The sequence below is a fragment of the Phodopus roborovskii genome, unplaced genomic scaffold (genome assembly GCF_943737965.1).
Source record: "Phodopus roborovskii unplaced genomic scaffold, PHOROB, whole genome shotgun sequence".
NCBI lineage: Eukaryota > Metazoa > Chordata > Mammalia > Rodentia > Cricetidae > Phodopus > Phodopus roborovskii.
The window spans coordinates 6,466,260-6,538,109 of NW_026126525.1; the positions used below are offsets into that span (position 1 = coordinate 6,466,260).

General features: G+C 44.3%; 2 protein-coding genes across 5 annotated transcripts; one reads left to right on the forward strand and one right to left on the reverse strand.

Moving 5' to 3' along the window:
- Window positions 1–6,497: 6,497 nt before the first annotated feature.
- Window positions 6,498–34,512, reverse strand: Enoph1 (enolase-phosphatase 1). Its single transcript, XM_051198563.1, has 6 exons — window positions 34,344–34,512; window positions 17,799–17,900; window positions 16,468–16,670; window positions 14,396–14,528; window positions 10,369–10,492; window positions 6,498–7,487 (listed from the first exon to the last, which is right to left on the reverse strand). The coding sequence occupies exons 1-6, from the start codon at window positions 34,425–34,427 to the stop codon at window positions 7,351–7,353; spliced, it is 783 nt and encodes a 260-aa protein (XP_051054520.1). The 5' UTR covers window positions 34,428–34,512; the 3' UTR covers window positions 6,498–7,350.
- A 1,022-nt stretch (window positions 34,513–35,534) lies between these two features.
- Hnrnpdl (heterogeneous nuclear ribonucleoprotein D like) lies at window positions 35,535–40,037 on the forward strand. Of its 4 annotated transcripts, none has more exons than XM_051198555.1 (8): window positions 35,535–35,995; window positions 36,750–36,918; window positions 37,006–37,167; window positions 37,488–37,619; window positions 37,728–37,842; window positions 38,076–38,246; window positions 38,554–38,645; window positions 39,775–40,037. In XM_051198555.1, the coding sequence occupies exons 1-7, from the start codon at window positions 35,550–35,552 to the stop codon at window positions 38,622–38,624; spliced, it is 1,266 nt and encodes a 421-aa protein (XP_051054512.1). In that variant the 5' UTR covers window positions 35,535–35,549; the 3' UTR covers window positions 38,625–38,645; window positions 39,775–40,037. The 4 variants fall into 4 exon arrangements, with proteins under 4 accessions (XP_051054512.1, XP_051054511.1, XP_051054514.1 ...); XM_051198554.1 differs by lacking the exon at window positions 39,775–40,037 and adding an exon at window positions 38,995–39,154; XM_051198557.1 differs by lacking the exon at window positions 38,076–38,246.
- Window positions 40,038–71,850: the final 31,813 nt, after the last annotated feature.

Consider the following 71,850-nt stretch of genomic DNA (forward strand, 5'->3'; position numbering starts at 1 on the left):
TCCAAGCAGGTATCAATTACAAATAACGTCATGTCCATCTTCCCTTCTCGGTGCCGGGACTTTGCCTGGCTTAAACCCACGTGGGCCTTGTGTGCTCTCACCATCTCTTTGAGTTCAGGTCTGCATCGCCCTATTGTGCCTAGAAAATGGCTCTCACAATCTTTCTGCCTCCCCTTCTCATAGATCTCTGAGCCGAGGGGAGTGTGTTGGATAAAGACATCCTATTTAGTATAAGCACTCTAAATTCTCCGCACGTGGTCCAGTTGTGGGTCTCTGTTAATTACCATCTACTGCCTCTTGAAGGAGAAAAGGCCAGTAGCGTGTCATGGGACACACCTGTAATCCCAGCACCAAGGAGGCAGAGGCAGGAGGGCTGAGTTCCATTCTGGACTGAGCAGCATCGTAAGACCCTTATCTCAAACAAGGAGAAGAGAGGATCTAAGTGCTGGTATATCTTGACCCTTCCAAGTTGGCCAGCCCAGATCTCCATCTGACTGGCTGACTACTAGCTACTGGCTCCGGCACTGTGAAGCATCTCAATTTTAATCCCTCATCGTAGGTCATTAAGCCTGCCCTTCCCTCAACTGTCCCATGTAAGGTAAAGATGCCTGTTTACAGGGATCTCTCTTCTCTCCTGTATCTGTTCTCTCCACATATCTGTGGTGAAATCCTTTAAGTGTTACCTTCACAGTTGACTACTAGCCGAGTTAGGTGTGGTGCTGCATGCCTTATATCTCAACACTCAGGAGGCAAAAGATCTCTGTGAATTCAAGGTCAGTCTGGTTTAGTGAGTTCCAGGATGACCAGGCTATATAGTGAGATCATGTCAAAAAACAAAACCCCGAAAGAAAAGAAACTCAAGGCCAGCCTGGGCTCCATCTATCTCTATTATCACCACCTGGCCCAAGCTGTTAACTATCCCTCTTGAAGTTTCAAAACAACAAAATCCCTGGTCTTTTTGCCTCCATTAAGTGTTCCCTCCATCCTGCTCCTAATACAACAAAGTAATCTTTCTAAGAAGCAGAAGTTGATCATTTCAACCCTCTGCTGGAAGCACCACACTGCCTTCCTATGTACTCAGACTAAATCTCAAATCACTACAGTGTCCCCGACCCCAGACCTACTTCTAAATCTTTATTTCAGAGCCTCAAGAAGCCTCCTTATTTTTCTCCAAAAATAAGGCAGACCCTGGCCACAAGGCCTTGGCCAATCTTCCTCCAGATATGTAAATCTCATCATCTTCACAGAGGTGGGTGCAATCTCTCAGCCCTCAGAATCAACCTCCCTAAATCTACCTCAACACTATTTCCTCCATGTTTATTTTTTTAATGACTTATTTAAATTTATTTTATGTGCATTGGTGTGAAGATGTCAGGTTCCCTGGAATTGGAGTTACAATTGTGAGCTGCCACGTGGGTGCTGGGAGTTGAACTCAGAGCCTCTGGCAGAGCAACCAGTGCTCTTAACCACTGAACCATCTCTCCAGCCCCTCCTGCAGGTTTATTATGAATTAAGTAAAACATGCTTTTGGGCCTCTTGGAGAGCTAGCTCAGAGGGTAAAAGTACTTGCCGATAAACCTGGCAACCTGAGTTTGATTCCCCGAGCCCCATGTGGTAAGAGAACCAACCCACGGTGTTGCTTTCTGACCTCCACATGTATGCATGACACATGCTTGGCATTCTTCCATGGCTTGATCGAAAATGTTCAAACTTCAGGGCTCTCTGACTCTTCTCTGTCGATAAGTCTTTCCAAAACCAAAGCTACATGGCTTACCAGCACCTCCCATCCAGACAGCCTAGGCTGACTGCAGTCAGGTGGGGCTTCAGGCTCTGCTGTCTGCTACCCCTGTCTGCATCAGCTTCCCACTTTACACACCCAGTAGCTGTTTGCAGCATCTATCCAGTTACTCAAGCTAAATTGCCCTTTCAAGTCCTGCCAATCACTTGTAGTTATTGACTCTTCTAAAACATCCTAATATGTCCACATCTATTTCAGCGTTAGCACCCAATGCCAGCCACTGCTAGCCCTTCATCACAACAGTCTCTGATATTGAATCCAGATAGAGGCGCTGGAAAATTAAAAACATTCCCCGGACATACCTGCATGTGTTTCTGGAGTGGAATTACTACTCAATGAAATATGGCAGTGTAATCTTACAAAGAGAGGCAATCTTTGTATTGCTCTTAATAGGGCAAGCAAGGTCACGTCACTACAAGTGTTGCCTGGCCGGCTTCATGACTGAGCAAGCTGTGACAACCATGGCAAGCTTCCAGAACTCATCCCAGTGGGGCTTCCTGAGGCAGTTCCCCTACTCCCCCCTCCTCTAAGCTGCCCATTGGTTTGTGTAAAACCCTTACTCCTTGTTTCAAATCCCTTTGTGATCACAGTATCTCAGCAGGGGCTGGAGAGATGGAGCAGTAGCAAAGACCACTTGCTGCTCTTGGAGAGTACCTGAGTGTAGCTCCCAGCAGCCACATCAGAGGGTTCCCAACTTCAGTTTCAGGGGCTCTGATGCTCTCTTCCGGCCCCTACCCACAAACACATGGTGGTGAGCATGAGCTGCAGGGGTTTCTGTTTTGTTTTGAGACAGGGCCCATGTAGCCTGTGCTACTAGCCTGGAACTCCCTGTACAAACCAGGCTGGCCTCCACCGTCAGGGACTACAGATGTAAACGATCAGAGCGGGCTCTGCAAATGACTGTTGAATGCTACTTAAGATAGTATAGCTTAAGATAACTTAAGATAGACATCAAGGCCCAAGTGGTAATATAGCAAATGTTATGGGACATATTTAATATTTTTTCCTCTGATAAGAGTGAAAAATATATGAAAGCAAGAATTGTGCCTACTCAAAAATCGAGTTGTGTTAGAAACAAGAGGGAGAAGAGAAATTACTGGGTGGGCTGCAGTTGGCATCATTGCCATTAGTCTGCCCAACTACTCTGCCCTTGCAAACCATGCTACTGGCTTTTGAAGAGAAATAAACTGTTCATTCATCTTCCCTCTGCCCCTGCCTGCTCCATGTGATGGAAGCCATTCATTTGACAAGGTCTGTGGGGAAACAGTGCCACCTGCTGGGGAAAGTCTGCTCTGCACCCAAGTTAGCATTAAGACCCTGGCTCTCATGCAACTTTATAATATAAACTTCAGGTTTAGCAACCAAGGCAGACATAAATAGCAAACCTCTCTAGAAGTACTCTAGAATTACTGGTTAGAGAATCGGCTTTTGAGATTTCTCCCCCTAAAACACAGAACTACCAAAGTCTATCTGGCTCGAGATGGGAATAAAAACTGACCTGCTGTTTCCAAAGTTGCTTGTCCCAGGGAAAATATAATTATTCTGCCTGCATGTATGTCTGTGGATCACATGCATGTACAGGGAGAGAGATCAGACCCCCTGAAAGTAGAGTTAGATGGTTGTGAGTCTGGGAATAAACACTTTGCTGGAACAGCCACTGCTCTTAACCATTGAGCCATCTCTGGCAACTTAAAGATGTATGTCGGCTTGTTTCATTATTTGTTTTGAGACTATCAGGTCTTGAGTGTCCTGGAACCCCTTGATATGCAGACTAGACTGGCCTGGAACCCAAAGACCCTCCTACCTCTGCTAGGATTAAAGGTTCTCTTCAAGTGCTGGGAATTATGGGATTACAGGGAAGCATCACCACACCAGGCCCTTTCTCAATTCCTTACTTTGCTAATTACTGTTTGGAGTGGGGTGGTTTGAAAGAAAATGGCCCCTAACAGGAGTGGCATATTAGGAGGTGTGGCCTTATTGGAGAGGGTGTGACCTTGTTGGAGGAAGTGCGTCACTAAGGAGCCGGGCATTGATATCTCATATGCTCAAGCCATGCCCAGTAAGACAGATCACTTCCTGTTGCCGGTGAGTCAAGATGTAGAACTCTGGGCTCCTTCTCCAGCACCATGTCTGCCTGTGTGCCACCATGTCCAACACTATGATGACAATGGACTAAACCTCTGACACTGTAAGCCACCCAATTAAATGTTTCGCTTTATAAGAGTTGCTGTGGTCACGGTGACTCTTCACAGCAATAGAACACTAAGACAGAAGTGGTACCAGGGACTGGGGTGTTGCTGTGATAGGCCTATGTTTTTGTTGGAGGGAGTATGGGCCTTGGGACTGTGGATTAGAACACTTTTAAGCGCTGCTTAATGGGCCACACTAACAGAAGCATGGGAGACAGTGGTGCTGAGTGTGGTTTGAACCGTGAGGGGCAGGCTCAAGAGGTTTCAGAGACGAGTATTAGTATGTGGCCTATAGGTCATTCTTGTGATATTTTGGTGAAGTGGGTGCCTTTTGCCCTTGTCTGGGGCTAAAGTGAAGAGTTTTGGATTAATTCTATTGGCAGAAGAAATCTAAAAACAGCCCAGTATAGACTCTGTGGTTATTAGTGGTGACTCTAATGAAGATTTATAATGAGAAGGAGCAAGCTGAGCAAGGAAAGATACAAAATGTACGAATGTGAGAAGGAGCACCAGGAAGGGGAATGCAGGGAAGCCCTGTGTTCAAGGAGACAACAGGGATGGAAATGGAATGAAGGCAGTGGCAACCTCAGGAAAGCTTCCAACTGGGGAAAAGTAATTAAAGAAAAGCTTAGAGCTGGACATGGTGGCACACGCCTTCAATCCCAGTGGATCTGAGTTTGAGGCCAGCCTGGTCTACAGAGCAAGTTCCAGAACAGCCAAGCTTAAGACAGTGAAGGAAACAACTAAAAACAGAAAGCTAGTGGAGATGTAACTGAATGCGTGGGCCATGTTCCAGGCCCAGAAGCAGCAGAACTTGGCAGCTTTGGCCACATAAGATGGTTCTGGTTTTAGAGTTAAGGATCGAAGAAGGTGTTATGGAACCTTCCTCTGCAACTAAGGAAAGCTGCTGAGGCCAGGCATGTGTCATGGGTTGTCCTTGCATGGAGGCCTAGAGAGGACATTGTGTGAAGCTGTGAAGGTGAAGCCTGGATTGCCTTGGAGAACCCAAGATGCTGGAGATGCCAGAGTCATGGGTTACCTGCAGAGGAGAGCTGCTAACAGGGAGAAAACCAGCCCAAGACAAAGAAGTGTGTTGTCGTCAACAACGCTGAGAGGCACTGGAGATCTGAAGAGAGTTCCACACCAGACATGGAGATGCAGTTTGCAGTTTGCCCAGCTGGTTTTCCGTCTTGCTTTGGTGCAGTATTTCCTCACTACACTCCCTTCCTTCCCTGCACTGTGGAACAGTAATGTATAACTTGTGCCATTATATGTTGGAAGATTATGATCTGCTTTTGGATTTTGATTTTATACGGGATTGCAGTTAAGAGATTGCATGAATCTCAGAAGAGACTTCAAACTTTAGACTTTTAAACAAGCTTGAGTCCGTTATAGATTATGGGAACATTTGAAGTTGGACTGAATGCATTTTAGCTTATGATATGGCTTCGAGCCTTTGGGGGCCAGGGAGTGGACTGTGGTGATTTGAAAGAAAATGGCCCCAAAGGAAATGGCACTATTAGGAGCTGTGGCCTTGTTTGAGGAAGTGTGTTGCTGTGAAGGGGGGCTTTGAGTCTCACATATGCTCAAGCCATGCCCAGTGAGGTAGTCTATTTCCCATTACCTGCACAAGAGGAAGATTTCTCAGCTACCTCTCTAGCACCATGCCTACCTACATGATGCCATATGCCACCATGGACTGAATCTCTGAACTGTAAGTTCCCCCAATCAAATATTATAACAGTTGCCGTGGTCAAGGTGTCTCTTCACAGTAAGCCATCTGCCCATGAACTTGTCTACACGTATATAATTAATCATCATTTATAAATTATTCCCATGTCTATTAATTTGATTGTATTTTCTAGTATGACATAAAATCTGAATCAACATTTTTTTTTCTGTCCCCTTCCCCCCTCTTACTTAAGACCTTTCCCTTTATTCAATGTATCTCCAAAATTATTCTTCCAGGATTTTCTTGATTAATTAGAAAAAATAATTGTTTCCTTCAAACATTTTCTCATATAGCCTTAAAAAAAAAAATGATAGTCCCGGGTGATGGCACAGGACTTTAATCCCAGCATTATTTGGGGAGCAGAGGCAGTAGGGAAAGGCTCCTGCCACCAAGACTCATGACCTAAATTCAATACACATGCTTTCAGATGGCAGAAGGAAAAAACCAACTATCACACTGTCCTGCCTCACACGCGCGCGCAAACACACACACTCACACTCATATTCACACCATACACAAAACTAAAATGTGGAGAAAAAAACCATGGCTACCAAAGTTCCAAGAAACTTCACTCATGCGTGAATGCTACTGTCAGAATTAAATAGTAACAACAATTGAATACAAGTTGAAGCTAGGTAACGATTTTCATTTATAGTCTGTTAAAAGAGACTGCATATCATACTCAGGGCAAAAACTAAAGAAAATCCCATTGTTCAGTGACTCCGGGGTTACTTCCCCTTTTGCTTTGGGCAGCACGAGGTACAATCCGCAATCTATATGAAACTAAAAGGGGAAAATGCCTTTATTAATTAATTACACGAGACTGACATAAACTGTCAGAATGGCACCGGAATAAACAGTACTGTTACAAAATTTACATCTTCACATCCACTTTAGAGGAAACATTACACATTAGAGCTCTTTGTGGTGTTACACTGGTTTCAATAAAGCATTTTTAAAAAATAGTCATTAACATATATTCTCAAGCTACTATGTAAGACACAGAAGGCAACTATAAAACAGTGCTAACACTGACCGGTTAGTGGAGCCACCGCCACCTTAGCTGGTCCACGGACACTGCTGGGGGGGGGGGGGGGCGTGTGCTGCCTTGCGCCCCAATACCCGACTGATCAAAGCCAGTTTCTCTGAACAGGAACCGGTGCCTGACTCCTGTTCACAAAGAAGTGAGGCTGAGCGCAGCAGTGTGATGCGAGCTCACAAGGAGGCAGGGTTGGTGGGTTCCTCTTCCAGATGCCTCTGAAGTACTGCCAGTTTTAAAATAACAAGGTCTCTGGGTGATAATGTCTCAAAGCTAGCTTTCCATTTCAGTAAACAATTTGATAAACATCGTACATTTGATTTGCATTTTTGCAGTTTCTTCTATCACATATACTCTGGCCTCATTGAGACTTAAAAAGAGTTATGTTCTACATACAAAGCCTCTTTACATGAACTTGATTCTCACGGAACTGACAACTTTGCTCACATATGTGCCCATAGAAATTAATCTGAGCACACATACATGTATTTACACTTGCATATGTCTGTGTGTACATATAAGTAAGTAACTTTTACAATTAGAATAAAGCTAGACATGACGGGGAGCAGTTTCGTCTTCCTCAGAACCTGCTCTATGTTGATGGCAGGTTCAGCTCGTGGAAGGATGTGATGAGGTTGTAGTATGTTTTCTCATCGTCTGTCAATCCCGCATTGCCAGGTCTCACCACCACAGCGACATGCACATCTGCTTCCTCGGCAGCACTGGCCTCTGTGGAAATCAAAGTGTGGGTGAGGCCAAAACCAAAGCCTGAGATGGAGAACAAAGGTGTCCTATGATCTAATCTGGCCAAAGTACATGCTCCCACCTCAGGTTCCAACATGTCATGCCCCCTGCCTAGATGCCACACCTTTTTTGCCTGAAAAATTCTTACTCTTCAAAATTCCACTCAAAACATGACACCATCCAGAAGCACCATCCCTGTATTACAGCAGCCCGTGTGCGCCTTACACCCTATAGTTGGCTGTCAACAGCAATGTGCTTTATTACTGTTTATCCCTCCTTAGACTATGGGTACCTTATGATCAGTGACTGGGATGTGTTAGGGAGCAAAGAGTAAAAACAAGACCTGTCATATTACCTTAGGTAAGCTGGGTATTACGGGGACACCTCTAATATACTTTGGCTCACATTCATCTCTCCACTTTATTTTTATTTGAGAAACAAATGCTATCATCTTTAAAAGCATCTGCTATGTGCTAGGAGCCAGACTTGGCCAAGAGATATGTGAACAAATAGGGCTCCTGCCTTTATATAATTCCCATTCTCATCTTTCCCAACAACTCAAGGTAACTTAACCATTATCCCCATCCCAGTCTAAAGATATAGAAACAGAGCTAAGCAAGGAGTAGGCCTGAAACTTTCAGCTGTCAGCCTGACTCAATGCCCAATACTCTAAAAGTGGTTCTCACCTGTCATCACAACCTCTTTGATGAACCTCTACCTCCAAAAATAGCTACAATATGATTCATCACAATAGCAAAATTGCAGTTATGAAATAGCAATAAAATAATTTTGTGGTTGGGGTGGCAGCCACCACAGCATGAGGAACTGTATCAAGGAGTCACAGCATTCGAAGGTTGAGAACCACTGCTCTGAAACAGAGGCCACTTAAAAGCTGTATTGGCACACATTATTTGCTTACTGCTTGTGACTGCTTTTGCACTACAAGAAGACTAAATAGCTGTGACAGAGACTCTATGGGCTGAAAATTATGGATTTACTATCTGGTGCCAAGTGTTGATCCAGGCGCCAAATACTCCAAATGTACTCTGCAGACACTGCATGATACAATTCCAAGAAATCTTTGTTTTCCTCTTTCATACTTTAGCATCGTTTGGAACATCACCTTAGTTTTCTGCCCTACCTTGTATATGAAGAGATGGATACATCGTACAAAAACCAACCCACAGGACCAGGGATTACAGAAGAGTAAAGCAAGAACCTCCATCCCAGCTACAGTTCATCCAAGTGCCAGCCCTCCTGTCTAATGAGATGGGAGCCCGGGGGAGTGGTTTTATTAGAGACATAGATGAGGCCAATCTAGGATGGTATTCCTAGTCTTTAGCATTGGCACTACAGCCAGGTGTAACACACACCTTTAATCCCAGCATTTGGAAGGCAAAGGCAGGTGGATCTGAGTTTGAGGCCAGCCTGCTCTAAATAGTCAATGCCAGGATGGCCAGGGCTACATAGAGAAATCCTGTCTCAAAACAAAAACAAACAAAAACATCTGGGAATATATACTCTGGTTTCTTCAGATATATATATAAAAAGATATATATATATCTTTTTACTCAAGTTAGAAATTAATTTCTAGAACTTCAACCCTAGGAAATGGCTTAAATCAAACAAAGATTTGACTGCAAGGCAATTTTTTAAAAAGAGCCTAAAGACAAAAATATAAAGAAAGCCTAAGTAGTCTTAGAGGAGGTGTGGGCCAGTGGTACAGCCCAGCTAGTAAGAGCACTTGCTACCAAACCTGTTGATATGAGCTCAACTACCCAAATCTACATGGGAGGGAAAAACTGACACCATTCACCACCAGCCACACACACTGCCTTCTAACCTCAGTGTGTGCCTGGCACATGTCCCCACTCGCATGTAATAAATGTACAAATGAACAAGAGTTAGACTACTGTATGTGCACACATATGTGTGGATGCATGTGCCTGTGCATGCATACCCACGGAGACCTTTCCTTCTTATTAATATATATTAATCACACACGGTAGCAGGTACCCCTGTGACATGCACATACTCATTTTCATCTTATTACCCATTATCCTCTCTTGTCCCCCATCCCCTTCCTCTTCCCAGCTAGCCACTTTTCTGTTGTCATGTCTTTTTTTGGGGGGGAGACAGGGGTCTTCTATTCTTTTATATGTATATGTGTGTTTGTGTGCACATGCCTGTGCAGAGGGGATATGGGGTGTGTGTGTGTGTGTGTGTGTGTGTGTATGTGTGTGTGTGTGTTACATGCCTTACTGTCTTGAAACAGTCTCACTGAACTAGAACTCATTTGGGTTAGGATGACAAGCTCCCATAAGACACCTCTCTTCACTAAGGCTGATTTCAGGTATACGTGGCCATACTTGATTATATAGGTCCTGCGGATCTGAACTCAGGTTCTGCTGATTGTACAGCAAGCGCTCTTACCCACTGAGGCAGCCCTGAACCCTTCCATGGCATTCCCTTGGAAGGATGGCACAGACATCAATTGTGTCAGGTTAAGATACTACATAGAAGAGCATTGCTCTAGTGGGATTCTGAGCTGTCCCCCACAGCTCAGGCACTTCATCACTTGAACTCCATCAGGTGTTGCTAAAGTTAGGGAGGTTGCAGAACCTTCTGGAAACAGGGCCTATCTGGAAGGTGTAGGCCAGGAAAGGGTACAATCCAGGCCTACTTTGGTCTCCTGAGCTTCCTGATCTGTGACTGTGGGAGAGGTGACACAGTGACCATGATGGCTGCAGCCTCTGAACTATGAGCAAAACCAAACCTCTGCTCCCGTCACGTCACGCTGCTTCCCATGGGTGCCATGTCACAAGGACAACAAAACATGAAACAAAGAAGCCAACCAGTTACTTACCTAAAGTAACATCTGTGAGAAACAAGATATTGCTGGTTAAGCACCCAATGCTATCTGCAATCTTCCGGTAACTCTCGCTCTCCACTTTGTGTCCAATCTTGGTGTCAAAGTGGCCATCAATAAGCTGAGCAAGGGAATAGGAAGGACTATTCAGTACAATATGCGTGCGACATACCACGCCCGTTCACTGCAGCCCTTCCTCTGAAGTGCAGGCCAGTCACAGGGACTCCATTCCATAATGTTTGCTGAAAACGTAGCTAATGGAGTACTTTATGGAAGCTACCAAGAAGGCCAAAGACTTTATGATAATAAATACTTGGAAGAGATCTACTAGTTCAACCTACGTCTCATTTGGTTGTCATTAGCATTGTTTTATGCCCCTAATCACTTCTAATATGCATGTCTTACACACTGTTTGCATTCAAACTACTTCTGGGTTTTGTTCCAGATGAAAAAGAAGATTCTGTCTGGGCTATAGTGGCACAGGCCTTGTATCCCAGCACGTAGGAAGGGGAGGCAGGCTCTGTGAGTCCAAGGCCAGCCTGGTCTACAGAGCAAGTTCCAAGACAGTCAGGGCAGTTACTAAGAGAAATCCCGTCTCAAAAACAAACAACAACAACAAAATGGTTGCGAACATTATCCTTTTGGTCCTGGAATGAAAAGGTATCTAGCTGAATGTGTCAATACATGTGTGTCATCACAGCATTTCCAGGCAAGCAGGAGGTTCACCACCAAGGTCAGCCAGATTCACACAGCACAATTCAGACCAGTCAGGGATACACACCCAGACCCAGCCTCAAAAAACAAAGCGTGAAAAGGTATCTCTAAGCAGAAACTTTATTGATAGGATATTACTCTAACAAGATCAACTGGAGCCAAGGCTGGCCTTGAACCTGAAATCCTGGCCCTTGTGCCTCCAGCTCCCAAGTGCCAGGATTACAAGTAGGCACAACGACACCCAGTTTCATTTCTAATTAACACTTCCTTGAACACTACCCTTGAGGTCTTGGACATTAACTGGAATCAAATGCTGGCTAATTTAACCACTAGTAATTAAAGTAAGTTCATATTAAATAGACTCAGCTTTGACTGTCTGGATGCCTTTTGGCAACTAAAAACAAAGACCAAAGACAATATTAAGGTTTGCGGTTTGGGACTTGTGAAGCCAGGTCTCTCTTGTAGTTTCTGCTAACTATGCGGTCCAGGCTAGCTTGTAGGTAGCCCCGTCTCCACCTCCTTTCCCACTGTAAAAGGGCTGGTATGACAAAAGCTGCTGCCAGGTCTGGCTTTTTTGTAATGGGTTCCAGGAACTGAACTCAGGTCACCAGGCTTGCCTCGCAAGCACCTCTCTCTACCTGCTGAGCTGCGTCACAGGCCCCAGGGTCGGTTAGTTTGTTTTTTAACTATTAAAAAGGTTGAGATGGATTTTGCATACTACCTTTCTCTATTTGCCTCAATGGTAGCTGGAAAATGACTTTTACTACTGAAACAGGTAGGTAAATATCATACCGCACACATGTCGACCTTACTACCTATCTCACTGGACAGAAAGCTTGTCTGTGTTGAGAAAATAGCCATCATTGATCTCATTACTGGTTTGGTATCTGCTATAAAAGACAAAAAGAATTAGAATATGGCACTATCCAAAACCAAAATATGCTCTGCACGTCCAATATGGGCCCAAAAAACACTACTTTTATAGATGGGGGTCTAGCTAAGCACTTTCCTAGAATTTCATGAAGGCCTGGGTTCCAACCCCAGCAATTGCTCTCCAGAAAGTTAAGTCAGTTGGCCGAACTAATTCTGTTTAGTCAGCCCTTCTGGTGGGGAGAGGAGTTTCTTCTGAGTTGCTGATGATCTTAGTTTGGGTTTCTATTGCTGTGATGAGACACCATGACCATGGCAACTCTTACAAAAGAAAACAGTCCACTGAGGTGGGCAGCTTACAGTTTCAGTCCATTATCATCATGATGGCATGCAGGCAGATGTGGTGCTGGAGAAGGACCTGCTACACGTTGATATGCAGACAACAAGAAGTAGACCCTGACACTAGGAGGCAGTTTGAGCATATATGAAACTTCAAAGCCCACCTCCACAGTGACACACCTCCTCCAACAAGACCACAACTACTCCAACAAGGCCACACCTCCAAAGAGGGCCACTCCCTTTTGGGGCAATTTTCCTTCAAACCACTACACTGACTTTTTTGTATTAGGGAAATAGCACATTTACTTTCTAGTGTGTGGGGCAGTGTACATGTAATATTTGTATCTTTTTATACATAGAGTAAATATTTATAGTATCTGGCTTTAGTACTAGCCTCACCAAAAATTACTTAGGGTGGATATTTCAATGTACTCTTGACTTCCACTGATAACTTAAACTTCCTGCTCTTCATTTTTTGATGTGTGAGATAGTATTTCACTATATAGTCCTTGTGTGCCTCAAACTCACTGTATAGCCAGGCTAGACTTGAAAGGGGGACACTATTACCTTAACCTCTGGGTACTGGAAATATAGGTGTGTTTCACGACACATGGCTTGAAATCTAGGTTTTCTAAGTTTGTGTGTGCAGGTGTGTGTGAGGTGACAGCTAGAGCGCTCCTCCTCCATCACTCTCTACTTATTTTTTTTTTAATATTACTAATTACCTAGTTTGCTGTGCTTGTGCATATGCATGCTACAGAGGACAGAAGCTGTTTTTCTTTTCCCATGTGGGTACCAGGGTTCAAATTCTGCTCAGTAAGCTTGGAGGTGAGTGCCTCTCCTCCTGAGTGCCCCTTCTCATGGGCCCAACTTGCCAACCCTTCCTTTATTTTTTGATACTAGAGCTCACCAATTTGACCAGCAAGCCCAAATGACCCTCCTGTTTTTGTACCCCCAGTGCTGAAATGAGAAGCATGTGCCGTGAAGCCTGGCTTCTCCATGGGTGCTGGGACTCAAAACCAGGTCCTCAGGCTTGTAGGGCAAACACTTTACCAACTCTAGGTCTCAGCCCCAGAATCTACTTTTTAAACAAATTTCTGGTGATCCTTATAGACAAGAAAAACTTGAGACTTCCAATTCAAAAGCTGGTATAACACAAGATGTCCCACCTGCTGGAAGCCAGGCAGAGCCAGGTTCTCTGAGAGGCCCTGATCAAAGAACAAAAGGAACCCAGTTCTATCTCTGACCAGGGGAAGACTTGACAAAGTCCAATCTGAGGCTCAGAAGAAGGCCTCGAAGGAGTTATGGTTTCTGTTCCTGGGCACTTGGCTGTCCCCTGGAGACTGGAGTTATCAGTCCCAAGGCCACTGTGCTCTGTCCCTGGCACATCTCCCCTTGTGAAATGGCCTTGATTAACTTGCCTCTGACTTTGTTCCACTGTCCCCTTGCAAGCTGTATGTAAGATGCAGTTCCTTGTGTGAGCTGTTAGCTTGTGCAGGACACTTCCTGACCCTGGCTTCTCCATCTTCTCATCCCCTGGTCATCTTTCTCTCTCAGGAACCTATCACTGAAGAATGACATGCTGGCCCAGGACATCAACGCCTCTATACAAGCTACCCTCAGTTTTTCCTCATCTTTTTACAATAGTAGGTACAACTGTCTAGCTGCCAATTTAGCTTATTTAGATGGGTTCCACTATTCAACATCTCATGCTTTAGTAGCATCAAAACAAAGTAATCCAAATGTGCTGGTTAGTTTCTGTCAACTTGACACAAACTGTAGTTATCTTTGAAGAAAACAACCTCAATTAAGGTACTGTCTCCATCAGACTAGCCTCTGGGCATATCTGTGGGACACTTTCTTAATGTGGGTGGTGCCACGCTTAGGCAGGTGGCCCTCGGATGCATGAAAAAGCCAGCTGAGCTAGCCAATAAAGGAATCCCTTTGTGGTCTCTGCATCACTGCCTGCCTCTAGCTTCCAGCTTGAGCTCTGGCCCTAACTTCCCAAAATGACTTCATGTGGGAGTATAAGCCAAATAAATCCCCCCCAGGTTACTTTTGGTCTTGGTATTTACTACAGCCATAGCACCACATAGCCTACCTCAAGAATATCTCCTTCTGTGGAGTGCCCAAAGAGCAGTTTCTGAGCCTCTACGCTCCCTGAAGAGTAGATGTACACCTTCATTCCAGCCTCTCTCCACCTTCTGACTGCTGGAACCACGTCCTCGAAGAACCTGGAGGGAAACCCAGCAGTTACAATGCAGAAACACAGCATGAAGCCAGATGAAAATCAGACAGTACATATTTATAGTAACTGAGAAGCAACTCCATGAGACAGGAAATTCCTGTGGTTCTGATAACAGGTCACTGAAGTTCCTGGATCACAGATCAGAACCAACAAGTTTGGTAGCTGACTTTAATAAAAAAGCATGAGGAGATAAAATGAGAAAGTAACTAACGGGTAGAGAGACAGCTCAGAGTGAAGAGCACTGGCTGCTCTTGCAAAGGACTCTGGTTCCGTTCCCAGGACCCACATGGAAGTTCACAACTGCCTGAAACTCCAGTCCTAGGGAATCCAATGCTCTCCCTTGAGCTCCATAGGCATGAGGCATGTATGAGGTGTACTTGCATACATGCAGACAAAAAACTTACACAAATAAAACAAATCTGAGAAAGTGACTATTTTAATTCTCAAGGAGCTAAAATAAACATAATATAAGCAATGTTGTATTATCATTTAATTGATGCAATTTATAAGAAAAAACTAATTTACCTTCAATGTGCTTTGAGAAACCAAGAAAATGCTTTCTTCCCATTTTTAAAAGATTTATTTTAGTATGTTTCTTGCATATATGTAAGAGTGCTTCTTACATATATGCAGGAATATTTCCTTGTATCAGACACAAACATCTCATCTAACAAAACACAAGAAATACAAAAGGCACACAGGCAGCTGAAAATGGCCTTGAACCTGAGGACTAACATAAGACGATTGACTAAAATCTTTTAAAAACTAAAAAGAACCTCTAAGGTCAATTGGGTGTGGAAGCCCACATCTATAAATCCCAGCACTAAGAAGGCTGGTGCAGGCAAATCCCAGGCTTGGCAAATCCCAGCTTGAAGCCATGCTGGGATACACTGCAAGCCCAGGCCAGCTAGGATATACACATGATGAGACCCCATCTTTAATCGTTTACACATGTGTGTGTATGCATGTGTCTGTTCCTGCATGTGCAGACACATACCTGCACATGCAAGCACATGCCATGGCACAGGTACCAAGGTCAGAGGTCAACCTGCAGAAGTTGTTTATCTCCTTCCACAATGTGGATCCTAGGGATTGAATTCAGGTTGTCAGCCTTGGCAGCACTCACCCCTGCTCACTAAGCCTTCTCACAGGCCCAAACCGGATGCTTTGTTTTTCAATCTTAGTAATACAATACTCAGCAGGAGATCTGGCAGAAATCCTGTGACTAAGACTCCAAGATTACCAAGGCGTACTACTCTGATTTTATGTGTCTGAGTGTTTTGCATGCATAGTGCATGTATGTACCTGGTACCCGTGGAAGTCAGAAGTGGACACTGGGTCCCCCGGACTGACAACTGCTGGGCTCTTATCAGCAAGCTCAACAGCTGAGAGAAGCAGACCCAGAGTGCTGTCACTGTGCGAGTGTCCCTGGTGTGCCAACAGGTTAAATATGACCTAGCTCACAGAAGGCTCAGGAAGTCTAGCCCCAAGTGCTGGTATCACAGACCCTGCCACTGCCACACCAGGCTGAAGCTGCCATGCTCTAGGGAGCAGTTTTAAGACAGAACTGAAAGTCTTTTACCCACCCATAAAGCCCCAGATAAGCTGGAAAAAAAAGAAAACAACACATTTGCTACAATAAAAGCATACCAATTTTATCTCTCTCTCTCTCTTTTTTTTTTTTTTTTTTTTTTTTTGGAGATAGGGTCTCTCAATGTAACCTTGGTTTGCCTAGAACTCAAGAGATTTGCCTGCTTCTGCCTCCTAAGTGATAGGACTAAAGGTGTGTACTATCTTGGCTAGCAACTTTATTTTCACTACAAGCTAAAGTATCTACTTTTACTTTTATCTATTTACTGCAGGACTGGTGAGGGTGTGTGTGTGGATGTCGGGCCTGTGAAATGTTTTATTGTTACAGCACGTACTCTGCCTTCACAAGGCCAGCTGTGAAAGCCGCCTTCCACATGTGGCCCTGCAGCTGTTTGAGCGCTGTGGTCTTCCGGTCATGAGACATCTGCCAGTACACATTATCCACCACGGCCTGGATCATCTGCTGCAGGTCATCCTCGTTATTTCCAGATGCCACAGGGATTGGAACAGCCCCGTCCAGGTGTGCATCTTCTTCAGCCTTTAAGTCAAAAACAAATCAAGTTTATTCATTTAAAGAAATATACACATGTGCTTGCACACACACATACAGCCCATGCATGCATGTATTTTAAAAAGATACAGCAAAACCAGGCAAATCAGTTTTCTCCAATTATCAATTATCCTGAGAACTACTAAAAATTATTCTTAAAGGAATGATCTGGCAAAAAGGGATCACCAGGCAAAAGCATTTGCCACTAAGCCTGGTGGCCTGGGTTCTATCTTGGGGACCCACATGACAAAAGGAGAGAAATGACTCAAGTTATGATATGACCTCTACAAGAGCACCATAGCATGTGTGCGCACGCACAAGCGCATGCACACACACACGCACATGCACACATATATACATAATTAAAACAAATTCAAACACAAGGACTTTGTAACAATGCAATGCATTAAAGAATATAAAATATGTATGTATGGAGCCTCCTTTTTTGAGACAATAAAGATTAGGAGGAGTATTATAACCACAAGCTATCCAGGAGACTCAGCAAATCCAAATACTGCATGATTCACTGTTATTTCTAATCTTAACTTCTCACCATAAATAAAAGACATGTGGACAGTGTAGGACATCTGCTGGTAAGGGTTGCATAAGATAAAGCTCTATGCCACTGAAGTCGGCACACCATGCAGAAGAAGAAAGTTCACAGACTGGCTAGACAGCAATCTGTGGACTGACCCAACAGTAAACTGGTTGAGAAGTCTGGTAGGGTGGCAAGAAGCAAGGACCTGTGAGCACAGTATCGGGAGCAGTTTCATGCCATGAGGTAGGCCAGTAAGAAATGACAAGTCGCTGTCACTGTGTGACATATATGAAATGTGATGACACTGCACAAGACCTTTTGTATTCCACCAGAAAAGGCTAATTTTACAAATGCACTAGGCTTTCAGGCTATTTAAATGGTCCCAGGGAGAAGTGATTCTGCAGACAATGAATTGCTATGACTTGCTTGTTTTATTACAGGCTGTGGATCACTAGGCAGCCGGCAGGTCACTGCAGCTTCTAGCTCAGGGTCCAGGGCACTGATTTCCAGTGCACTCACAGCATGTTCCAGGCATCCTCCCCTCTGAGACTGTGCGAATGAAGGAGGGAACTGCTGACCTGTTTCCTCAGCAGGCTGACATCCTGCTGACACTCGTCATCATCCCAGTGCGTCTGCAGGTAATCCTTAACATTCTCCCTGATGTATGGGAACAAAGTATCCTGGGGGGGGAGGGGGGAAGAGTGGAGACAAGAAGAGAAAAAGAATGTTATTTTTAAAATGGCGCCACATGATCTGTGTTTTATAATCTCACCTGAACTAAAATTCAACAATGGAAGTCTCCGTGGAAATTGCTGCTGTGGGTCTCCCAATGGGACAGGAAAGACTAAAAAACAGGTCCTGGTTGTATTTGTAAGCTTTATTGGGATTCAGCCACAATCATTTACTTACAGTCTCTGGCTATTTGGGGGCCACAATGGCCAAGCTGAGACTATTTAGCCCATAAAGCCTAAACAAGCTCCCCAGCCATTTATACAAGTCTGCTAACTCTCAGACTACATTGTTAGACCATAGTCTTTTCGTTTGCTTACTTTGCTTTCGTTTCATTTTATTATTTATTTTTATTTCATGTGTATGGGTGACTTTTGTATGTATGCCCACAGAAGATGTCAGATCCTCTGGAACTGGAGTCAGATGTTATGAGCCACCATGTGGATCCTGGGAACTAAACGTAGGTCCTTAGCAAGAGCAGCAAATGCTCTTAAACACTAACCCTCTCTATCCTGTGGCCAGACTCTTGAGGCATGGATTGACGATGCCTTACTCAAAGTACACCTTGGTATATAACTGGTATATGCATGACAGTGGTGGCCACATGACAATGTAGAAAGGAAATAAGTGGCTTTCTTGGTGCAGACTCCTACAGAGCACTCTATAGCATGTACACAGCTAGGCATGATGTCTCACACCTGTGTAAGCAAGCACTTGGGAGACTGAGACAGGACGTATGCCAGTCTGGGCTACAATGTGAGATCCTCAAAGAGAGACAGTGAGAAAGAAGACAACATTATATGCAACACCCAAATAAATGGTTTATTTTTTAAAGTACTGTTTGGTGCCCAGGACTGAACCCAGGGTCCTGTGCCTGCTAAGCAGGAGCTCTACTGACACACTAAACTCGTCTCTTCTCTAGTTAACATGGCTACATATACATACATCTTTTCAATTCTATTACAGCACATCTAAGAGCTTCTTTTAAACATCTACTGTTCTTAAGGTTTGGTAACTGGTGCATGGGGGTTGGGGGAGTGGAGAAGTGGGTTATAGGAAGGCGCAGCCACTACTGCCAGTGGGCTCAAGGAGCTGCAGTCCAAAAACACGATTTCCTGCAGTGCAGAGGGGGAGCAAGCAAAGAGCAGTGGGTGCCCTGCAGGCTCAGGGGAAGAGCAGCCTCAGACTTAGGTTTGTACACTGCAAAGGTCTTACGTTATAAGTGAAATTCTATGAGTTAAATTCAAGAAGCCTGGTTAAATCTATTTATTCAGAAACCTTGAGATGTGGCTCACTATTCGGCCTAGACTGGCCTCACATTTGCAATCCTTATGCCTCAGCCTCTCGCATCATAGGTATGTGCCACCACACCTGGCTAAAAGGTGCTTTAATAAATTCTACAAAAATAAATACATGGGGTTCGGTGGGTGGTTGTTTTGTTTTGCTATTTAAGTTTGCTAGGGAGTCCAGGCTAGGCTAGAACTCCCGTCCTCCTGCCTTGGCCTGATGAGTGTCAGTACTATGGCATAAGCTACCACACCCGGCTCACATTTTGTCCTAACAAAGAAACTGAAGAAAAGCTTGGGGAAAATGGCAACAGAACCAGTCAGAGGTTCTAAAACTATTAACTCACAACCCTGGAGTGTTCTGGGACCTTCTAGGGAACCTGAAAAATCAAAGTATTTTCACAGAACACTAAGATGTTGATGTTGTCGATGATGATAAGGACACCTTTCTAGGTAAGTTAGCAGAGTGGCAAGTTTAGCAATGGTTGTCAGTTACCTTCAAATAGCTATCAGTAGTTGCTGATAAATCTCAAGATCCCTTTTTTGAGGGGTTTTCCACAGGCCATGGATGTACCACAAAGACCAAATACAGGCATAAGAGCCCAGACATCAGGCTGCTCTTGAAGAAAGAAGACCAGGCTGCATTCCCAGCTCTCATACAGTGGGTCACAACTACCTCTAACTCCAATTCCAGGGAATGCACTGCCCTCTCTGGGGCATTGCACGCATTCAGGTAAGACACCCATACACAGGGAAGAAATAAAAATTAAAGATTCCAGATATCTTCAATAACAGACAGTCAAGGGATATACAAAGATGCATTCCTTTTATTAGCCGTAAATGTCACATCCAAATCAACCCCACCCTCCCCAAGACACAGGGAATGTCTCCTGGAAGGGGGGCAGAAAGAATGTAACAGCCAGAGGAGGGGGGTACTCTGCACATGATGCAGCTATTATCTGTACAAAGATCAAGCCAGCCAAAACTCCAGCATGGATGGGGGAAGGGGACGTCAGATTCCATACCTAACAAAGGACCTATTGGCTGCTGGCTGCGTGGGGGGGGGGGAATAGGACAGGGGGGTCATTTTCCCTTGGGGATACTGGAACAGGTTGCCACTGTTCCAATTTCTGTTGCTGTGATAAAAAACACTCTGGCCAAGACCAACTTAAGAAAGGAAGGATTTCTTTGGTTTATTTCCATGTCACGGTCCACTGTGCTGGCTAGTTTTATGTCAACTTGACACAAGCTACAGTCATCAGAGGAGGCAATTGAGGCAACTGAGGAAATGCCTCCATAAGGTTCAGCTGCAGGCAAGCCTGTAGGGCATTTTCTTATTCAGTGATCAATGGGGGAGGGCCCAGGCCATTGTGGGTGGGGCCATCCCTGGGCTGGTAATCCTGTGTTCTATAAGAAAGCAGGTTGAGCAAGTCAGTAAGCAGCACCCTCCATGGCCTCTACATCAGCTCCTACCTCCAAGTCCCTGCCCTACCTGAGTTCCTATCCTGACTTCCTTTTGAAGCTAAATAAACCTTTTTGTGGGTGCCCATAAAGATGGCTACACTCCATCTTGGCACAAGGACCAAGGACAGAGAGTTCAAAGCTGTCAGCAAGTCATAAGACTTAAAGGTCAAAAGTGTGGCTACAGAAGGATGTTTTAGCTGTCTTAGTATAATAACAACACACCTGAATCTGAGGTGTGGCTACTCCTGACCTCAAGGCGAGGGAACAAGAAGTTGGAGCTAAGGTGTGGTTACTTAGAATAAATGAGGAAGAAAAGTCTGTTTGTTCTATATACATGATACTGTGTCCCCCTTTTTGATTAAGGTATATAAGAGTGGTGAAAAATAAACTCATGGCATTTCAGTATTGACTGATCTGCCCTCCTGACCTTTATTCTGTCTGTCTTTCTTTGTTGTCTATAGCTAGCCTTTCCCTCTTCCACACTCCCCCACTCAGGTACAGACTTAGAGCTGCTCAGCTGGCTCCAACCGCAGCCCCACAAAGACGGCTCCCGACACCCTTTCCTCTCCAATTTGCTTTTTGTGTTTAATCTCAGCAATAGAAACCCTGAGTAGGACAACCACAGAGGGAAGTGAAGGCAGGCGCTCAGGCAGGAGCTGCCCTGTGAGCAGGAACCCCGCCCCCATCAATTAATAATCAAGACAGCCGCCCTCCCCAGGCCAATCTGATCTAAGCAGTCACTCCATCAAGGCTTTCCTCTCTGATGACTCTAGGTTATCGCAAGCTGACAAAGCTATCTCAGACAGCCATGCTCCAGTGGCTGCCCATAAACCCGTTACCATGAGCACAAGAGCAGCACACTGTGGACACAATGGGATATTATTTTCAAAAGAGGAGAGAGGAGATGGCAAAGTTGGGAAGGGCAAATGCTGGGGGAGTAGAGGCCAGGGTAGTTGAAGAGAAGAAATGGCAGGTGGTGTGGGGAGACAGACAGACCCTGGAATTTTTCAGAGGCCCCAAGACAGGATCCTTGTCCAGGAGTGGACTTGGCAAGACCACTCTGAGGCTGGAGCCAGTGCCTCAAGGAGTCAAGGTTGTAGCTTCTGGTGATCCTCCCTTCCCCCCCCCCCCGCCCCCCGGGGCTGTTATCGATCCTAAGGCAGCTAAGCCTAAGATATCTTGTGCTCTCTTTGCCAACACAGTCTAATTTGGCTCTCTGCTGACCTTGGCCATTTTCCCCTTGCAAACAGTATAAAAGATGCTGTACTTCTTAATAAAGACCACAGACAGCAAGACCACCAGACCCCAGCATTTATCTTCTGTCTTCTATCTTCTCATCCCCTGGCACTCCCCATCAGGACTTTGTCAAGGTACAAAAACCTGCTGGTCCAGGTCAGGATAGAAGTGACTAAAATTGTCCAATAGAGAAAATACTGTTTAAAAATGCACTCTTCTAGCTGGGCAGTGGACACACCTTTAGTTCCAGCACTCGGGAAACAGAGACAGGTAGATCTCTGTAAGTTCGAGGCCAGCCTGGTCTACAGAGTCTGTATCAAGCCATCCAAGGCTGCACAGAGAAACCCTGTCTTGAAAACAAACAAAAAATGCTCTCTTCTAACATGTTTCCCCAAACAAGCATTTTTCACGATGATGTTCATGTTAACAAAGTACTGAGGTTAATTGTTCCTATTTAAAATGAAAAGTCCTTAGCCAGGTGTGGGGGGAGCATGGACTTCTGTGAGTTCTAGGCCAACCAGAGTTACAAATGAGATCTTGTCTCAAAACAAAACAAAGTAATAACAATAGTAATAATTAATGGGCTTAGCCATTAAAGGCTAGGCTTACAGCCAAAAACATAATAATGAAAAGTTCTCTACTGCTTAGTGTTAATTCCAATTTGATAAATACATAATTAGAACTAGAGGTTAAACATTAATCAAGAGTAATGTCCACATAGATACATTGTGATAGGAAAAGGCTCTCAGGAAGGGTCACTTGATCGACTCAGTGTAAAAAAAAAAAAAAAATGCAGGTTTTAAACATTTCCATACCACTCCAGAGTGGTCAGAAGGCCCTGCAAATATACAATCCCTATTCCTAGCAAAGTGGGCTCACTATGTAATTAGAACAGGCACTCTATGTCACGCAGCACCAGTACATGCTACCATCATGGTGGAAACACCTCCAGGACCAGCCTCCACTCAGTGTGTTGCAGGTGAACCACTATACACACACACATACACACACACACACACACACACACACACACACACACACAAATATCCACTCAAACACATACATACATATAGGAACACACACACACACATACACACATATACATAAAATACACTCAGACACACATATATATACACACAGGAATATATACACAGATATACACCCATACACACACATGAATACACACACACAACATGCACACATACTCTCATACACACACACACACACACACACACACACACACACACACACACACAACTGAAGTTACCTGTAACAGCCATGGAATAAGGTTAGGCTATCTAATAGCTAATAGATCATTATGAACAAAACTGTCTTCTCTGTGTAGAGTTTTCCCTAAGACCACAACAAAGGTTTGGCTGTACAATCAGAAGTCCAGGCAGGTATGTGTGTGATGCCAAGGGATGTGCCCAGGATCTTGTCCATGCTAGGTAAGACTCCACTATGGAACGCCCAAGTCTGAGAACTTAAAATATATCTAAAAACCAAAATCTAAGTACAACTCCCAAATGAAAAAAGAAAACCAAATTCTGGCTTTTCATTTCCTCCCTCACAAGTTGTTCGGATGTTCTTACAAGGTGTCCACGTAAGACTAAGACTCAGACACACAGAACAGTGTGATAAGGCAGAAGCCTCCATCCACTAAGCTCAATGGAATAGTGAAAGCCAAGAGCCAAGCACCACAGACAACCCTTTTCTACTGACACTCTTCCTATGTTGAGTACTTTAACTTTTTCATTATGCTCTCCATCACACCTCTCTTCCTTCTGTGCCCTGCTGACTTTCTCCTCTTCTCCCACACAAGCTATGCCTAGGACAGCAAACTGGCTCTCCTCACAAGAATATGACCTGACAGGGTGCTGCATGCCTTTTCCTAGCTGTGTAATTTATTCTCACTGAGCCTCTGTTTCCTTGTTGACTTATATGGAAATGATGATAATGTGAGGCAAAATCAACAGTAACCAGAGGTAGTTTACAGAAAGCACCTTGTACCTTTAACAGTACTGTATTCTCCAGCACAAATACTTACACTACACAAGGTTCATCTCTGGCTCAGATTTCAGAGGGTAAATGGTAAGCACAACTGTGCTAGCCAGCCTTTTGTCTTTCACAATAGACTTGTGATATCAACTCAATATGCAAGACCCATTTGGGCTCATAGTTCTTAGAAGTCTTGCCACATAGATACCACGGGAAAGGCTGGACACCAGGGCCTCAGCCACATGACAGAGAGGACTGCTAACTGTGAGGGAAAATTAATAGCTAAAAGATACGGGACTCATGGCAAGAAGAGAAAACCAGAAAGAACAAATGCTTCTGCCATAGATATAGATAACTAACTCCCTGACTGGAGAGTACACTCTCCCTGCCCCCATTATCTTAAGGACAAGGCCACTGAGCCCGCTGGTCCTAGAGAAGGAAAACCCCCTAACCTTGCAGGTGCGCTAAATAATCCCACCTTGTAAAAACTTTGTACTGTATGAAATATCTGTAACCTTGGAAACCTTATGGGCTGAGACTAGCAGTCTCAAACCTCCCTTTCCCTTTAAAACCTCTTCGCAATTGTAAGCGGGCACCATACTCTTCTGATAGAGTGAGGTTCCAGCCGGTTTGGTTCTTAGCAATAAAAACCTTTTGCTTTTGCACTTCCTTGGAAGTTGAGGAAACCCGGTAGGCACAACACTAACCTCAGGGCAGCCAGGGAGCTGTAGGCAGGATGGGCCATGGCCACCAGAGCCTCAGTATCCCCTTTAAAGGCACTATACTCAATGACTTCTTCCAGTTAGGACCCACATCCCGAGGTTTACACCACCTCCCAACAGCTCTATGCAGTAGTCTGAATGAGAATGGTCCCACAGGCTCAGATATTTGAATGCTTGGACCCTAATGAGTGAACTTCTAAGGATTGTGAAAGGTGACCTTGTTGGAGGGGAGAGGTGCGTGGGGGGGGGGGGGGGCCGGCGGTAAGCTCTGAGGTTTCAAAAGACGGGATCAGGATGTAAGTTTTTTCCTTTTTACTTTATGGGTGTTTTACCTGCATGTACATCTGTGCATCACATGCATACAATTTACTTGGAGGCCAGAGAGGGCATCAGGTTCCTAGGAACTAGAGTTATAGTCAGTAGTAAGCCATCTCATGGGTGCCGGGAATCAAACCTAGGTCCTCCGAAAGGGCAGACAGTTATGGGCCATCTCTCCAGCCCCAAAGGACGTATGTGAGCTCTCAGTTACTGATCCAGCACCATGCCTGTCTGTCATGCTGCCAAGCTTACTGCTGTGATGGTCACAGACCCACCCTCTCACATCAGAAGCAAGCTGCCAGTTAAATGCGTCCTTCAGTAAGTTGGCCCTGGTGTCTCTTCACAGCAACTGAACAGTAACTAAAACACACCCCCAGCTGGGGACCAAGCCTTTAACACATGAGCTTGTAGAGGAACAGTCAAGCACAACAACCTCATGCATTCAACATGCAACAAAGTAAAAAGCAGTTTAAGAAACCAGGTGTGGTGATACATGCCTTTAATTTGATCGGGGTGGGGAGTGGGGTGATGGGGGTGGGGGAGGGCTGCAAGACATCCCAGTCAAGGCCAGCCTGGTCTCAAAAGAAAAAGAAAACCAAAAAGAAAAAAGAAAACCCTAATGCTTAACATACAACCCACTGATACTTTTAGGCCTAAAAAGTAATTCCAGAAATGATCGTAACTTTTAATTTCAATTATAACCCATTTATTGGTAGTTTCAAAATATTCTAGTATGAAAAACATGTTGGTGTTAACCCTGGTGTCTAAAAATAAACTTGTGAATATTTTTAGTGCCCCGAACATCTAAGGTATTCGGATGTAGATTTAGCATTACATAGAACAAAAGTTTATGGGCCTGGCAACAGCAGACTGGCAGAGTGCTTGTCTGGCATGTGCAAGGGCCTGGGTTTAATCTCTAGGGGGTAGGGAAAGCTAGAAAACCAAATGAGAGTGTTTGCTTTTCAGGGAACTATGATTATACTCCATTAAGTGCTGACGGGGAACCCTGCAAGCAGCAATTTATATTACTCCACGCAGCTCAATGATAGCTCACGGAGAGAGAGCCATCAGGGCAACTGACAGCCTAACTATGAAGCTGGCTGGTAAATGTTCAGAAGTCAAAATATGGATGAGCTTTATGGCTGTGGCTGTTTTAATGAGAAATTCACAGAGACGATAAAAATAAAATAGTGGCTCCCTTTGAAGAAGATGGGGCATGAACGACGTCTCCCAGGAACAGAGTGCAGCTAGCTACTTAAGGAAAGTACATTAGAAGTCTTTCAGGAGAACCAGGGAGTGCAAGGGATAGTAACTGAAACCTTAAGTATTGTCCCCAGAAAAGACAGTAACAGAGGCAATACCGAGGGGCCACTATTGCACTAAGCTCAGATGAAAAGGGAAATGAAATAGTTTAGTGGTTGGTTCTTAAAAACAAACCAACTTTCTAAGCAAGAAATGAAACTCGGTACTAAAGACCTGTTGTGGGCAGTATAAAATACAGAAGAGACTGGAGAACAGGGCTCTGTTAGGATTCTCTCTGGGTTGGTCTCACGGGAGCAAAGGATACCTTCCACTCCACCTCTCCCTGCAGCTCTAAGCCAGTGCCTGGGTGCTGGGAGATGAGGAGTTTTCTTAGTGGCATAGCAACCTTATCTAAACTCAGTGGGTCAGCAAGAAAGAAAAGACATGACGATAGGGGGGACTGGTTAGAAGGGGCAGGGGATTAGCGAGCAGAGGGTTATGGGGAGTAAATACGGTCAAAACATACTACAAGTGTATGAAACAGTCATAATTTATAGTTATATTTATAATATAAAAAGCTTTGGGAAGATATACCTTCATTTATCTTTCTTTTTAGGCCAAGGTCTCACTCTAGGCTGGCCTAACTTGGTCTCTGTGGTGCTGGGAGTACAAGCTGAGCTACCATACCGCACTCCACTTTCTGCTGTGAGTGTACCTGCGTGCATGTATGGGGTGTTCACTCCACAGCATGTGTGTACGGGGAGAGAGAGAGGGAGAGAGAGAGAGAGAGAGAGAGAGTATGGGATGTGCACCCCACAGCATGTGTGTAGCAGTCACAAGTCAGTTCTTTGCTTCATGGGTCCTGAACTCAGGTCATGAGGCTTAGCAGCAAGTGCCTTTACCTAGAGAATCATCTCACCAGCCCAAAAAATATATATTATAGAGCACAAAATTGATAAAGTTTAGTTCTTAAAAAAGTCAATCCATATCCAACTTTACCAGAGCCTGGGTAAAGACAAAAGAATCAAGAGTTAAAGGCCCTCCTTGGCTGTGTAGGAAGCTTGAGGCCTGCCTGAGATATGTGAGAGCCTGTGTCAACAACAAAACCATATTTAAAAGGCATTTTTTTGGGCGATGTGAGATAGACTCTTATAGTCTGGGTTGGCCTGAAATCAAGAGCCCCAGCTTCTGCCTGAGAGCTGGAATCACAGGCACACACTGGGCTTGTTTAAATAAGCTACTCTCCATAAAACCAATTAGAAGCCACATATCCTGAATGAAATTAGGAGAAAATAAATGTAATGACAAGAGTAGCTAGCCATACATAACTATGGCTTCTAAACCCAAATTCCTGCCATGTGTGGTGGTGCACACATTTCATCCCAGGGCTTGGGAGGCAGAGGCAAATGGAGCTCTGTGAGTTCGAGGCCAGTCTTGTCTACATGAGTTCCAGGACAGCCAGGCCTACACAGAGAAACTGTTTTGAAAAACCAAGAAAGAAAAAAGGAAAGCATTCACTTAGCTCAAAGCAAGTAGAAGTTTATTCTAAGATGGCTCCGAGCTGGCCATAAAGACGAGTGTTCTGAATGAGACTGCCTCTAACAGCAAGGCAGGAGTCTCATTACACAGGGAAGCTTCACACAGAGAGGACAAGAAGCTCCTATGACTTCAGAGAAAGCTACCCACCCACCCCTGCAAGAACAACTTAGCTTTATCATGTATGTAAATTATAGTGTTGCCCATAGCTCAGGGTGGGTAGTATGTGCTAATTTATCATGCCCACAGTTTCATACCCAGCAGATGGAGGGAGGGAAGTAGTGGGCCAACTGAACCCCAGAATCTGACCTCAGTTTATTCATCCACAATGTTCACCCCACAGGGTGGCTGGAGGGTTTGACTTAAACAATTTCCATCACTTATGTTCTCTGGCTCCCTAAGAACTACTAACTGAGTCACCTGACCACTGTCTGGCAAGCAAGCTCTACTTTTACTGTGATTTTTATTTTTATTACAGGAATTTTTTAAAGGTAAGGACTAATGTATGGCCTAGACTGTCCTCCAACTCATGATCTTTCTATCTAGCCTTTAGGGTAATAGGGATGTGCCACCACACCAGGCTAAAATAACTCTTAGATGTCCGGCCTCCCAAGCTTAGTGTGGACACTTCTAACAATGGGAATCACTTCACAGAACAGCCACACCATCTTCCAGACCCTCTCAGCAGTTACAGAACTGAGCACTAAACATCTTTCCCAAGGACAAGACTAGAAACTAAGAAGTCTGAGTTGCCACAGTGTTCCAGGGGCTAGAAGGGCTCACAAACTGTCCCTCTACATCCCTATTTCTGTGAGGTGAGTGAGGTAGAGCCCAAACAATGAGTGCCCCTTTGAAAACTGGTATCTGCATCCCAAACAAGTGAAGAAATGTGGCCGGCGTAAATTCCACTAAGGAGGCTGAATGTAATAGAAGACAAATTCTAATCTAATTAAGTGTAATGAGCCACAATGAACGAGGGAAGGTCAACATTATAACCGGCTAGGAACTGGAACTCACAAGACAGAATGTCAGATCCTCAGTGAACTTCTGAGAGCCAGCCACACCCAGCTTCCTAGTCTCTATGAGAAAGGGGTCAAGAATTCACATTGATTCCAAGAGGCTTTACTGTTGACCCAAAGTATATCTGGAACGCAATTACAAGCTCCTCAGATCCCAGCACCAAGGTGAGGTCATCCAGGGCTCAGGGGACTGCTCACTAACATCAACTCCCTGGATTCTGATATCACATTCCACTTGGAAATTAATAACAAAGCTTTACAGCTTGGGAGAGGGAGTGGATGAACCTCTGGATACAAGAGGTCGAAGCCAAGAGCTTGTTCACCCTAGAGACAGTGACTCTCATTGACAGTGAAGCCTGCTGTTTCCATGAGACTACCTGGCCAGCAAACCCCCAGGTCCACTGGTCTGTGGCCCTCCAGTGCTGGGGATTCAGGAATGCAAGGATCTGGGTTTGGGTGTTGTTTTGCTTTTCACATTTTACATGTGTTCCAAGTCAGAACCCGGGTTCCCGAGCTCATGAGATCAATACTTAGTTTGCTGACTAAGCCATCTCCCCAGCTCTGATTCTGAACTGAAAAGCTGGTAGACTTTTTTATTAGGCTGTTGTGACTATAACCATTGTTGTTCTGCTGATAGATTTTTTTATTAGGCTGTTGTGACTATAACCATTGTTGTTCTTTTGTTACAGTTATAGGAGAAAGCTGTCTTGAGAAAGGGGTGGTGGTGTCCTGAGTGGTGGTCCCAAGGTAATGGACCATGTGGGAGAGCATAGCAGGTTCCATAGCAGGTGAGGGTGGCAGAGGTTGAGGGAATAACACACAAGCAGACAGAGCTTGAATGAGTTTATTTAGAAAGGGAAGTGAGGGAGAAGGGAAGAGACATAGAGGCACCGGGAACAGAAGAGGAGAGAGAGGAAAGGAGAAAGAGAGGGAGGGGAAGGGGGAGAGGGAGAGGGAGAGGGAGAGAGAGAGAGAGCAGAGCTGGAAGGCAAAAGAGAGCATAAGTGGGCACTGGGGTCTGACTTTTAAAGGGGTCTTTTACACCTGACTGCAGACTAGTACTCATGGAACCCTGGGCTGACCAGGGCACTGCCTGAGTGCATTCTGCCAGGTGACAGGGGCAGGCCAGCAAAATGCCTGAATCCTAACAACCTTGTGGGACTTCCCTCTGGGGCAATGATTCAGTATTCACTAATATAATCACAAACATTTTTACATTCAACCAAAGAAAAAGCATGAAATAGTGAGAGATAATTTTCCCCAGACTCAGAAGGGATAGCCAGTTTCCCAACTAAGTTGACCACAAAAACTGCTGACTGGTGCTAATTTTTATTCACAGGCATAAAAAAATGCTCACTATATCCCCACAGACAAAAAAGACCAAGTGGTTGTTCCATAGTATGTGTGCACTCTGACAGTCATGGAAGGATGTTAATAGGATAAAAGAAAACAATTAATTAATGAAAACCATTAACAGTTCAGTTACATTAAATTATTCTTTTTAAACTTATTAGCACAGAAATGTGAGGATAGGCTTTATTCAGGCAATGCCAGCAATCTGTCTGCCCTTCCACCCAGCAAAGTTGTACAGTTCCCAAGGCTGTGTGAGGTCAATAACCCCCTAAAGGGCCAGGATCCCCCAAACCTCCAAACAGCTTCTCCACTGGTGTCAAAGAGAAAAGAGGGTTATTTCAACCTTAAATATAACTGGCTGCATTTGACTGACTTTAAAAACTGAAAATGAGGCTGGTGTAGTTGCTCACACCTTTATCCAGCACTGGGGAGGTGACAGAGGCAAGCCAGTCTCTGTGAGTTTGAGGCCAGCCCAGTTTTCATACAGAGTTTAAGGACAGCCAGGAGTACATAGAGAGATCCTGACTCAAAAAAAAAAAAAAAAAACAGAACTACCAAGAAAGGAAGGAAGGAAGAGAAGGAGGGAGGGAGGGAGGAAGAAGGAGAGAGAGAAAGTACTGACAAACTTTTTTCTGGACAATACTTCACTTTCTCAGTACATAGAACCAAATATGCAAATAAAGGACAACTCTACTCATTCTGACCCAAGGGTTCCCATCATCAGACAGCAGTATAAGCTGAATTTTTTTTTTACCATGTACTTTTATGGTATCTCATAGTGATCAAAGTGTCCTCATATCAATTGTCATCACTTAACGAAGAGTAACCAAGCAAAAAAGACTGGATACGGTCAGAACAGAAGGCTCAGGTTCAGTGCCCAGAATCCACAACCACTCATGTAACTCACACCTTCTTGTGACCTGGTCTACATGTATACTCAAACACATAAAATAAATACATCTAATAGAAAAATGTTTGGAGATGGGATAAAACACTTTGACAAATGTTAGGAGCAATAACAAATATTAAGAGTGGCTTTTTTTTTTTTTTAAAGAGAGAGTATGGCCTCAAATTTGCTCTGTAGTCAAGGATGACCTTGAAATTCTGATTCTCCCTTGTCTACCTCCTTAGTAATGGGATCACAGACCTTTGACACTCCTAGTGTGGTGGTTTGAAAGAAAATGGCCCCCAAAGGGAGTGCACTATGAGGAGATGTGGCTTTCTTGGAGTGGGTGTGGTCTGGAAGGAAGTATGTCTTTGAGGTCTCTTTTCTCAAGCTTCCCTCAGTTCCCTCAGTGTGACAGTCAGTCGACTTCCTGTTGCCTGCAAGATTTAAGACTCTCAGCTTTCCCTCCAGCGTCACATCTGCCTGCATTCTGTCATGATAATAATGGACCGAACCTCTGAAACTGTAAGCTGGCCCCTCAATTAAATGTTTTCCTTTATAAGAGTTGTCATGGTCATGGTGTCTCTTCACAGCAGTAGAAACCCTAAGATACCTAGTACTATGGTTGGTTTTACGCTGCACTGGAGGTGTATGCTAAGCTAGCTCCTACCAACTGAGCCACCCCCAGCCAAGAGTAAGAGGTTTTGATCTTGACAATTTGGGTTCATATCTCGGGCATTTAAATTACATAACCTTTTGGAGCCTTATTAAATTTTCAGATAGTGCATACATCTTCATAATTTTGGAGACAAGTTCAGTATCTCATAAGAGCACTCAGTATTTCTTTCCATCATTCCTATTAGACAAGACTCAAAGTCACACACTTTGACTCCACCGTTCTCTCCCTCAGATGCCCTAAACATGTCTTCAGTGTGTGCCACCCTGCTGAGGACTCACACAGCACATGTGCACACAAGCGTGAAAGGCTACACAGTGTTCAACAGCTGAGGACTCACACAAGTGTGCAGAGGCCCTGAGGAGGCATGCTGGAAGCTAGCTAAACTTGTTCAGACAGCAGCTCTCAAGTGTGTCTGATGGAATTTCTCTGCAGAATTACCATAAACACCCACAGAACTCTAATTCTCCTGAATGTAACTCATTCTTCTGAACATATGTTTAAAAATACTGATTTTGATAAATGCATGTGTGAGAGTAAAATAAGAGTATACCCAAGAAACTACCTTCATATTTACTTTTTAAACTTTATTTTTTTGAAACACTTCCTTCTCTCCCCTACATTCCCCTCCCTCCCTTTCACTCCCCCCCCCCTTCTCTGGAACTTGCTACAGATCTCTACAGCAATCCATCTGCATCTGCTTTACCCTAGTACTGGGAATAAAGGTGTATGTCACCATGCCTGGCCCTTAACTTTTTTTTATAACTTTTAAATTTTTTTACTCTTTGTGTAGTGTTCTGCCTACATGTGTGTCTGTGCGCCACTTGTGTGCCTGATGGCACCCAAAACCAAAACAAGGAATCTGAACCCCTGCAACTTGAGTTACAGACAGATCAGACAGATGTGAGCCACCATGTGGGTACTAGGGATGGAACATGGTAACACAGTCCTCTAGAAAAGCAGCCAGTGCTCTTAACTGCTGAACCATCTCTCCAGGCCCTATATTTAGCTACTTTTGAGATGTCACACTGTGTTGCCCTGGCTGACTTCAAAGCAGCAATCCTTCTGCCCCAGCCTCCCAGCACCACCACACTTGACTACTAAAAGCTATCCTTTAATGGAGATTCTCAAATCATTATTTTGTAGCCAGCCTTGAATGAGCATATATATTCTAATATCAAACTGTATTTGGGCCACTGGAACATTTTTATCACAAGGCTTCAGAATAAGTAAGACTGACCAAGGATTAAGAAGTGGCTCATCTAATGGAAGACAGGGAGGAAAAAAATGGGGGAGAAGTTTTACTCTTTGCTTCTAAACTGACTTGTATGACCTATCTTATTCAATAAATCAATTTTCCAAAAGTGGTGTAAATCTATTGCCATAGCATGACCTGTGGTCATTACTCATGGTATCCCCCCCAGTGGACAACAGAAAGAGAATAGAGCTAGTGAACTATAACCCCACCCCCACAGACCACACACAAAGCAGCTAGTTATGTAACAAGAAAATGGACACAATTATCAGCATTTAAGCAGTCTTGAAATTTTCCACTGGTCTCTATTGTAATTACAATGTTGGGGAAATGTCCAACTAGACTTTTTTTTAGGGCCTGTACTAAGTGTCCAAAATACCATAATTCTTGGGGGGGGGGGGTAGAATGGTAAATAGTTGCCAGGTTTGGTGACACATATCTGTAAATCTCAGCCCTGAAGGTTGAGGCAGAATTGTCGGGAGTTTGAGAACATCCTGGGTTATATATTGAGGGAGTGACCCTGTCTTAAGAAAACAAAAACAAAGTAGCTATTATATTTGGAGACCTGAAATTATGTACAAATATTATGACCTACACCTAGAAAATCGTGTAACTATATTAATGTAAACAATCAAAATAGAACTTAAAACAAACGGGCTGCACAATTTACTAGATGATGGGTCTTCCAACTTTTTCCCCCGTGTACTATCTCAATTTATTCTACATAAATATCTGAAGTTAATAACGGGGATTGAGTACATGGAATAAAAATCCTTAAGTCTGTCAAATAGTGTCAATGGGACACTTAAGCTTCAAGATCTCGTGGTTCTCTGAGGAAAATGAATGGAATTTAGATGTGTTCTGGTTGGCAAGTGAAATATGTATACATATGGCTCAGCCAGTTACCAACGTCAATTCCAGAACCAGTTGTTGCTGCCAAAGGCACCAGAGCCCCTTGAAAATTCCTTTTACTTCTGTTTTTTTGCACTGGGAAGACCTAAACCTCAAGGATTAATAACGGAGGCCACCACCTCTCCAGGTCACAGCCCAGCACATGGTGGACAATCATGCTGCAGGAGGCAGGGCACACACCTACCCGAGCCAGGCCATGGGAGCTCCTGTCATCCCAACTCCTCCCAGATGACCTGCCCTCCCCCAGGCCTTTGCTGAGACCGCCCCCACATCTTCCTATCCTTCTCTACCTAACCAAAAGCAAGGACAGGGGAGGGAAAAGATGGTGGCGCGAGGAAAAGCACCCCCCTATGCCTCGCTCTTCCCCATTCCAGAGACGCAAAGCCACACCGCCTATCCTCGAGCCCACAGGCAAAAATCGCAACACTTAAGATTTCTTTTTCAGATGCTTTTAGGCACAAATAACTTCCCCGCTCCCTTCCGCCCCTCACCTTCACGAAAGCAATCGGGGTTGTGGTACCTTCGATATCTAACAGGATAGCTGTGACTTCGGCGGGCACCGAAACCACGACCATCTCCCTGCCGGATGCTACCACAGGCACGGCCTCGCTGGTAGAGAGGACAGCACCGTCCGCGCTCCCAGCAGCCTCGGGCTCCCGAAGAAACCCAGCAGCAACAGGAGCTCTGGCAGCAACGAGAGAGCGAGCGAGCGAGTGAGCAGAGGGGCGGACTCAGGCCGGCTCCGGGAACCCGCGATTGCAAGGAAGCCGCCCGAGTTGCTGCACCCAAAGACCAGGCGAGCGGCGCAGGCCCAGACCACGTGGGCAGCCACAGGGGGCGGTGCTCCTGAGGGCGGGGCAAGCAGGGAGCGCGCTCCCATTGGCCACCGGCGAGCGGAGAACGCGATCCGTCAAAATGGGCCTCGCGTGGGCGGGAACAAAGAAGCGAACACCCGAACCCGGAGCCCGGAGCCCGGAGCCCGGGGCGCGGAGCCCGGAGCGCGGGCGCCAGCCCTCCGCAGCCTGGAGGAGGGGAGCCAGCGCGAGCTGCTCGGGGCCCGTGCAGGCAGGAGGCCCTTGAGCGGCGCGCCGGGGACGTGAGTGCCCCTTGCCTTCTCCCGTACCCGACCCCTTCCCCGCCCACCGCGTGCGCTTCGGCACAGCTGCCGTCCTCCGAGCAGGCCCCGCCCTCCGCCGCGGCCTCCGCCAGCCAGGGAGGCCGGGCAGCTCGGACCCAGGCTGCGGCGATCCTGCAGCCGAGAGACCCCCCCCCCCCCGAACAGACACCGCCCCGAGGCGACGGCGGAAAAGCCGCCCTCCCCGCCAGGACAGAGAGGAGGGTCATCGCGCGTCCGCTGTCTGGTTCGAGCCCGCGCAAGGACAGAACACGCGTGCGCCGGTGAGGGCGGGCGGGCGAGCTAGCGCGCTGCAGCTTCAGCACAGCGCCGAGTGCACGCCGCCTCCTTCCCGGAGCAGCCAGGCGGGCATCGCCGCCGTCGCCGCGGCTCCGCACTGGGGGACTGAGGGCTCAGGAAGGGAGCGGGCCGGACTGCACGCGGCGACACAAAAGGCTCTCCAGGCAAGAGGGACTGTGGCCGCGCGACGGCGCCCGGGGTTGCCTGCGCTTGGCTGCCGCGCGTCTGAATTGCCCTGCGCCCTCAGACCGACCCCCAGTGCGACCTCGCCCGGAGCTCCGCGATGGAGGTCCCGCCCCGGCTCTCGCATGTGCAGCCGCCGCCGCCATTGTTCCCCTCCGCTCCCGCTCCTCTAGCCTCCCGCAGCCTCTCCCATTGGCGGCCGCGGGCTCCCCGGCAGCTCGCCCCGCTCCTCCCTTCGCTGGCTTCCAGCTCCTCCCGGCAGGGGGCGCGCCGGGCCCCGCGCCACGTCACCGCCCAGCAGCCCTCCCGATTGGCGGGCGGGGCGGCTATAAAGGGAGGGCGCAGGCGGCGGCCGGATCTCTTCCGCCGCCATTTTAAACCCGGCTCCATACAACGCTCCGCCGCCTCCGCCGGGCCCCGCTCTGCGCGCCAGCACCCCGTCGCCGACGGCCCCGCCAGCATGGAGGACGTGAACGAGTACAGCAACGTAGAGGAGTTCGCAGAGGGATCCAAGATCAACGCGAGCAAGAACCAGCAGGATGACGGGTACCGCACGCGCCGCGCCTCCCCTCCCCCAGGGCCCCGCGCGCGGCCCACGCTCTTGCCCCGAGTCGGTTCTCCGCGTGCCCGCTGGACCCCAGTAGCTTGCCCGCTGGTGGAAAGTAAAACGGGGGAGGGGGGACTCGAGAAGCCGCTGCGGATGGGGGAAGGGAGGAGGGGTCGGGGGGAGGAGGGCGGCGCCGTCGGTGTCCCGAGTGCGCAGGCGCCGCGGGGGGGAGGGGCAGGGCTCGGGTGCGCCGCATGCTGCAGCAGCTGCCTCCTCTTCATTGTGTCTGTGTATGTTGCTGGGGCGACTTTTCCGGGGTAGTTTGCGGGGAACTTTTGGTTTGGGCACCAGTAGCCGACTGGTACCAAGAGTTGTTTAGGTAGCAAGTTGACTTGTGAGCTGTGGATAAAAGTTCACTGAAGTTGTGCTGGGGGAGGGGGGATTCAGTGTACAAGTTGTGCTTTTGCAAGCCAAAGTAATCGGAGCAGAATCTCTCCGCCAGACTTGATTGTTGGCTTCTTAAAGTTTCGTGTTAGCACAGTAGACAGCAACCTGTCTGCTGGTTTGTTTGAGCAAGTGATCATAAGGTTTTTTTGTTTTTTTTTTTTTGTGGTCTGTCAGTGTTTGTAATCAAAACGGATTGCTTGCAGTTAGTGAATAAATTGCTCTGTGTTTACTGTATTGTTTAGTTACAGGGTTGAAGTGGTCACTGAGTTACTGTTAAGTTTTTTTTTTTAATAACTTTACTTCTAGTAAAATGTTTATTGGAGGCTTGAGCTGGGATACAAGCAAGAAAGATCTGACTGAGTATCTGTCTCGATTTGGGGAAGTTGTAGACTGCACAATTAAAACAGATCCAGTCACTGGACGATCAAGAGGATTTGGATTTGTGCTTTTCAAAGATGCTGCTAGTGTGGATAAGGTAGGGGTGTGTTTTGCACTGTGCCTTTTGTGCGGCTTGAAAATTGCTCTAGGCTTCTAAGTTCTGTCAAACTAACTTGTCTTCTAGGTTTTGGAACTGAAGGAACACAAACTGGATGGCAAATTGATAGATCCCAAAAGGGCCAAAGCTTTAAAGGGCAAAGAACCCCCTAAAAAGGTTTTTGTGGGTGGATTGAGTCCAGACACTTCAGAAGAACAAATTAAGGAATATTTTGGAGCCTTTGGAGAGGTGGGCTATGCTTGTATACATGCATTTTTGAAATGCTCAAACTTGGTCAAGTTTGTAGGGTTCATTAGTATTTCATAGGATGGGGCTGAGTTGCTTACTGGGTGCCTTCTAGTGTATGCATCTTAATTGCTGTTTTCTGTGCCATGGTGGTATCTAGACAAAGCCCAAGGGCTTAAAGCCTTTGAGTTTTACCAGAGGGTGGCCTCTATGGGGTAGAAGATGCTGTAAAAGAATATAACTTTTTTAGTCGTAGAGTTTGTGAAATCTGTACACTTGCACTAATGGGTGGTTTTGTTTGTTTTGAATGCACCTGGTTGCAGATAGAGAATATTGAGCTCCCCATGGATACAAAAACAAATGAGAGAAGAGGATTCTGTTTTATCACATACACAGACGAAGAACCAGTAAAGAAATTGTTAGAAAGCAGATACCATCAAATAGGTTCTGGAAAGGTAAATCGCTTGAATTCCACAAAGAGAAGTTTGTGTGAAAAATCTGTTGGGGGGAGCAGTTTTGTGTTCAGAGCTTAGAATATCAGCAGCGATTCTGTTTGTTTTTAGTGTGAAATCAAAGTTGCACAACCCAAAGAGGTTTACAGGCAGCAGCAGCAGCAGCAGAAAGGTGGACGAGGTGGAGCCGCTGGTGGTCGAGGTGGCACCAGGGGGCGTGGACGAGGTGAGGCTTGGTGTGGGGCACTGCTTTTATCTGAGCAGGAAGCTGCTAGGTGAAATGGCCCATAGGAAAACACAGCTAGAGGAAACTTAAAATGACACCACATGGTAAAGGCTGGTTTGTGGGGAGGTTTTTCTTTTTAGTGAGTACAGTGTAGGGGACAAGAATGCATCGTTTTGTGTTAGGATTGGGAGGGTCCAAAGTGGTTTCCTAACAATCATTGTGCATTGTTTCAGGTCAGGGCCAAAACTGGAACCAAGGATTTAATAACTATTATGATCAAGGATATGGAAATTATAATAGTGCCTATGGTGGTGATCAAAACTATAGTGGCTATGGCGGATATGATTATACTGGGTATAACTATGGGAACTATGGATATGGACAGGGATATGCAGACTACAGCGGTAAGAATACTTAACTTAATTTTATAAACCAGTGGTGTTAAAATTCAGTTTTGAAGTACTTTTCCCATTCTGAAGTTGTATGTGTGTATGAGTTTCCTATTGAGATGTTTGGAGTTAAGTCACCGTGTTGTGTAGTCATAGGAAAGTAACAGACAGTGATGGTTATTTTAAAGTGCAATTTACAACTCTTGGCTGTTAAGATGGCTTGATATTTTAATGTTCAGCATGCATAGTAGATTCTTTTATGTTTAAGAAGGTAGCTTTACAGGAAACTTTCTTAGTAAAAACTTGTGTCCTTTCAAACTAGGTCAACAGAGCACTTATGGCAAAGCATCCCGAGGGGGTGGCAATCACCAGAACAATTACCAGCCCTACTAAGGAGGACATGGGAGAAAGCAGGTGTGTGAGCTTACGAGAAAACATTGGCAAAGTCTGATTTAATTTAAAGATCAATAGACAAATGGAAAAGACTGAATAAACAAAATAATGTGTAGTCTTTAAATTGTTAACTTTTAATTGTTTTATGAGCCTGTTTTGCCTAAAGTGTCTATAGATCTTTAACTTTAAAGTCTTACCTCACCTTTTTTAGAATTACAGAAAAACTTAAGAGTTTTTCTGTTTGCTTTGTGTACCAGGAGGTTTAAACTTTTTTAGAACTATAACAGGTAAAGTACTGAAATGGGTACAATAAGAAAAAGAAGAATGTTGTCTTCTAACTCTGACATTATACCTTGTTTGTACCCGCCAGCGGGAACTTCATTGCAGGCCGTGTGTCACCCTGACCACGTCTATCTCTGGGGGTCGCACGTTGCGGGCAGAGCGCAAGGCATACACCAGAAAACGCTGTCCTGTGGTATGGTCTCTTCCAACTTCATGTACCAGCGTAAAGATTAAAGTGGAAAACTTCAGACTTTGGCTTCTTTTTAATCTTTTTGGAGATTAAGTGTCTAAACTTAACTTAAATGGTTTTTTGCAGGAGTTAAAAATACATAAATGCCTTTTTACAGCTTAATCATTTTGGTCTTCTGTTTAGTGTTGTATTTCAATTGTGGAGCCTCATTTTAAGTGTCCATTCTTTAAGATTTAATGCTTGCTTTTTCTTTTTATAGCTAATAGTGAAATCTACAAACCAAAACAAGAACTTTTAAATCTGGGATATAAGTTAAAGATCATATGCACAAAGCAATTCATTGTCATTTTGATAATATAAACCTGCCTGAAATTTATGTTGGTGATAGCATTCTACTTGGCTTACTAGAGCTAATGTTTCTAGTTGGCCTTCATCTGCTAGGCTTGTAACTGGGAAGATTGCATTCCTATGTTCTAAAGTAAATCCACTTAATTTCACTTGGGAACTCCACAGTGAGTTTTTCAAATGTCCAAACTACAGTTTGTCACTGAATATGCATGTGATCTTTAATTATTGAAGAAAAGAATAAAGTGAGGACTTAAAACAATTCATGAAAGTGGACCTTTGCAAGCTTGTGAGGACTGCACACATCTAACAGTTGTTTTGTTTTTGTTTTAGGGAGTGTAAAGAAAACCATCTTACAGGACAGACATTGAAGATTGCTTCATCTTCTGTTGGCCTAAGATGATTATTTTGTAAAAGACTTTCTAGTGTACATGACACAGATGTGTCCAACTGTATATAGCCGCCAACTAGTTTCTTTGTTTTTACTTTGTCCTTTGCTATCTGTGTATTGACTCAATGTGGATTTGTGTTTATACAAATTTTTATTTGTATGATTCATGTTAAACCTCAAATAAATGCTTCCTTATGTGATTGTTTTTCTGCGTCAGGTACTACGTAGTTCCTTGGAAATGTAATTTTATGAAGAAGCAATAATTAGGGCACAGCTTGTTTTGTAGAGGATATTAATTGGTCCACAGGAAGAAACTAAACTGGTCCTACTGTCTAACCCCTTGTTCCTGGACTCTGTTACATGATGCTCATTCCACACCTTTTGAATAATGTTGCCCCGGGGTACCTGGAGACTGACACTGCAGTCTGATTGGTGAGCTGTACTTTCAGGCTTTCCTTAGAAAGCACCTTGCTGGGCTATGACTGCCTCACTGATACCCTGCTGGTTGAGCATAAATCACCACAGAAAATGGAAAGCCTGTTAGCAGCACAAAGCTTGTTAAGTGGCTATCTTTGCTTTGTTCCTCTCTGACAAACCATGTATATTTTACAGATGGCTTTGACTTTAAGAGTTAATGACTTGTCTGCTAGAAAAATCTTTAGTTGATCATCATGCTATTGGGTTTTTAGTATCAAAGATAAATACAAGGAAAGGATGCTATCAAACTAATAGGGCATCAACAGATTGTATGGGAATATCCTGAAGTTAAGATGTAGTGGGGTAAAGTTTAAGGGACATAAACACTACTGCATCCGTCCCACTGTAGTCTATAGTGTATGAGCTGAGTAGGTTTCAGCAGTTCTGTATTGAGGAAGTAGGCAGTGGAAAAGTCTCTGGGCCATTAAAAAAGAAAACTTTACGATTTTAAGTAATACAACCTTGGCATTTTCCATTGAAAGCTTGGACTTAGGGGTTTCTGTAGTTGTGCAGATGCTTCTAGGTTTGGGATACATTCAAGTTTATAGAGTACTTGGTTTTAGACCAGTGTGAGCTTTTTATACTGATAACCTTTTTTAAAATGCCTACAATTTTGTTGTGATAATATTTGTACTTGCTAGGCTATCAGGTTACAATGCATTGGCCTTGTTTTACTATGATGGCCAAGTACCAGTGTTGACTATTAAAAAGAATTGTTTGTTTCAACTTACAGCCAAGACAATAGAAGGGAGACCATTTCATAGTATGTTAGTAGGTACAATATCCAGAATAAGACATACTGTAAGTTTAAGCTTACAATTAGGTGACGAGTTGACATTGAGATTGTCATTTTTCCCTGATCTAAATAAAAGTCTTTTTAAAATAAAATTTCAGTTAAGTCTTTATGTATGACTTTAAGAAAATACAAAGATCATTAAGATGGTTTACCAAGAATCAGTAAGAATGTACTTGGGCATTGAGGTATTCCCCTTCTATCCTAAATTGACAGGTCTCAAAAAGCAAAGGTGGTCACCAAAGATGGCTGTGCCCCTTAAGGTACTGGTTCCCCACAAACCTGGAGCATATGAAAAGAAAGAACTGACTCTATATGCCTGCCGTGGCATGTGCAACTTTTAAGTGGAAAGCAATCCTGGAAAGATGATAGCCTCAGTCCTCCCTGCATAAGTGCACAGTCACAACATGAGTGTGCATACCTGGCCTGGATCATTACGGTGTTGAGCAATATTAGGAAACACTAATTATGAAAAAATCCTTTGCCTAATGTCACCTATGGTCTCAACTTCTCCCCCCCCCAATGTTTGAGACCAGGTTTCTTGGTAACATCTCTGGAACTTGCCCTGTAGCCCAGGCCATCTTGAACTCAAGAGATCCTGCTGCCTCTGACTCCCAAGTACACATATCTCCATGCCAGAAGAGGACACCAGATCCCCATTATTGATGGTAGGAAGCTCCCATGTGTTTGCTAGGACTTGAACTCAAGACCCCTAGAAGAAGGGCCAGTGTTCCCAACTGCTGAGCCATCTCCAGCCCTGGTCTCAACTTTTAACAATACAACCTCTATGTGGCCTTTTTTGCAAGCATTTGAAGTTTCATTCCTAAAAAAACGAAAATAGAATCAGTTGGGGTTTTGCATTTTTCCTCAAAATGGCCAAATTAGAAATTGAAATTTTAGCATGATTTTTTGGTCTGGGGCTCCCAGTGCAGACAGACCATTTGTGCTGTTGGAATGCTGATTTAAGCTCCAGCTTTCCCTTTTATCGGGCTCAAAGTCATTTGAAGAGGTTTCTTCAAGTGCTGTGATAGCTTTGAAAAGTCGTGTTCAGCATGTTACTTCAGGTAAAGAAGTTTTGGGTGAAATGTATGAGATACTGGTTTCTCAAAGACCAACACAAGTCAAAAAGTCTTGAAATTGGGGTGGGAGCCTTGACTGATAACAGCAGTGCTGCTCTTAGAGAGGACCTGAATGCAACACCCAGGTCAGGCAGTCAGTGACCTGTAAGTCCGCTTCAGTGAGCTCCCATGGCCCTGGCTGCCTCAGGCACACATTTACAAGTGCATACACAGAGGGTATGTGTTACTGTGATTGAGTGAGCAAAGATTGACAGCCCTATCAAAGGTCCTTCTTTAGCTCCATGGTTTTCAAGGCTGTGACAGTTGGCTGACATTTTTGGAAACTTAAACATCAAATTCCTACTAACCTATTAGGCATGTGTGAGACCTAGGTTTTCAGAGAAAGGCTGGTCAGTGTTCTCTTAATACCGTGGCTTTGGGGGAGTAGAACTGGCCACAATGGGCCTATTTCTCTCAGGAAATCAGCAAGCATTTATTCCTAAAAAAAATCTTTCCTTGGATATTGACAGTTATTTCTAATTGTCCTTGGATTGTGAGGTACTCAGGTACTTTGGTGCATACCAAAAGAATTGAACTCTGCGAGTGTGTGTGTGTGTGTGTGTGTGCCCATGGAGGCCAGAAGAGGACATTAGAACCCCTGGAATTAAAATGACTTATAAGCCACCTTATGTGACTAGGGAACTGAACCCAGGTCCTCTGCAGTAGCAAGCACGTTTTTTGTTTGTTTCATTTGGTTTGTTTTTTGAGACAGGGTTTCCCATGCATCCCTTGCTGTTGTAGAACTAGCTCTGTGGACCACGCTGACCTCAAACTCAGATATCCTCCTGCCTCTACTTCTGCCTCTGCCTCTGCCCCCTGAGTACTGGGATTAAAGATGTGCACCACCATGTCTGACTTGTATTATTTATTTTTGAGAGTGTGTTATGTGTAAGTGTGTGATAGCCAGAAGTTACTGCTGCAGCTTTTGCATTTGTGCTGAAGATACAAACTTGGGTCCTAATGCTTTGGGGGCTGTAAGGAGTAAGGTTTTTCCGCCTGCCACCTGCTCTTGTCCCTCCGCTGCACCAGCCCCAATTAACACACAGAGACTCTGTATTTGATATAATGCTATTGGCCTGGTACTAATTTCTTATCCGCTAGCGCTGTCTTAAGTATCAACCCATTTCTGCTGATCTATGTATTTTCACGTGGTCTTCTCTTACCGGGGAGCCGGCCAGCATTCTGCTTTCTCTAGACCTTCCATCTTGACTCCTCCTTACTACTTCCTCTTTCCTCCTTGTCTCCTAGTCCCTCCTATCTTCCTTTCCTATTGGCCAACAGTGCTTTATTCATTAACCAGTATGAGAAACATATACACAATGGCATCTCCCATCGGGGCAGCTCTACAGCCTTCAGGTTACTACTTTAAAATTACCTGCATCTTTTTTTCTTGGGCACAAATGGTCACCACTGATAAAAACATTCTCTGCTTTAAGGATGTTAAAGAGGAATCCTCTAGCTTTGCAACAACCGGAAAGTCAGCTGAAAGACACAGTCATTACTGATCACTTCAGGAAAGCATGCCAGCTGGCAGGACAGTGGTCTGGGCTGCAGATGTGACTAAGTTGGTGGGGGGGGGGGTCCCTAACAGATAAAGCCCTGGGCTCAATTCCTAGCATTCCGTAAGTGGTGTGGTGGTGCATAGCTATAATTCAGCACTCCCAGGAGTAAAGCAGGAGGTCAGAATACACTGTCATCCTCAGCCACATAATGACTTTGAGAGACATGAGACCATATCCATGATAATAATAGTGTGGGGCAGTGGTGGCACACACCTTTATTCCCAGCACTCTTAGAGGCAGAGACAGATCTCTGTGATTTTGAGACCAGCCTTATATACAAAGCGAGTTCCAGAGCAGGCTCCAAAACTACACAGAAAAACCCTGTCTCAAAAACTCCAAAAAAGAAAATAATAATAAATAGTAATAATATAATGTATAACTGTCACAGTTTAACTGTTTATGGCCAAGAGTTGTCAAGTCCTCAGAATTAACCGAGAGTTCACTCCTAAGATAACATTTTTTATGTTTAGAACTACATATTCACATTCATATACATTAGAATTGACCAATATATGAGTATATATGTACATGTACACACATACACATGTCTTCATGTCATTTATTTTTCAAGAGAATATATGTGATTCTGCATCTACCAGCTGTGGTCTAGGTAGTTCCAACTCTTTTTGCAAGCAAAAGGAGATATTAAAAACGGAAAACAACCCAGGCAGTGGTGGTGTATACCTTTAATCCTAGCGATTGGGAAGCAGAGGCAGGTGGATTTCTGTAAGTTCGAGGCCAGCCTGGTGTACAGAGCTACAAAGAGAAACCCTGTCTCAGAAAACGGAAAGGAAAACATTTAATTGGTGCTGTCTTACAGTTCCAGGGGTTCAGTCTGTTGTCATCATAGCAGGAAGCAAGGCAGCATTCAGGCAGACATGGTGCTGGAGAAGTAGCTGAGAGTTTTACATTTGGATTCACAGGCAGCAGGAGAGACTGAGACCGCAAAGCCCACCCCCCAGTGACACACTTCCTCTAAATATGCCGCACCTACTTCAACAAGGCCACGCCTCCTACTAGTGCCTCTTCCTATGGGCCATAGGGGCCATTTTACACAAACCCCTACAGAGGCTTAGTGAGAAGTCATGTGTCACACAATATAGAGAAGTAAACATTTCCCTGACTTCTGTACACCAGAGCACAGATGTGTGATGCCAGCTCTATCAGAATTCTCTCAGGTAAGACCTTGAGCAAAGAGACAGGTAATGACAGCCAGTGTTGAGCCTGGTGGCATCAACCCTGAAAGCAGTGTTACCTTTTTGTAGAGACTGGTATCTGGTGGAACCAGTAATGTGTAATGTTAGAAAAAGTTCCCAGATGTGAGTGGCCGGGCATGGTTTCCCAACCCCGTTTGGAAGTCTGCAGAGATACCAAAATGGTCCGTGATCTCCACCCCCCTTTTCTCACTCTTTCTCTTTCCCTCTCCTCCTCCCCCCTCAATCCTCTCTCCTTTTGAAAGACGCTTGCTCTTTAATGGAAATAGGAGAAGTCTGTCCAGGCTGGAATGGTTCTAGGGTGTCAGGAACACAGTCCCTTGTGTGCTCAGTTGCCACAGGCCTCCTGGCTCTGGCTCAGGACCTCTCAGGTGGCAATCCTATAGCTGTGAAAAGTGGCCATCAGTAGCCCACAGTGCCCAGAACGTAGCAGCCAGCTGACAAAAGCAAATAGGTAGGCAGTACTCATAGACTTCCTGCAAGATGATAGTGGCTCCAAACTCAGTGCCAGGGATCTTGGTTGCCCATGTAGACTAAAAGTGCCAGCTCCCAAACCATTTGTCTGAGGTTGCTCCTCAACTCACAGTGGAGCCAAGGATGACCCCGAACTCCTGATCCTTCTGTCTCCACCTTCTAGGTGCTGGGGTTACAGATATGTGCCACCACACCCAATTTATGCACTGCTGGGGATTGAGTGCACATAAGCAGGCTTTCTACTAATCCCCGGTATCCCTGGCCTCACTATGCTCATTATGCAGACCCAGATATGTCTTAGCACTTCATGAAATTAACTTAACTCAAATAAATAGCATGGGAACAAAGAACAGAATTACAGTGAACATATAAATCAGAAGCATCTCCAGGGGCTGGAGAGATGGCTCTGTGCTTAAGGGTGTGCATAGCAGAAGACCTAAGTTCGGTTCCCAGCACCCACATCAGGCAGCTCACATCCTGGAACTCCAGCTCCAGGGGCCCTGGACTGGGTGGGTACCCACACTCACACTGCAATTGAAAACTAAAAATAAATCTTACACAAAACAAAATTATTTTCATTAGAACAAGAGTATGGATATCCAAAAGCTGGCTCCACGCAGGTAACATCTTACAACAATCTGAAACATATTTGCTTTTTTCAAAAATTGATTTTATTTCAGGAGGAAGCATGAGCCTTGGGACATTTTTAACCTTACTGTTCTGGTCGCCCTTCCCAAGACCCACAGAGGCCAGGAGACCCAGAGGACCTCAGCACAGTGGCTCACAAAGCAGTAGGCTTCCACATGCCCTCCCTGCAGCCCCTTCACCGGGGACACCGCTCCCCCCTCCTCTGTCCTCTTCACTGGCCTCAGCGCTTGCTCCTTACAAACACCCCGAGGTCATTTCTCAAACCCTGGGGCATGGGTGGAGTAACAAGGTAACCGTGTAGTACAGGGCTAATTACAGGCTGTCAAAAGTAGAGAATCGATGAACCAGTGATGGTTTTAAAAGCTTTGATAAAGTCCTGGGACTCTAGAAGGTCACAAGGGTAGGGAGGTGCCCACAAGTCCAGAAAACAGAGGAGAGGACATGCAATAGCTCACTGGGGCTTTGTTTGAGCAAGATGGATTATGTATCCACTTCCTCCAGCTGAAACATTTCCATCCTGGAATGTTGACTGGGGAAAGCAGAAACCTGTGAGATTCACACGTCCTTCTCCAACACTGCAGTCTAAGCAAGCAACTGTGGAGGGGGGAGATTCTGTCAGGCGGCCTGGAGCTCCTTCAACCTGTTCATAGAGATCAATAATGGTTTTGTCTGGCAATTTCAGAGACTGTATATCCTGTAAAACAGTATCCCAATGGCCACTATTAATATCAGCCACGAAACTTTCAATGCTGTCCACAGTATTGAGAGAAAGAGTAGTCTCCTCCTGTAAGGTGGCCAATGCCCGATGTAAACTATTCTCCTTCAAGTACTGCATGATAAGACAAATCACATCGGAAGACTCGATTTCGAACGACATAGTGCTGTCGCTCCGGGTCCAGGCCCCTCTCAGTACCCCACAGCAACCCTTATAAAGGAAATCATTTAATTGGGCCTGGCTTACAGTCTCAGAGGTTTCGTCCATTATTGTCATGGTGGGAAGCATGGTGGCATTCAGACAGACATGGTGCTGGAGAAGGAGCTGAGAGTTCTACATCTTGATCCTCAGGCAGCAGAAGGAAACTGTGTTCCAGATGAGCATCCTGACCTCAAAGCCCACCTCCACAGTGACACACTTCCTCCAGCAAGGCCACACCTCCTAATAGTGACACTCTCTATAGGCCAGGGCCAAGCATTCAAGCACATCAGTGTATGGGGGCCATTCATATTCAAACCACCATGTTTCACTCCCAGGCCCCATAGGCTTGTAGCTGTATCATAATGCAGAAACACATTCAGTTCAACTTCAAAAGTCCCCATAGTTTATAACAGTTTCAAACATGTTTAAAAGTTCAAAGTCTCTTCTGAGGTTCATGCAATCCCTTTAAAATAAAAATAAAAAAAGCAGATCCTATACTTCCAGTGTATAATGGCGCAAGATATACATTACTCTTCAAAAATGGAGCAAATAGAGGAAATACTAGACCAAAGCAAGACCAAAAACCAACTGGGCAAACTCCAAACTCTGCATCTCCATATCTTATGTCAAAATGTTACTCAGATCTCCAACTCCTTTCAGCTTTGTTGACTACAACACACTTATTTATCTTGGGCAGATTCACTCCCTGTCAGCAGCTCTCCTCGGCAGGTATCCCACAGCTCTGATATCTCCATCATCTGGGGTTCTCCAAGGAAATGCAGGCTTCACCTTCACAGCTTCACACAATGTCCTCTCTAAGCCTCCATTCAGGGACACCCCTGACACATGCCTCCTGGCCTCAGCTGCTTTCCTTAGTCACAGAGGGAGACTCCATAACCCCTTCTATCCTTGACTCTAAAGCCAGAAACACACAACCAAAACTACCAAGTTCTGTTGCTTGTTGGGGCTAGAATGTAGCCCCCCCCCATTCAATTACATCTTCATCAACTTTCTGTTTTGGGTGGTTTCCTTCACTGCCTAAACTTGGCTGTCCTGAAACTGGCTTTGTAGACCAGGCTGGCCTTGAATTTAGATTCACCAGTCTCGACCTTCTCAGTGCTGGGATTAAAGGTATGCCCACTACTCTGAGCTTTTCTTTATTTTCCTTCTCACCCCTGTGTGGGGTCTTGACCTGGGGTCACCACTCCCTTTATTCCATTTAACTGCGAGCTTTACTTTAATCTGTTTATCTCCTTGAACACAGAACTTATTTTCATTCCCCTTCCTGATGCTCCTTTAGTTCCCTAAATTGTACATTTTGTATTTTTCCTTGCTCAACTTGCTCTGAAAAGTTATAGATATTCATAAGAGTGAACATAGAGCCAGTGGTGACACATGCCTTTAATCTCAACACTCAGGAGGTAGAGGCAGGTAAATCTGTGAGTTCAAGGCCAGCCTGGTCTACAGAGCAAGTTCCAGTACAGCCAAGGCTGTTACACAGAGAAACTGTCTCGAAAAAAAAAAGTGAACACAAATTGTAAGAACAAGGTAAACTGGAGAGGATGGAGTTAACTCCATCCTCAGAAAAGGCCACCTTCCTTGAAAAATTCCCTGCGTGGCACAAGGCTGATTCAGCTCTAGGCAAGGAACTGTAAACAGTTCCAAGGAGCACCCAAACTGTGCCCACCCTAGACTAAGTGACTCCATCCAGGTGGTCAGGTAATGACTAATTTTGGTAACTAACATCTTTTAGTCACAACTGTCCCGTGGGCCACTGTTAGTAACAATCTGAAATTTCCCTAGCCCCCATGTTAATGAATGCAAAGTCACCTACCCTTACCCAATCCTGAACAGCCAAGGCACGTACCACCCTGCTTATGGTGTTTTCCTTTAAAAGCCCCTTACAGTTGAGGCCAGGCACCCTTTTCCTGCAGCTGCTGTGCCAGTTTGCTGGACAGGGTCCCTGCTGAGGCTTGTAACTTAACATTAAATCATATGCATTTGCATCAGTGAGCCGGCTCCTTGGTGGTCCTTTTTGGGGTCTCACGAATTTGGCCTAACACAAATAACCCCATGACAGAGTCTATGCTAGGCTGTTTTGAGATTGCTTTTGCCAATGAAATTAATCAAAAAGTCAGGCAGACTTTTTGAACAAGGGCAAAAAGCAGCTGTCCTTCACCAAATATCACAAGAACAGTCTCCAGGCCACATAACTACCATTCTTCTCGTCTAAAAGCTCTTGAGCCAGGCCCCCACAGTGCAAACCACACTCAGCACCAATGTCTCCCATGCTCCCACTAGCCTGACTCATTAAGCAGAACTTGAAGCATCCCACTGCTTTTCTAACCCAAAGTCCCAAAGTCCAAATTCCTCCAAACGCAAGCATGGTCAGGCCTCGCACAGCAACACCGCAGGGCCTGGTATCAACTTTTGTCTTAGTAGGGTGTTGGATTCCCTGGAATTAGAATTACAGATGGTTTCGAGTCACCAAGTGGGTGCTGGCAACCAAGGCCAGGTTCTCTGCATATAGCAACAAGTGCTCTTAAGCATTTGCTTGACCTTCTCTCCTGCCCCTGTCTTTCATTATTGATGATAATTTTATGAAATAAAGTAAAAACTTCTCTGTATAATTTTATTTAAGTATTACACAAATCAGCTGGACAGTGGTGGTGCACCCCTTTAATCCCAGCACTTGGGAGGCAGAGGCAGGCAGATCTCTGAGTTCAAGGCCAGCCTGGTCTATGAAATGAGTTCCAGGATATTGAAACTCTGTCTTGAGAAACCAAGACAGTCAACCAATAAACAAATCAATAACCCCAGCACCGAGAGGCTAATAGGCCAATCCTGGAAGCTTGCTGGCCAGGCAGCTAAGCCAAAATGGTAGAACGCAATGGAGGAGGAAAATGGTGTCTTCTTCTGGCTTCTACATGCATGTGAAAGGGCACACCCACCTGCATACATACATATACATACCTCTCTCTCTCTCTCTCTCTCTCTCTCTCTCTCTCTCTCTTACACACACACACACTTTACCTTATTAAAGGCAGAAGAAAAAGACAATGGCACTTGCAAACCAACTAGAATGACTGACTGGGCTGGGGGTATGGCTCAAGGGAAGAGCATCTGCTTGGTATGTATTAACTGGGTTTGAGTCTCAGCACCACTAAATTAATGAAGTAATCAATTAATGACTGCTTCTAAGTTTTTCTCAGAGAGAGAGAGAGGTGGTATATGTCTGTAAGGTAGTATATATATGTATAGCGTGTGTGTATGTGGGCAGCACATACACACTCACACATATGCATGTAGAGGCATGTGCATGTATGTGCATGTGCATGGCAGGTCTCTAAGTGAACCTGGAGCTCAGAAGTTTGGTTTGACTTCTGGCTATCATGCCTCCACTCCTCCAGCAGTGGGGTTACAAGTGCATGCCACCTCACCTGCCTTTTAAAGTGGAGATCTGAACAGACTGAGCTCTTCTCCTTGGTTGCTAGTGGAAATGCAAACTAGCCTAGCCACTGTAGAAGAGTCTGGCAGTTTCCTAAAATCAAAATGTACAACCATTATATCACTCAGAAACATTTATCCTAAAGAAATTAAAATGTACCCCCTGCACAAAATAGGTATGTTCATCAAAGCTTACTTGTCAGAGCTCCCAAAGAACCTAGAAGTCTCATACTTGATAGGTAGCTTAAACTGTGGTGCCAGTATACCTTAAGCTACTACTCAGCATTGAGAGGGAACAATTACTGATTCAACAACCTGGGTGACTCTCCAGAGAAGGAAGCCCAGTGGGAGAACACTTGCCTAGCACATGTAAACCCAAACAAGCAAAACCCATAGCTTCCTAGGCAGGGGGAGTGAAGACTGAGCAAGGTAGAAGTGAAGGGTTTTCAAAAATTAAAACCAATGTTTTTGTTTTAGTGGTTGTTTGTCTGTTTGTTTGCTTTGTGGTACTGGGGATCAAACCCAGAGCAGTACACATTCCAGGCAAGTGCTGGGCTGCTGAGCTGTATCTCCAATCCTAAGAATCCCTTTATAGATCCGATAGTTTGCCTCCAGGCACTGTGGAATGCTGATTGTCTGCTATACCAAGCGTTCTGCAGCAAATGGAAGCAGTTTTAAGAAGTCATCAACATGAGGCAGCATTCAAAGCTGTGTCACTCAGAAAGGGAATAGGGTAATAAAACAAAAAGAGGACAAAGGACAAAGTCCCGGTGAATGGCAGTTTACAGGCAGGCCAAGGGAAGTAGATTGGAAGATCCTAAGAGCCCAATTCCAGAATGCTGGTGGAGCACTGAGTACCTTCTTCCGAGGGTACAAGCTGGGGTGCAGAGACTTCCGTTTAGACTTTTTGTTTTTTAATTTGAAGTAGAGTCTTATATACCTCTGGAAATTTGAGGTAGAGTCTTGCTATATACCTCTGGCTGGCCTAAAGCTCAAATCCCCTGCCTTTCTCTGTCCCTTGAGTGCTAGGATTACAGGTGTGAGCCATTATACCTGGATCGGTATGGAGTTTTAGAATGAAAGTCTATTCTCATAGTCCTGGAGTACGTTAGAATCCTATTAAGAATAAGAGGCCACTACAAAATTAAATAACAGTGGTAGAACGCAAGGATACTGGCTAGTAAACCCAGGAAGTCAGCAGTTAGACAGTGCTAAGCCTGCCATGCTTAGCCTATCGTATTCCACCAGAGGCCACAACTAACTGCCTGTAAACTGAACAATGTTTGGTACCTGTCGCAGGACAGCTGGGGCAGTCTTGGTACCCCACCACCCACCCACCACCCACCATGGCCCATGGCACGGAATATCTTCTCTCTGGAACATCTCATCAGATATGACAGTCACTCTCAGCCCTACTGAATGAATGGTGAGGAAGTTCATCCGCCTCTTGTTAAAGAGTCGATGTAGAGTAAGATATTTTGAAGCAGTGCATCTTTGCTAGTTCCTGAGGTGAAAATAGATTTTTGTCTCAGAAATATGCCAAGCTGGCAAAGATAACTTTCAGCTAATAGTTGGAGTAGGAAAACCCAGATAATGGTGAAATCTATAGTGGATGAAGTAGTCACCATAAGGCAGGGTTAGAAGGGGTGAATATAGGCGGCCCGGCCACTCTATCCTTTTCTCAATGACACTGCAATTGCGTGGCTGCCTTTTGTTGTCTTCCACTGAGGCCTGCCTGTCACTGTCAGCTTCTTAGCGTGCCTGCTACAACTGGTGGTCAAGGTCTGGGCTTTGTGTATGCAGGTGCATGGTATATTACTCAAGAATGAAATAAAGGCACACAAGGATACTTTACTCAAAGAAAACCAATAGCGCAGATTAGGAAGGAATATGTTGTTAAGAGCAGCAGAGGCTCATGTGATCAAGGATCTCAAGTTGTACCAAAATAATGCTTGGAGCTCTTATTTATGTTGTCTGAAGGAAGGAGGAGCTGCTTACTAATGGGTATGGTTTTGGGGGTTGACAGAGTGAGTTGTATAGTTCTAGTATAAGTTATTACTATTTCTCCACTGCAAATGTCCTTGCCCATAATGCATCTGATTTTACTTAATCATATGCATGCCCAATTATTCATAAACGTAAGATGGTAACCTGGGGATTCACCCCAAAAAATACACCCTAGAGACACAGAAAACTAGTCCAGGCTAAATCAACCATCCTATTGTCATAACTAATATGCTGGAAAAAATTTGAATTGAAACTGTTCCAAGTTTGTTGTCATTAAAGTGAGGAGAAATATACTCCATTATTCAAAGAGGGTCGTGTGTTGTGAATATTATTTTAACTATGCAAAGATGTGTTACATTTGTTTATGCTACGGAATATGACTTCAACTATATGAAGGTGTGTTACTTTCGTTTCTGCTGCCTTTGTTAACAATATAAAGATGTGTTATATTTGTTTCACCTTGCTTGCCTAAGGCACCTGATTGGTCTCATAAAAAGCTGAACAATAGCTAGGCAGGAAGGGGATAGGCAGGGCTTGTAGGGAAAAAAGAATAAATAGGAGGAGAGAAGAAGGAGAGAAGGAGGACAAAGAGAGGGACACGCTCAGGGGCAGAAGCCAGACAGCCACCAGCCAGACACATGAAGTCATGAAAGTAAGATACACAGAAGGAAAGAAAGGTAAAAAGCTCCAAGGCAAAATGTGGATAAAGACAAACAGGTTAAGTTATAAGAGCTGGTAGGAGAAGCATAAGGTGAGGCTGAACATTCATAACTAACAAGTCTCTGTGTTATGATTTGGGAACTAAATCTCTTATGGCCTGAGAGAAAGCTGAGTACAGCCATGCATGAACATAGGTGCAGGTCTTATGTTGGAACAGATTACCATGTACATAGTCTGGAAAGAGGTGTGTGTATGCATAGTATACACAGGTAAGGGCCCCAGGCTGCCATGTGCATTGTTAAAAGAGGGGTGTGTTGTGGGATATTTATACACTGAGTGAAGATATATTGCTGTGATTGGTTTAGTAAAGAGCTGAATGGTCAATAGCTAGGCAGGAGGTATAGGTGGGACTTCCCGGCAGAGACAAAGTAGGAGACACGAAAGAAGTGGGGTGGGCGGTAAGTGACAATGTAGATTAATAGAAATTAAGTTATAAGGGCTAGTTAAAAACAAGCCTAAGCTAAGGCCAAGCTTTCACAATTAGTAAGTCTCCAAGTCGTGATTTTTCATGCTGGTTGGTGGAATAGAGAAAAACGTGTGCACAGCCCAAACCAAGTAGAGGTAAGGTTGCTAAACCACTCCCTGTGCTTGCTGCCTCATGACCACAGGCCAAGATCTGGTGCTCAAACCTCTTCCTTTTTAAATTATTACACTGTATATTATGGATAGACAGACGGATGGATGGACAGTGGATAGGATGTCAGGTTTTCACTCTAGTCCAGACTGCCTTGGAAGCACACAGTCCAGATCGGTTTTAAACGCTCAGAGGATGCCTTTGCCTCCTGAGTGCTAGGATTACAGACTTAAGTCATGCCACCTGGTTTAATTTTGTACAATTGTAAAGAATACTTATTCTTATTTTATGCATCTGGGTGTTTTAATCTACTGTAACAAGCTGTTTTCCCACAGCCTGGTCCCACCAGCCCCAAATAACACAGAGACACTGCATTTGATATAAAGCTGTTAGCCAGTTACTAGTGTTTCTTATTGGCTAACTCTGTCTTAAATATCAACCCATTTCTATTAATCTAAGTATTTCCACGTGGTCTCATCTCACCAGAGAGAGGGGCCATGTTCTGCTCTCTCTGTCCTCCATGTTGAATCTCCTTCCTCCTACTTCCTCTCTCTTCCTTGTCTCCTAGTCCCACCTATCTTGCTTTCCTATTGGCCAACAGTGCTTTATTCATTAACCAATAAGAGAAACATATTTACAGAGTGACATCTCCCATCATCCTACATGTATGTATGTGCACCACATGTGTACCTGGTATCTGCAGAACCAAAAGAGCATGGGGATGCCCAAAATTAGAGCTTTACAGATGTTTGTGACCCATCATGTGGGAGCTGGAGACTTGAGTGTGAGTTCTCTAGAAGAGCAGCCAAGCTCTTGACCACTGAGCCATTCCTCCATAGCCACCCAGCCGTTCCCTCCAGCCCCTTTGTTCAATTTTAGAGAAAAACGACTGCTTTCTTTCCAGTGGCCTGAATAGTGTGCTTGCCATTATTATCAAATGAAGGCAATAGGATGTTGAATTATCAAGTGGTGACTGAAACAGGAGGAGAGAGAGAATATTGAAAAATACAAGACATGCCTAAGTCTGATCAACTATTTCTAATGTAACAAAACTTCTCCATGGGCAAAAATTGCTACATACATTGGAATTTTAAACTGAGAAGGGCTGACCATGGCAATGTTATTTTATAGTGTATTTAAAAGAATGTTAGTTGGCATTACAATTTTATCTATGAAGACTGTGAAGCAAGGAACATGGGGATTGTGGCTGGTGTTGTATTTGTTGAAAAACCCTAAAATGTGCAATGGCATGTTTTTATTCTAATTTCATTGAAAATATTAAAAAGTGGTAAGGATATGTAGAATGCTTGGAAAAGTTGTAGAAGTGGGTGATTTGTCTTTATTGTTTTTGAAATTATGATTTTAAAAAAAAGTGTTGAGTATAGTGGCACACATCTTTAAAATTTCTCCTGAGGCTGAAGCAGGCCAATTTCTGTGAGTTCTAATACAACCAGGGTTACATTGCAAGTTCCAGACCAGCCAGCTAAGGCCACAAACTGAGACTATGTTGGGGTGGGAAAGAGCATTAAAAAAGATTATTTTTAATTATCAAAAATAGCAAATTTAGAAGAGGGAGCCGGGCATTGGTGGCACATGCCTTTAATCCCAGCATTCAGGAGGCAGAAGCAGGCAGATCTCTGTGAGTTCGAGACCAGCCTGGTCTACAGAGCAAGTTCCAGGACAGGCTCCAAAACAATACAGAGAAACCCTGTCTCTAAAAACCAAAAAGAAAAAAGGAAAAAAAAATTAGAAGAGGGAGAAATGGGTCAGTGGGTAAGATGTTTGCAATCCAAGTGTGAAGTCATTGTTTCTTTTCCTGTCATGGTAATAAAATACCCCAATAAAGCAGATTATACTCCAGATTATAAACCATCATGGCAGCTAAGTCATAGAGGCAGGAGCTTGAAGCAACTGGTCAGACCTTGTGAGGCTAGCAGGATTTCTCTCTAGATGTTAAACATATAGCCTTTATGTCAGTAATCATGTGTAAAATATGAAATTATAATCAAAAAATTAATAGTATGAATCAGCCTGGTAATGTTACCCGAGTAGGAAGAGCTCTTTATAGTAAAAGCAAGCTCTGCATTAGACCATGTTTTTCTCATTTGTGTTAGTTTCTTTTCTTGCCACTGTGACAAGATACTAGCAGAAACACCGTAGGAGAGGAAGGGCTTGCCTGGCCTCAAGGATTTGACCAACGAGGCTGAGAATGCATGGTGATAGGTGTGGTTCAGTCCGTGTTTATGGGTGCAATTTTTTGTAGCAGGACACATAATAGTGGCCAACCAAGAAGCGGGGAGTAGGACTGGAGGCAGGGCCTGGCCTTATTGCTCAGAGGCTGGTTCCCAAGAACCTCTACCACCCAGGCCTCTGACCCAGAGCTTCTACAGCCTCCGGAACAACATCATCATCTGGTGACCACGTTCAAATCATAAAGGATGGAAGCCTTACATGATCGAGATACCAGCACTTTTCTAATAAAATATGTGTATTTTTAAAGTTAATATTATGATTGAAACTAAGAAATGTCCTAATTCTAATTGATAAGTGGTTTTAAAATTTTCAACAAACAAATTGATTCCTTTGGGGGGGGGGTTTCAAGACAAAGTTTCTCCGTAGCTTTGGAGCTTGTCCTAGAACACTCTCTGTATACCAGGCTGGCCTCGAACTCACAGAGATCCACCTGCCTCTGCCTCCCTCGAGCTGGGATCATCAAAGGCATGCACCACCACCACTCAGCAGATAGTTAAGTGTAAACTACTTTAAAAGTCCAAAGGCAAAACACCTCTTTTGGTGCCCTGTTTCTACCTTACAAGAGTTCCTCATGCAAAACAAACAAAAAACCAAACAAACAAATAAAAACTTAACTATCTTGTGACTTTCTGATTTTTTTCAAATAAAATTTGCTCTATGCAAAGTATTTTTAAGACATTATAGCTATTAAAGATTAAGTTAAAGGATAGGGTGTAGGACCTATACAGCGATGCTCTCTCTTCCTAAGCAGTTTGGATGGGTAAACCATTTCCCTAGAGTTTGATTGGTTTTGTGTATTCTTTTTTCCCCAACATAATATTTTTATTAATTATTTGGGAAATTTGTACAATGTGCCTGATCACACTTGCTTCTACTTGCCCACACTCATACACACACTGTCATACACACACACTCACACGCACACATTCACACACACACACACACACACACACACACAATACCCCACCAAATCCAATATCTCATTAGAGCATGATCAAACTCCCAATGGCCAGCCCCTTAAAGAAAACTGGGTCCTCCACTCCCACCCCCGACCCTGAACCCCCAGAAGCCATCAACTGTGGGGAGCTACATTTCATCTTTATCAGTTTTAAAGGGCTCTCTTCAATAGCTTCCTGTATGGACTCTATAGACTGTGTGTGTGTGTGTGTGTGTGTGTGTGTGTGTGTGTGTGTGTGTGTGTGTGTGTTCAGTGTCACCCATTCTTAGTTAATGAATCTGCAGTCATTGATACACTGTAAAAGAAGCTTCTTATCCCATTGCAGCTGACAGTAGCAGGGATCACAGGGTTCCACATGCTTTACCCAGCAGACCATGGACATCAACATGGCCCCCCACAGCAACACAGAACACAGACATCAGCACAGCCTGAGGAAGGAACATAGATCACCATCAAAGTTAAGGTTCTTCTCTCTCTCTCTCTCACTCTCTCTCTCTCTCACTCTCTCTCTCTCTCTCTTTCTCTCTCTCTGTTTTGTTTTTTTTAAGACAGAGTGTCTCTGTGTTACTTTGGAGCCTGTCCTGGAACTAGCTCTGTAGACCAGGTGACCTTGAACTCACAGAGATTCACCTGCCTCTGCCTCCCAAGCACTGGGATTAAAGATTCTTTTCTAATCAACATTAAATCTTTGATTTTGTGGGTCTGGTGAATTTTCCTCCATATTCATATCCTCAATATTCCTCAGTCTCTTTCCCTGACTACAGTGAACAATTGGCTTCCTAAATGACTGAGTCATGTTGAAGTTATCACCACCCTGTCTCACTAATGGGGTCTTCCTTTGGTCCCACAGAACAGATCCATTCACCAGATCATGGCCAGCTGTGGTGGCACACACCTTTAACCAGGAGGCAGGTGCTGGCAGGTATCTTGAGTTCAAAGCCAACCTGGTCTTTGTACAGAATTCTGGGCTTGCCAGTGTTACATAGATCATAGCTAATAAGTAAATGGATAAATAAATAAATACTATGTGGTTGGAAAAGAAATTTGGAGTATCCAGGATGCCAGACTTCAATTTCATTTAACAGTTATATAAAGTCTGACATAGAATTATGGACAGTTCTAGCTGCAATGAATGATCTCATTTCAGAACTTCAGGAAGGCAAAGGAAAAAATACACAGTGATGCCCACCTATAATTCCAGGACTCTGGAGGTGGAGGCAGCAGGATCAGAGGCAGAGACATTACAAGGCTGGCCTCTCTGTATGTAGGGGTGCATGGCTATAACCCCAGTGCCTGGGAGATTGAGGCAGAAAGGTTGAGGGTTTGAGGCTGGCCTGAACTACATAGAAAGGTCCAGTCTCAAAAGCTGTGAGACTGAACCAAAATGTTAACCTTTTGTGGTGGTTTGAGTGCAATGTCCCAGTTGTCTTGGGCATTTGAACACTTGGTTTCCCAGTTGGTGGTGCTGTTTGGGGAGACAGGAGGTGTGGTGTTGCTGGACGCAGTGTGTCACTAGAGATGGGCTTTGAGGGTTCAAAAGCTGACCATTCCCAGTTTGCCGTCTGCTTCCTGGTTGCGGCTTACGATGTTAGTCCAGAGCCTTGCCACCGACACTGCCTTGCCTCACTGCTGTGATGAAGGGTTAGGGTTATAGTCTCCGGTCTTGAGGGGTTGAGTCAGGCTGCACTGAATGACAGTGGGAGGCCATCAGAATTGCTTAACCCCAGCCTGACCTTTACATTCTGCTCTACCTGCAAAAACAATTCACCCTGCCCCCATTCCAATAAAAAAAATACATGTACTTTCCTGATAGTCATACAAACACACACACACACACACACACACACACACACACACACACACACACACAATTACAGATACTTCCCCCACACATGCACACCTATATGTCCCTCAGTCCTCTCAACCTTCATCCCATAGAAAGGTTATGGCTCTTCAATGTTCCAACAACCTCAGCCCAGTTGATCAACTCTGTTCTTTCTTTCCTTTTTCTTTTATTCTTTTTTTTTTTTTTTTTTTTTTTTTTTTTGACAGGGTTTCTCTGTGTGTAGCTTTGGAGGCTGTCCTGGAACTCACCCTGTAGACCCAGGCTGGCTTCAAAGTTACAGAAATCTGCCTACTTCTGCCTCCCAAGGGCTGGTATTAAAGGTGTGTGCCAACACTGCCCGACTTAGTTAGGGGTTTTAATTGCTGTGAAAAGACACCATGACCACAGCAACTCTTATAAAGAAAACATTTAACTGGGGTGGCTCGATTACAGTTTCAGAGGTTCAGTCCATTATCATCATGACAGGAAGCATACCATTGTGGATGATAACTCCACTGAGGGAACTTTGCTACTCCACGGTCATTTCCTGGGTCAGATCACCCTGTACGTTAGCAACAAGCTCCAAAGATTACAGAAGAGGCCCTGGCTTCTCAGAATGAACTTCCAGGTGTGACCTTTAAAGTTCTCAACTACAGAGAGGAGGAGGAGGACAAAAAAGGAAAAGGAAAGAGACAGCAAATGATAGGCTTCCATTTCAGGGCATGGCATTTCTGACTCTCAGCAAACCCAGTCCAATTGTCACCCACTGTCCCGTGATGCGGGGAGATCAGGCCCCCACCCTCAATCCTTGCTTTCAATACAATCAAACTGGCCATTGGCTTAAGGGGTGGTCCGGTCCCTGTCTATTCTCCAAGGCTTGTCCCAGCTGAGGACAGTGGGCCACTGGAAGACTGACTGTCGGGTTGCACCAGTACCCCACAATCTGATCTCCACTGGCAATCCTAGTCTAGTGCTTTTGTCCACTGAAGGGTCTGTTCCTGAGTTCTGGGCCCTGACAGAGCCCACCTTGGCTCATCAGAACTGAGTGTGGACAGGATAGCAGCTGGAAGACATTTTCTCATATTAGACTCAGAGTCTTCTTTCTCCTTACTGACTGAAGTGGCATGGCCCAATGAAAACACTCACTCGAGGACCTCACCGGACACCATGGTTTCCTAACTCTCCCTCCTCAGAATACAACTTCTCCATGCTTATTTATCAGATCTTACTCTCTACTCCACATCACTCCTCCCCAACACCCCTCCTCGTCCTCAACTTGCCTTCACCCTGAGACAGTTGACCCCTCTTTGCCCATATCTTTGATTACCTCCTGAAAATGGCCCTGAAACAAGCCCCTGACACAGCAGGATATGCTATACTTCAAGCCCACAAATACTAGGATCAAGCCTCCACCACCTCTTTCAGCTTCCCAACAGCCAGAATTAATTATCTTATCCAGGTTCTCACCCTTATTTCCATCCTTACAGTCAATATAGAAACCGATTCCAAATATGCCTATATAATACATGCCAACATCTTAACCTGGAGAGAAGGGGCTTCCTAACCCAAGAGAGGTCACCAAAAACTTCCTTTTGATATAGGAGCTTGTAGTGAGATATGCACTGTCTGCACCTGTTGCACTGACCGTGCCCATTGGGCAGCACTTCCTCCCACCTAAGCAGCTGTTGCCATTCTCCACTTCAGAGGACAAACAAGAGATAGTGTATCTCTCTTCTCAGTAACTAGGCCAATCAAACGGCTAAATAGACTTAACTATCATATCCTGACCAAACTCTAACCGAGAAAATACCATCTTAGAGCCAACCTAGTAACACATGTAACACTCCTCCCCATTGCTGACAGCCCCTCTGATGGCTGATGTGCTAGACTTACCTACACTGCATACTTCACCCTTTAATCAGACTCTGTTCTCTCTTTCCTGCAGTTACTCTTACTCTACTGACATTCAAAAGACACTAACCCAGTTGTGGAGGTTTGAATAGGAATGGCCTCCATAGACGCATGTGTTTGAATGCTTACCCACAGGTGTTATGAGTAGTTTTCCCACCAGCCTGGTCCCACAGTCACATCAGCCCCAAATAACACACAGAGGCACTGTATTAGATATAAAACTATTGGCCTGTTACTAGCTGTTCTTATTGGCTAGCTCTGTCTTAAATATTAACCCATTTCTATCAATCTAAGTGTTTCCACATGGTCTTATCTTACCGGAGAGAGGATCTGGACCTTCTTCTCTCAAGTCCCTACATCTTGACTATTCCCCTCTACTATATCTCCCAGAATCCTCCTTGTCTCCTAGTCCTGCCTATCTTGACTTCCTATTTGCCAACAGTGGTTTATTCGTTAACAAATAAGAGAAACATATTTACAGAATGACATCTCCCATCACACAGGAGTGGCACTTTTAGGAGGTATGACCCTATTGGAGGAAGAGTATCAACTGTGGAGGTAGGCTTTGAGGTCTCTTATATGCTCAAGCCATGCCCAGTATAGCAGACTACTTCTGTTGCTTGCGGATCAAGATGTAGAACTCTCAGCTCCTTTTCCAGAAGCTTGTCTGCCTGCATGCCCCCATGCCCTGCCATGATGATAATGGACTAAACCTCTGAAACTGCAAGCCAGCCCCAATTAAATGTATTCCTTTGTAAGAGTTATGTGTGTCCCTTCCCAGAAATAGAAACCCCAACAAAGAAGTTGGCACCAGGGACTAGGGTACTGAGGTAGGCTGGACCATGTTTTTTGTTTGAAGGAATTTGGACTTTGGGACTTTGGAAGGTAGTGGAATGATTTAAGTGCTGTTTGTTACTATTCAAGCACCTGCACTGGCCTGCCCTCGAGGACCTGGCAGGGTACGCACACACGTGCTTGCTGCACTCAGGCAGTATTCGGGCCTGCTCAGGGTCCTGACTAATTGGTCTTCGTACACATGTGCTGTGTAAAGGGTGGGCCCCACCTCCCTCCTTTCTCTCTGTATCTCCTCTGTCTCTGCCGATTTCTCTCTGTTTCCTCCACCGATCTCCTGCCTCCAGAGGCTGGTCTGCTTTCCCTCCACCCTTTCCCATTCCATTCCCCAAATTAAAAAAAAAAAAAAAAAAAAAAAAAAAAAAAAAAACCCTTCATGTGATCCCTGTCAAATGATAGCATCTCTTTCTCTCTCCTGCTGTTTTAAAAAATTATAACACTGTTTAATAGGCCATATTAGCAAACCCCATGGGAGACAGGTGCTGAGGGTGATTTGAACTGTGGGGGCCTGGCTTAAGAAGTTTCAGAGGACAGGAATGTTAGAATGTTGCCTAGAAATTGTTCTTGTGGTATTTGGGTGAAGAATGTAGTTGCTTTTTGCACTTGTCCAAGAAGTTTGCCTTAGGCTAAATTGAAGAGTTTTGGATTAATTTTGTTGGCAGAGGAAATCTCAAAACAGCCTAAAATTGACTCTGTTGTATAGTTATTAGTGTTCACTCCTATGGAGATCTATAATGAAAAGAAGCAAGCTGAGCAAGGAAAAATATTTGAGGAGAAAAGGAGCATCAGAAAGTAGAATTGAGCTAAATCCTGTGTTCAAGGAGATATGCAGATTAAGAAATGGAATAAAGGGAATGCTGAGCTCAGGGTAAGATCCTACCCAGCTACATTTCCAACTTGGAAAGAAATTAAAGAAAAGCTCAGAGGCAGGTGTGGTGGGGCACACCTTTAATCCCAGCACTCAGAAGCAGAGTCTGTGTGGATCTCTGAGTTTGATGTCAGCCTGATCTGCAGAGCAAATTCCAGGACAGCCAAACTTAGGCAGTGAAGGAAACCATCAAAACCAAAAACTGATTAAGATGCAATTGAACAAGGGGGCTATGTCCAGTTCCAGCATAGCAGTAGAACTTGGCAGTTTTGGCCACATGGTTCTGGCTTTAGAGTTGAGGATAGAAGAAAGGGGTTATGGAATCTCTCTCCAGGATTAAGGAAAGATGCTGAGGCCAGGAGGCCTAGAGAAGCCATTGTGTGAAGGTGAAGCCTGGATTGCCTTGAACACCCCAAGGTGCCAGAGCCATGGGCTGTTTGTCAGAGAAGATGCTATCAGGCAGTGGAACCAGCCCAAGAGAAATAAGTGTGTTGTAGTCAACAAAGCTGAGAGGAATTAGAGATCTAAAGAACATTTTGACATCAGACATGGAGATGCAGAGTTTTGAGTTTGCCAAACTGGCTTACAGTCTTGCTTTGGCAAGTTTGTGATCTTCTTTTTGAATTTACAGGGGGTTATAGTTAAGAGATTGCATGAATCTCATAAGAGACTTTGGAGGGTTTTTGTTGTTTTGTTTTTTGAATCAGAGTTTCTCTGGGTAACCTTGGCTGTCCTGGAACTTGCTCTGTACACTAGGCTGGCCTAGAACTCACAGATTATCTGCCTATCTCTGCCTCTGGATTACTGGGATTAAAGGTGCATGCCACCACCACCTGTCTGAACTTTGGAGTTTTAAATGGTGTTGAGACTGATAGGTCATTTGGACATTTGAAGTAGGACTGAATTAGTTTTGCATTATGATATAGCTATAAGCCTATGGGGACCAGGGATAGAACACAGCAATAGAACCCTGACTAAAATAGATAAACAATTGTACTCACTTGGTTTCCAAGCCAAGCACCGCATGGGTACTTTGCATGTCAGGATGGCACTTAGACTTGCCTCCCTGGAGGGAAATGCACCACAACCTTCTTCACTCCAGATTCAGGTGATCTCCTGCGTCAGGTAGTCTATCAATACCTTGTCCATCATACTAGGAGAAAGTGAAGCCCCATTCTGCTCCCCATACTCCTAGGAAGTGCCCTAGTTCTTGGCAATCACTACTGATGCAACAATATGGATCCAACAGCCAACTGATCAACCAGGTGGAGCTGACCCTGGTACAAGAACACAGCATAGTCTCCCTACAAAACCAGATAGATTCTCAGGCTACCGTGGCCCTCCAGCACCACAGAGGACTCAGATTAATGACTGCTAAAAATAGAGGAATATGGCTGTTTATATAAAAACCAGGCCAGCCTGCTATGAGAAAATGCAAAACAATTTTAAGACAGAAAACAGAGAAAGTGTAGACAATATTTTCTGGAAGGATACCTGGGCTGCTTGGGGACAGTGGACAGACCCTTGGTGGGTTCAACCATTATGACTATATTAACTTTACTCTCTGGTTCCTGCCCTTTCACCAGTCTCACCAACTTCCAACAAAGACTACAAGCTTTCCTCACCCAGTTGGTCATTGTATTCTTCATGGCTGAAATCTACCAGACCAACCTGGAAGCCTGCCCCATGTGCCCCCTCCATCTCTGAGAGGGAGACAGCCCTGGCAGGAAGCAGTTTCCCCAAAACTAAGACCTTCTCCTTTTCCTTTTCCCCTTCCAGAGTTGGGACATGTTAGGTCCCAACAGCCTCAGGCCATGAGGAATTCAGTCAGGCTGTATTGCTTAACCCCAGCCTTAACTTCCTGCTCCACCTGCAAAAACAATATTCCTGGGTAGAGAAAACAACTCATCCTGCTACCATTAGAAATAGTAGTAACTTCTGATAGTTCTTTGTGTGTCCTTCAGCCCCTCTAAGCACTCAGCTTCAACCTGAGGGAAGGTTGTGGTCCCTCACAGATCCAATCAACAGTCTCAGTCTGTTGAGATGGTGTCTGTTTGTTCTCTCACTTTTTGTTTGATTTATACTTTTTTTTCAAGACAAGGTTTCTCTGTGTAGTCCCAGCTGTTCTGGAACTTGCTCTGCAGATCAGGCTGGCCTCAAACTCACAGAGATCACCTGTCTCTGGAGTGTGTGCCATCACCATCTGGCAAAACTCTTTTCAACATATTCTCCTCTTTCTTTCCTTTGCCCTTTGTGTTTGTATATTTTGTGTGTATGTGTGTGTATCCTGCTGTATTTAATTGGGATTGCTTGCATGAGCATGGGTGGAGGGTTATTTATCCAAATGGGCACTTACCAGTAACTACACTGCTGAGGAATATAACTCTCTTTCTCCCAGCAACCCTTAACTGCCTATAGCTCTTCAGAGATGAAGAGAGGTTAATGAAGCGTCATCTCCATCCATGAGGACATACTAATGGGGCCAGTCTGATGCAGGTCCTACAGCCACATTGTGTCCAGTTTTATTATTTTTTTGAAGACAAGATGTTGATAAACATGATGACATGATCCTCCTGCCTCAGCTCCCAGATTTGCTAGGATTGCAAGAACACTCCTTCACACTGGGTTCAAGTATTTCTTTCTTCATTTATTTGAGATAGGGTCTCAATTAGCCCATCTGGTCTTAAACTCAGTGTAACTTCTGAATATCCTGCCTATGTCTCCCAAGAACTGGGATTGCAGATTGTGTGTCAGCAATCCAGTTTTATGTAGTGCTGGGAATTGATGGGAGATGTCATTCTGTATATGTTTCTTATACTGGTTAATGAATAAAGCACTGTTGGCCAATAGGAAAGGAGATAGGAGGGACTAGGAGACAAGGAGGAAAAAGGAAGTAGGAAGCAGGGGTCAACATGGAGAGTCTGGAGAGACTAGAACCACCAGCCGCCTCTCACTGGTAAGACCACGTGGAAATACATAGAAATGGGTTAATAATTAACACAGAGCTAGCCGATAAGAAACTAGTAACTGGCCAACAGAATTATATCATATACAGAGTCTCTGTGTGCTATTTGTGGCTGGCGCGGTGGCGGGACAAGACTTGGCGGCGGGCAGAAAAACCATACTCCTTACAGGGAATGAACCCAGGCTTCAGTAGACAAGCCCTTCAAGTCTTTTCTTCCCTCCTCATCTTCTTGTATTTTAAACAGAGTTTCACTGTGTAGCCCTGGCTGGCCTGCGACTCAACATGTAGATCAGGCTGGCCTTGAACTCTTAAAGATCCACTTGCCTCTGCCTCCTGAGTGTTAGGATTAAACTTATGTGCCATCACCACCCTGAAGTCTTATTTTTCATGAATAATATCATTAAAATGTGATTCTGTGCAGATAATAGCATTCAGAAAAATTTAAAGTCACATGTAAATAATATATTTTTTTAATTTGTCCATTGACAGAAGAAATCATCCAAGATGCTAAAATAATCAACTTATGACAATAGCCCTTTAATTCATCTCCCTGATACCTTCCTACAGCACTGTCTACAAAGCATTCAAAACCCTTCACTTTTCTCATAACTTAAAAAATAAAAGCAAAGCTTACATGATTCTGGGTGACCTCATTCCTGGCTCACTCCTAGGTATGATTCATTATACCTTAACTTCCATCTCTTCAGCCACACTGGCCTCCATTGTTCATTTAAGCATTATGCACACTCCTACCTTATAACCTTCTGCCTTGTGAAAGTTTTCCTAAGCTTAGTGTATGGAGCTTTCCCCCACTTACTTTAGGACAGTGGTTCTCAATCTATGGGTCACAACCCCTTTGAGGGTGTTGAACGACCCCTTCATAGTGGTCTAAGGCCAGGGCAAAACACAGATATTTACATTATGATTCAAAACAGTAGCAAAGTTAGTTATGAAGTAGCAACAAAAATAATTTAATATGGTTGGGGGGGTCACCACAATGATGAGAAACTATATTAAAGGGTTGAAGCATCAGCACGGCTGAGAAACACTGACTTAGGGTATGCATTTTTGTGCATATATGTATGTGTAGCATATATATGACTGGTACTGTTGGGGGCCAGAAGAGGGTGTCAGATTTTCTAGACTTGGAGTTGCAGGCAGCTGTGAGCTGCCATACCAACGTTGGGAACCAAACCCCAGTCCTGTGTAAGAGCAGTAAGTGTTCTTAACTGATAAACCATCTTTCCAGCCCCCATAGCATCTCATTTTCTTGTCACTACCTGCAATTACATCATTAAATTGTCATTTGTCCACTAGGATATCAGATCCATGTTTCAGATACTCATGTTCCTGTTACGAGTAGTTTTCCCACCAGCCTGGTCCCAGAGCCACACCAGCCCCAAAAAACACACAAGAGATGCTGTATTAGATATAATGCGGTTGGCCTGTTACTAGCATTTCTTATTGGTTAGCTCTATCTTAAATATTAACCCATTTCTATTAATCTAAGTATTTCCATGTGGTCTTGGCTTACCAGAGAAAGGGTCTGGCCGAACCTCTGCTCTCTTGGTCCTACATTTTGAATCTCCTCCTACCTCTCCCTGAATTCTCCTTGTCTCCTAGTCTTGCCTATCTTGCTTCCCTATTGGCCAACAGGGCTTTATTCATTAACCAATAAGAGAAACACATTTACAGAATGACATCTCCCATCATGTTCCCAACACCAGAAAAGTAATCATGCCATGTGGGTTTTGCATGGCTGATGTGAAGGAATCTAACTAGAAATGACTTCAGTATTTAAAAATCTTTACCTTTTAAAACAAAAATAACTAATTTTTTCTTTTTTCTTTTTTCTTTTTTTTTTTTTTTTTTTTTTTTTTTTTTTGTGGCACAATATCACTCTGTAATCTCAGGCTGGCTTTGAAGTCAAGGCTGTCCTCCTGCCTCAGCCTCTCAGTCCTGGAGATGACAGTATGCTTCTTCACATCCAGCTTCTAAGATGTGTTTAGAATGTAGGAGTTGGTGACTGATCGGAGTGAGCCACCACCACCCAGCTTGAGTGATATTCTTTCAGTTGTGTCTAAAGGCACCTTCCGATGTTTCAGTTAAATAGGCTGGACTGATTATAGTAGGCAGATTTCATTGCTAAAATAAAATCTAGCTGTTAATAGTTGAGGAGTCTCTGTATTATCTGAATAGATTAGGAACTTCTTGATTACAAAGAGCGATATAGGTTTACAGGCACCTGGTCATTTCATGTAGTTTCAGAAAACTAAATTTTTAAAAATCTTTTGAAGTTGTAATATAATTACATCATTTCTACCTTCCTTTTTGTCATTCCAAACCTTCACACACATTCCCTCCATTGCTTTCAAATTTATAGCCTTTTAAAAATGGTTTATAGTGTATGTAACCTACATTTATTTACATATGTGTATGTATTCCAAAATATATAAATACAGCCTGCAGTCTGCATGTTACTTGTATGCATTTTTTTTTTTTTTTTTTTTTTTTTGGGCTGGCCATTGGTGGGCTCTTCCTTGTGTAATGCTGTTTCTCCTGATCTCAGCATTCCTTAGTTACCTGTACTTTTATTTTATGTATGGGTGTTTTGTCTGTAGGTATATCTGTGCACCCCTTGTGTGCCTGGTGCCAGAAAAGATTAAGACAGGATGCTGGATCCCCAGGGACTGGAGTTACAGAAGGTTGTGAGCTGCTTTGTGAATGCTGGGAACCCCAGCCAGGTCCTCTGCGAGAGCAGTGTGTGTTCTTAACGCTGAGCCATCCTTCCAGCTCCAAAGCCAACTTTTGGCAAAGAGCTTTAATCCTGTTGAAGATATTTTCAAGCAGATAAAAGGGCCCGTCCAGGCACATGGTGGTTAACATGATTATGAACATAATAAAGCTTGTTCATCTTGTGTAGCAATGGGTTCTTCTTGCTGATTCTTTCTGTTCATTCTAGTGGTACTGGATTGCTTCACTTAAATCTGAGCAAAGGGTGTCGGACACCATCTATAGATTATAAGTAGCGGATTAAAACTGTTTCCTTGACTCTGGGCATCTTGTTCTGGAAAAAGTGATCCCAGCCAAAGCATCAATTTTGGTTTTTGGAAGTGCTAGGGGGTGACTCCAGGGCCTCCAGCATGGCAAGCATTCCATGGAATTGTTTTAACAAGGGCCTCACTCAGCATCCCAGTGTTGCCTGAAACACACTCGGAGACCTCTGAAACAATGGAAGATTTGATAGCCTGGACATTGAGAGGTGATATTGCTTCAAGTGGTTTGATAAAAGTAAATACAGCATCTCCAGCCCCTTTGGCATTACATTCTTACATATGAATAATAAAGCCTAAAAATAACACCCCCCCTTTTTTCTCCTTAAGAAAGTTCATGCATCAGGAAATTCCCAGGTGTATTTATGCCAGTGATAAAGTGATATGATAAAAGGACCATTTAAATAACTAGGAAAAACAAAACACTGCTTTGTCTGAAAGATCCCAGATCTAGCCAATTGGATGTACTCTATATTTTGATCATTTAAAAATTAAATGGGCAGCTAGATGGTGGTGGTATATTTATTTAATACCAGTACTTGGGAGGCAGAGGCAGCTGGCTCTCTGTGAGTTGGAGGCCAGCCTGGTCTACAGAGAGATTCCAAGACAGCCAAGGCTACACAGAGAAACCCTATCTTGGAGAAAAAGAATTCAACGGGCAATTACTGTGTCAATACAGTATTTGTTACATAATTTCTATCTTTATACAGTATGTATTTCTATATCTGTGTGAAAGACAAAACTGGGATATAAAGGTGTCTTAGGTATTCTATTGCTGTGAAGTGACACCATGACCACAGCAACTCTTAATAAAGAAAAACATTTAATTGGGGTGGAAGCTTACAGTTCTGAGGTTCAGTCCATTATCATCATAGTGGCATTTAGGCAGACATGGTCCTGGCTACATCTTAATCAGAAGGCAGTAGGAAGTGGACTGAGTATCACACTTTAGGAAGCTTGAGCAAAAAAGACTTCAAAGCCCAACCCCAGGGTGACACATTTCCTCCAACAAAGCCACACCTAAAAATGCCACTCCCTTTGGGGGAGCCATTCTTTCAATCCACAATAGTAAATGTTATTTTTATTCTCCACAAACTAATGGTGTGTAGGTGACTATAATTGAGAATAACAGAAATAAAGATGGATAATGGATTATGCAAAGGGATGAGTAATTTAACTCTGGCAGGGGTGTCTCTGGTGAAATGCCACAGCTACAATAACATTGGTTGGGATTTTGAAGGATGGATAACTTGCCAGGTAGATAAGGCTGAAGTTACACAGTTGGGAAAGCTTTGCCTAGAGAAAACGGCACACGAGGTAGAATTTAAGGCCACAGACTGGGTGGTTCATCCCTGTAGTCCCAGAATTCCAGAGGTTGAAGCAGGAATACTGCCTAGCATGTGAGGCCACTGTAGGCTATACAATGAGCTCCAGACCTGGATTAGAGACCCTGTCCAAAAAAAAGATAACTAAACAAGGCAGACATTTGGGCTATAACAGGAATTCTGATTCTCACTCAGATTCCAAAAGCTACAGAGTTACCTGTGAATTAAAATGGACTTTTTGGGAAAATCAGTATCTTAATTATTGTACATAGAAATTTCTGTCTTGCCCAGTCCCACATAAACACAGAGGCTTATATTAATTAGAAACTGTTTGGCCTATTGCTCACGCTTATTACTAACTAGCTCTTACAACTTAAAATCACCCATAATTCTTATCTTTGTTTAGCCACGTGGCTTGGTACCTTTCTCAGTAAGGCATTCTCATCTTGCTTTCTCTGTATCTGCCTGGTGACTGATTCTCTGCTTTTCCTGTTCTCAGAATTCTTTTAGTCTGGTTGACCTGCCTATACCTCCTGCCTGGCTACTGGGCAGTCACCATTTAATTAAACCAATAGGAGTGACAAATCTTTACTGCTCTATTGCTGTGAGGAGACACCATGGACCTAGGCATTTAACTAGGGGCTTGCTTACAATTTTAGAGGATTAGTCTGATATCGTGGTAGGAAGTAGACAGGCAAGGCACTGGAACAGGAGCTGAGAGCTGTACATCCTGATCTACAGGCAGCAGATATAGAGACATTGAGCCTGGTGTGGCTTTTTGAAACCTCAAAGCAAACTCCCAAGGACATATATCCAACAAACTCATACCTCTTAATCCTCCCCAAACAGTTTTACTCCTTGGTGACTAAGCATTCAAATATATGAACCTACAGGGGCTATTCTCATTCAAGCTACCACAGTCAGTGTTTTTTAAAAGGTAAGCATGTCATTTGAATCCAAAGGACTCAATTCTCTTGAAGCCAAAAATAGATAATTTAAAACCTCTGCATTCATCCTAGCGGCCACCAGTCTCCAATATTTGACTTTATGAGGCCACCTTATTAGACTAATATCTTGCAAAGTGAAGACTTAACAGTCTCGACATTGCTTAAAAATCTTGTAAGATTGTATTTTAAAGACATTTCCACACTCATATTTTAAAGATTCTATAACACATATTCTGGTAATGTTTTTATTTTAATCTTTAGGATTTTTGGATTATATACAATTACTATAAATTGGCTTAAGTACGGAAGGAGAAGCACTTACTTAAACTTTTTTGTTTGAGACGGGTTTGTCTTTGTCTAATTGCTGCCCTGGAACTCTCTCTGTAGAGCAGGCTGGCTGGCCTTGAACTCAGAGAGATCCACCTGCCTCTGCCTTCCAAGTGCAGGGTTTAAAGGCCACCGCCATCGGTAATTACAGGTTGGCCTCAACAATCCATCCTCCTAACTCCTGAGTTCTGGGACTACAGCGGGCATCGAGTCAGCCAGGTTGACCTCTTTGGGTTCCATGCCATCTTCCGTAAACTCTTCCAAACCCAGTCTGACACTAAGCAGTCAAGCGGTAGACGACAAAAAAGTACATAGGAATTCATTTTCTTCCAAGAGGAAGAAACCCTAAAGCTCGACTCCTGAATAGGAATTCTAAGAGGATTCTTAACGAATAATTTTAAAATACTGGATCACACGCCTAACGGTGTTTCATCTCTCTTTTTACAAAATCGGCACCTCAACATCACAAACTCAGAAACCTCGTAAATTAGATTCACTGCCATTTACATATCCTATTTAATACAAGGACTGGAACTCGTTAAAAACCCGAACCCTGGCATCCACATTAACACACCTCCCAACCCCTGGCAATTCCAAAGAATCGTGGCCGGCTTTAGGCTCTTCTAGTAACGGAAGCAGAGCGTTAAAGAGTTGGAGAGTTAATTCTGAGAAAAAGCTTCGGCCAGTAGCCGGCGCCGCGGCGGAGCCTCAATGTCACCCGGAGCCGGTAGGGACGTCGGGCGGAGGAGCGCGGCGGTCAGTACACACGCGTGGCCGCCGCCCC

Coding starts and splice junctions, on each gene's coding strand:
- Enoph1 (XM_051198563.1), bottom strand. CDS start 34,427: ATGGTCGTGGTTTCGGTGCCCGCCGAAGTCACAGCTATCCTGTTAGAT. Junction 10,493..14,395: donor CAGAAGGAGATATTCTTGAG/GTAGGCTATGTG, acceptor TCCCTTGCTCAG/CTTATTGATGGCCACTTTGA. Junction 7,488..10,368: donor TCTCACAGATGTTACTTTAG/GTAAGTAACTGG, acceptor TGATTTCCACAG/AGGCCAGTGCTGCCGAGGAA.
- Hnrnpdl (XM_051198555.1), top strand. CDS start 35,550: ATGGAGGTCCCGCCCCGGCTCTCGCATGTGCAGCCGCCGCCGCCATTG. Junction 37,843..38,075: donor CACCAGGGGGCGTGGACGAG/GTGAGGCTTGGT, acceptor GCATTGTTTCAG/GTCAGGGCCAAAACTGGAAC. Junction 38,247..38,553: donor GGGATATGCAGACTACAGCG/GTAAGAATACTT, acceptor CTTTCAAACTAG/GTCAACAGAGCACTTATGGC.